This window comes from Micrasema longulum, unplaced genomic scaffold (genome assembly GCF_059751315.1).
Source record: "Micrasema longulum isolate JH-2025_06_02 unplaced genomic scaffold, ASM5975131v1 h1tg000214l, whole genome shotgun sequence".
Lineage (NCBI taxonomy): Eukaryota > Metazoa > Arthropoda > Insecta > Trichoptera > Brachycentridae > Micrasema > Micrasema longulum.
In genome coordinates, this window is record NW_028277419.1 from 373,769 (window position 1) to 445,857 (window position 72,089).

At 31.7% G+C, this 72,089-nt stretch overlaps 3 non-coding genes across 3 annotated transcripts; 1 reads left to right on the forward strand and 2 right to left on the reverse strand.

Moving 5' to 3' along the window:
- Positions 1 to 24,321: 24,321 nt before the first annotated feature.
- Positions 24,322 to 24,440, reverse strand: LOC148283662 (5S ribosomal RNA). Its single transcript, XR_015825545.1, has one exon. It is a non-coding gene; the product is annotated as a 5S ribosomal RNA (ribosomal RNA).
- Positions 24,441 to 37,556: 13,116 nt separating this feature from the next.
- On the reverse strand, positions 37,557 to 37,629 carry TRNAA-AGC (transfer RNA alanine (anticodon AGC)). Its single transcript has one exon. It is a non-coding gene; the product is annotated as a tRNA-Ala (tRNA).
- Positions 37,630 to 39,552: 1,923 nt separating this feature from the next.
- On the forward strand, positions 39,553 to 39,625 carry TRNAK-UUU (transfer RNA lysine (anticodon UUU)). Its single transcript has one exon. It is a non-coding gene; the product is annotated as a tRNA-Lys (tRNA).
- The last annotated feature ends 32,464 nt before the right edge of the window (positions 39,626 to 72,089 follow it).

Sequence of the window (72,089 nt, forward strand, 5' to 3'; positions counted from 1 at the left end):
TAAAGCGCATTGATATTTATTTAGTATAAAATGATAGATAAGTTTTACTTTCTTGAAAATTATACATCCTTATAGCTTTCAGTCTAGTCTGACGAAGTTGGAAGAGCGATAAAACTGTAAATTATCAAATAAAATATCAACAGTTAGAATAAAATTCCAAGATAAATTACGATTGAATTCAACCAAAAAATCTCTCTGGATATAGTATAATTTTTTGTACAGGTCCTTTTGAAAAAAAAAACACGTCTTAAAGATTTAAAAAAGCTTTTAGAAAAGTATAATCACAAGTTTAAAAAAAAATGTTGTTAATCAATAAATGAAAAAAAATAACAATGTAAAATATATATTTTCAATACAAACATGTCAATCTTTTTTTAAATGTATTTAATGGAATAAACGGAACGTTCTTGCAACTAAAACTCGTCAATTTAATGATATTGCAATCGTTCTGAGTTTTTTTCTATTATTGAGCATTTTGTTTTGTTTGTTTATTTAGAAAACGGGCTGTACATAATTTCATATAGTGTTTTTTAAAAAAAGAGAAAAACTCTAACACTTTTAACTAATGAGTATGTATAAAAGAGGAATTAAAAATATTTTTTCAAAATAGCTACATAATAAAAAAAATAATAAAATAATAATTTATTGCAAACATCAATTCAAAAGGTTTTTAATAATTGCAAAAAATTAAAATTATGGGTTTTAAATATTACAGTATCATAATTCATTTCAATTTCATTTCATCAAGAATACCCCACCCTGATGGCTTTTTCACGATTTTTGGAACATTTATTTTAATTCGTTATTAGGTAAAAAATTCTTTTTATTTCGTTTACACTATTCGTGGGGTCGTTAAACTTTGTTCAAATTATAAGAAATTACGAAATTAACGATCGATTACCACCCTGACTTGCGTGCTGAAAAATGACCTCGAGTTTCAGGGTCTGACTGAAATGTCTATTTCTGAAAGCTCAAAAAACTTGAAGAAATTTACACAACTGGAATGACCTTTTTAAACACCAGGTATATCTGTAAGGGAGAATTTAGATTACTTAAGGGTGTGTGGTTTAATAAAAAATGTATAAGTGTTTGCATAAAAGAAAAAAAAAATTTACCCATGTCACCTTGCGAGAATATTTGCGAAGGACATTGACGCCTCCGTGCGAATTGGCGACAAGATAATGACTATCGATGTTTATTCATGTATTTCACTCGGATTTCGAATTTTTATGTTGTGACTCCAGGTCAGAAGGTAGCGAGCTCAAATCACGCCAGGGTCACCAATGTTCGGATTAGAATCTTTCGTGAGAATTTTTCCGGTCTGAGATATTTTAAATATTAAGTGCGGATTATGATTTGACAGATAAATGATTATAAAATAATTACAAAATGATCAAAACATACATAAAAAATAACATTAAAAAAAAAAAAAAAAATTAATGCACTGATAAGTGCATGTTTATCTATCCATACCAAGACGGATTTTCACTAATTCAGAGCTCTACTAGTTTACTGGTTTGACTAAAATTTACTAATAATAAAGATTTCACTGAGAAAACGTAAGGCGTGAAGGAGGGAAAATACTATGAGTATTTTATTCAATAAAAAATAAAAGTACCATGTGATTGATCGAATATTTTTCAATTCTATTCCCAAAATCAGCTTAATCTAGCAGCAACCTTTTCAAAACCTGACATTATCATATCATCATCCATCTTGCCAGAAATCGAACCTTGCTCTTGAAAGACTGGTAAATAATTCCTTTGCGCGCGGTGATGTAACATTGTTTTACCACAAACAAATGACGGAATATTCTACAGTTTACAACGAACGATTGTCACACAACAATTTAATTTTAAACAAACGGTAATTTATAGTGCACCTGAAGAATAAATATAATTATATTGCCAAACCGCCTAAACACGAGAATTGATTTTTGTGTATATAATTAAATATAACTTGCTTTATAATTGGGGATGAAAATATACACTTCCGAAACAGTTAAAGTTAGATTTAATAAATATATCAATTAAACGCTGACTAGAAATAGTTTGATAACCCACATCGAATTGTTATTAACGCAACGTGTTGTCAAATTATAAATCGAGTCTGCAGTGCGTGTAGTGAAAAAGTGACGGCAGATAAATTAAGTGCACTTCGTGCGAAGAAATATACAATTTCTCGTGCGACGGAACGAATGAGGCGATTTACAAAAGGCTCGCTCAGGAACGGCGTAACACGACGAAAATGTGAAACTAATTATTCATAGATGGCGCTTTTATAAGTTTTTTATTGAAAAATGCCATTATTACGTTTATTTTAAATGGAAATTTTACAAAACTTGGTTTGCGAAAACTTTACACTATATTGATTGAAAAAAATACCATAACAATATAATTTAGGTCTTTTTTCACAAAATGGTGAAAAAAAAAAAAAAACTTATTTATATCTCGAGTTTTGGGGCACTCCGGAACAGAATGAGGTAACGGGACTAGACCCGGGGAACATCAATTCCGACCTGGAGCTAAATAATGAGGAGGCGGTTTACCGGATTACACCTAAGAAGATGAGCAGCCAGAAGAACGCTTCTTAGCGGACGGTGATCGTTAAACTGATAAATTACATCGAAAAATCAAATTCCATAGAAGCTTTAAAAAAAACTCGCGCAAACACGCTACGTATAAATTGAATACTGATCAAGTTCGCAAAGTATGTACGTATTTTGAAAAATAATTATTAATTTAAATATCATGTACATTTATTTTTATTTTCACAAACAGGAAACGATTATTTACGGCAACATATCAACTCCTTAGAACGGGTATTGCCCATATAGGACTCAATAAATCCGTACAAATATTTTGCCATACCACACCACTTCGTATGTTTGACCTATTCTCTCCATAACAAAACGAGAGTAAACAATTTTGTAAATTCATGTACATGTTTGTGTTTTTAAAATAAATAAAGATATAAAGTGCAAACATTTCAATAAAAAAAATACGGAGATATGGGTACTGTTTAATAATTATTTTTTCCATAATTTATATAAATTAACATATAATTTAGCCATTAATTTTGAATGTTAATTTTTATTAATTAACATATGAAAAGCAAAATAAATTAAAAATCATAAAAACGCCGGTTATCGTACATGCGTGTACTCCCCATCACTGTCAATAACCTATTGAATCTATCTCACACAAACACCGACCGCAGAAAAGAGTATCTGTCTTTCTAACAAGAAAAAACTTATAACAATAAGTTCTAACTTGCTGTGCTCTCTCTTATACAGATTTTGTGTTGTATTGGCGTCACATTCATTCTTCGCGCGGCAAGGATTATGCTTACAAATTTTACTTTCAAACACTGGTGTGAAAATACCATTTTAAGATTACAAAAAATACAACTTCATATTTTTTTACAAAGGAGAGATATATTAAGTCTTGTATCGTATGTAGACTAGTGTGACATCAGAGCTACACAAGCGCTAACGCGCCAACACTACACTCCGAGGCTGACTTATCTCCAGTTGATTTCTTTTTTCAGGATTTTCACATGAGAGTACCCATCGAGTTGATCACACTCATCTAGGGTTCTGGTTCTATTTCACACACATTTTTGTATTTAAAAAAAAAAAAATATATATTTATAAATCATATATCACAAAGTATTTTACAAGTATAATACGCTGAATTACATTCCCAGGAGTTACAAAAATTCAATTCGGGACATAAATAAAACAAAGAAACAAAGCAAGTTTAGCACCTTTATAACTAAATAGCACAACAATATATACGCCAAAAACCTTTTCTTACATAAACAGAATAAATATATAAAAAAACGCTTTTAAGAATGAAAAAATAAATGAATCTACTAAGGGAGATAAGGTCATTACCATCACATGCCACGCAGATGATGCAGCCATAATGATGATGAGAACATATCATTGTATTCTTCCTCCGCACGGACACAGAAATGATGCTGATAGCTTCTTTATTGATTAATTCAAAACGTTTTACGTCTACGGTAAATATCGATCGTGTACGGTGGCATAGTGGCTATATTTTATGTTTTCAGCTTTTGTTGCATTACTGACCCGGTTGCTAAGTTTCACGAACCCAACACAACACTACAACCATTACCTCTACTCTTTACCTCATGTTAGCCCCTGCCCACCCCTACCTACATAATGTTACCTGTACTAATGGGGTGGGCTATTCTTTGTCCAATAGTTCACTGACCCCTAATACCATTTGGCCTTTGTTGACCCTTCGCAATCAAAAAACATAACACAACTAAACGGATTAAATAAATTTCAATATTTCTTAAATGAATTTCATATTCTGATTGCAGTCATTTATACTTATACATTACCTACCTTACTGCCTCTCACTACTTTTTCAATTATCTCTTCGTTCCCTTTTTTCCATTCCTCCTTTTTGTTCTGTTATGTTGTGTGTTATGTTTTATATTATTGTCCCTATGTGAAACCCGTAGTTGATTGAGTTATCTGTTGTTACTTTGTATAACTAGGTTGGTTTCAATAAATAAAATAAAATAACCATTCAAACAAATATTTCACCGGCAAAAACAGTAAATTCAAAAGTTAAATTAAAACAACTGTCTACTTTTCCCATTGTCCAATTGTTTAAAAAAATAAGCGTTCTAGATGAAAAATTATTTTTTAAATATAACTGTTTACTTTAAATCCATAAAGACAACATGCATTGTAGTGTTTCTACGTCACGAAACGCAAACACCGGACATAAAACAATTGGGAACACATTCATTCCAAAATCAAAAACAACAGCGTAATATCGTTTAACTTACAGAGGAATATTTTTATTTAATGAACTAAACAAAGGTAATAAAAAGTGCAATGAGGATTGGTCCAAAATTATATTAATAAATATTTTTTATGTAACACAACCGTTGATAACACTGCGCATATTTCTGTAATTCTTATTTTAGAGTGAAAATATTTACTTATCAAATTTAAAAAACACATTATTTAAAAAACCCTTTATGTAAACAAAAACTATTTTTTATTTTACGTTATGGAAAACGTCAATATTAATTCATATGTTAAATCGATGTTAAAAATTGTATTTCGTTGTAACATTATGACTAGTTTTTCTGAATAAATAAATATACAATTACTTACAATTACAATACAATTCTTTCTCTGTTTTTGATGTGTATTATTATTATCTTATCTCTTTCTGATATTAATTTATCAAATATTTTTTTGTACCGTATATTATATTATTTTCACATATATACTTACTGTTAACTAATTTTCATTATTTGTTTTTAACAATAATTTGTTGATACCATTTTTTTTATACTTATAAGTATATGAAAATAATATTGATGTTTTTTGTTGATATTTCTTGATAAAACTCCATAGTTAATGATAATGATAAAATTTATAAATAAACTTATCAATGAAACTTCTTGGTTTAGTTTTACTTTTTTATTATTTTGACCAACGAGCGCTTTCGCCTAAGTAGGCATCTTCAAGACTGGTGATTTGTTTACAACGTTTACAGCTTTTATACTATTCTTAACATATTTTGGAGATAAGATAGAACAATATTTTAACAGGGGACAGAAAACATAAATATTTACAACTAGTTTGCTATACAATTCATTTTTGGGAGTTTTTGGACCGAAAGGGATTAAGTTTTATTATTTAAAATGTGGGAAGAGAACACATGGCGAAATACAATAGTGTGGGGAATCTACATTTTAACAGATAAAGTTGGAAAATACTTTGGTTTTTTGACAGGGAAGTTTAAAAATAATAAAAAAGTAAAACTAAACCAAGAAGTTTCATTGATAAGTTTATTTATAAATTTTATCATTATCGTATATGAAAATGTATATATTTTTTTGTTTGAATTCTTTAGAAGTTATTTACAATTTGCTTTTTAATTCAATTACTTTTATTATATCCATATAAATTTTTTTTTTTCTTTTTTACTATGTAAAGTTTCACTTTTTATTTTGCATGGCAGTATGCTTCTTATTGTTTCTAAATGAATACAAAAAAGCATTGTTTATCTTTTAAATTTTTACGCACTATGTTTGTACTTAACTGTATATTTTTTGTAAATGCCCCTTGGGCGTATTGTAAAATTAAATAAATAAAATTTAAAAAAAAATATGGTTATGGTTATGATTATGGTCCTGTGGCTAGTCTTGCGGACCATCAGAGGTCCGAAGCTCGAATCCACTCTACTCAAACTTTATTTCCATTTTTTTATAGTGAGTTATTTACAACTCGTTGAAAATGGCTACCAAAATGGAAATATTTGGGGAAATTATAAGAACGATAATATTTTAGGGTATTGAAGCAAACTTAGAAATCTCCACCAAAAACGGAAAATTATTTATAGATGCCAAAATAAACTATACATAAAAACTTTAGTACCTAAATAATAGCGTAATTCAAAACCGTCTCTATATCTTTCAAAAATAGATTTCAATTCAATGTATAGTTTTTTATACATTAAAAACAAGAATCAAATTATGTATTTGACCAGTTTTAATGATTTTTAAAGTACCAAAATGTGCAAATAGAGAAATGACGTTTTTGTGATCGACACCATTTTCAAAAGGTGTTTAGTAAACATTTTTGTATAAAAGCGGTATGGCTATTTTTAGCAGAACATAGAATTAACCTTTCTGCACCTGATAACATCAATATGTATATAATTTTTTCAAAATTGTGGACTGTCTGCTGTCTGCATAACTACGTTCAATTATACTTCTTGACACCGCAAACTTAGCACTCTCCATTGAATTAGTGAAGCACATGTAGAAATCTCACAATTCTATGTTCAAAGATTTTCGCAAATATCTCAGTTACTTCAATGGAGATTTGTAAGTTTGCTTTTAATACCCTCATTTCTTTATTTTACAAAAAAATCTTGCTCTGTCGATTAACAAGCCGCTGCATTCGTTCGACCGATTAATTTTAGGAATATTGAGTAATATGATGACTATGAAACGAAGAACAGTTTAAGAAAACATTTTGAAATTGCAATTTCATATTCAACTTTTTCACAATGAAAAGACTCAGTACGCTATTTTGAAGCTTTGCTTTATACTAAAGTGGGTATTGATTATTTTCACCATGATGAATAATTTAGTGTCAACAGTTACGTATGTTTATATTGTCCAGTACTTTGACCTTTCTCACCCCATTACCTCTTTCCTTAACACGAATGGAAAATTATCGATTTTACAAACCGTGTTGCGAATTAGGTATCGAAAGTGTTACAACGTATTCGGCATACCGTATAGCCCAAAAACCTGGCCTAGAACAAAAGCAGTCTAATAAAAAAATGAACATTAAAACCGAGACGAAAAACATTTTACCGACGGAGTCATAGGCTGGTTTAAGTGCTCACTTTACAAACTATGTAACATTCACCATTCTGCCTAAGTTTAAACATCATTTTTTTTAGGGGGTAATCTTAAAGGAAAGCAGTATTCCTGACCCTTGTTGTTGAAATTGTCAAACGTAGTACCTACCTACTAACAGTCATTTCTCTGTGACTTGATTCAATTTATGCAGGTAATAAAGCGGTGATACATGCATGATTATGAGAGTTATCTTTTAGTGATTTATATGAAGAGCGTTGGAATTAGGAAATTTAAAAATAACAATAGTTATAATCTAATCTAACGTAATTAAATGTATAAAATTACTGTAATGGATATGGGCTATTGTGATACCAGTAAATATAGTTTTAGCTACCATTCGTGTTTGCAATATGGTCATGTGGATGAATGGCGACAAAGGTCCTCCGTACCGAGCTGGGTTGTGGTCTCGTGGTAGTATTGTGGGCTCGCGGGCCAAACGTCCGAGGTTCAAATCCCACTATACCAAGACTCGATTGCCATTTTTCTAGCACAAGGTATTTACGACTTTCAAGAAATGGTCTGAATAAATAATGACAACTCAAGTATTTCTCTTTCTTTTAAATAAAAATATATAATTTGTCAAACTCACAGCGAAAGGGACAGTGAAAGTTATTGAGTTGAATTCAATTAAAATCGCGACGCATGAAATTGAAAATTTTGAAAGGGTGACTCGTGTATCGACAAAAAAACATTACTTTTTGGATGAGTAAAACCGATAGGAAGACCCACGGTCTTTAAAATGGTTTCGGAAATGTGGAGGAATTTAGTTGATGATTTTTGTGAAGTTAAAGAGCCGATACCTTTATTGATGCGGGTGAGATTCATCTGACTCAATTATTTTACCTACATGCCTTCTACTATCAACATTTATAAATATTTTTAAAAAATTTAGCTTAGTGGACCAGTTGGTTTCATCAACAAAGACTTGAGAGATATGAACTCTTTTTTTCTATGATATATTTTGTTGCCCTTTAGTTCTAAGGAATATTTTTTTGTTTTTTTAAATATTTTTTATTATCTTTTTTAATTACTATACTTTTTTTAAATACCATAGTTATAATATAATTATAAGAATACTTTCACAGAATATTTTATTTTTTCTTTCTTATGTTATACAAAAATATTATACCTGTCCATTATTTATTATGGGAACAAAAATTCATTAACATTTTCTTGTAAACCCACGAACAGGCCATGCCTTTGTGGGATTTTTTTGTTTACTGTTTTTACTATCTTACCAAAAAATCATCCCTTACATATCAATAAAAACATTGAAAATTTTACAATAATCTCTGTATAAAAGGTCAATACTATTATATTATTTACTTAACGCCATCAATATAATGCGCAAAAGTTATTTTTCTTTACAATATTTTGTTTACAGGTAAGTTCTGTTTGTACAGAATTTTAAAATGCACTTATTCCTTGCAATTCAGCGGCTAAGTGTCCTTTAAGTGAATCTCAAGTGTATTTCACTTAAATTCAGTTATGGATAAAAGCTTCGATCCCGTGTTTCAAATTGAAAACAACATATCACATTACTTGAACTTAGTTCGTGTGATGCAGTCTAGCCGAGTGTTCTAGAATGAATCATTCATCGAATCCTTACATGCGATGAATTGTTCAGAAAATGGATAGAACGGGAAGGAACGATTCAAATAAACATTTTAGTCGTCTTTCATTTTCTTATATATTTATTTTTTTACCACGTGTGAAATCATCAGATAATTTTGAAATAGCAATTTAATCTCACGCTGTGTACCTTACCTACAAATTCGTGTTAAAAAAATATTTTTTTAAGAAATATTTGAATCTAACCATTTATCGACTTAAATGACTTTTACCGACTATATCTACCACTTTCCAAACATGCAAGTCCCGTCTGTTCGTCCGGGCATTATTTTAATACTTAAATTAAAAAGTATAAATGGGTATTTCAAGAAATTCAGTATAAGTTTAATGTTTTAAACTGTTTTAAAATTTTGTTAATTTTTATGTTTTCTAAAGCGTTCTGTTACGGTTTTCCATAGTGAGGACAGATTATTATTTTTATTTAGTATTGTAAAGGTATAATGTTGAAGAAAATGCATTAAATAAATAAATTAACCTTTTTCTTGGTAATGTATCTTATAGGACACATAATTTCATTCTTTCTCATGAACTAAAATACGAGTAAGGGCCAGTTGTATAAAATAATCAAGTTACATATAGTTTAGAGTTAAATAATTATTGTATTTTTGTAAAAATGTGCAAAATGAGTTGTTTTGTTTTACTTCGTCGTGCAAACTCTTTTGTCCATTTTGATGAAAACGCGACAATTATTTAGCTTTAATATTCGGCTTAACTTTTTTATGCTTCTGGCCCTAAAACAGCATTAAGTTAAATCTGCTATACCAAGTTTTTTCATTCTTAACTATATTATCACAATTGGTGGAAAACTTTGATTTAAATCAAAAAAATGTTTTTCAACCATTTAATGAGCAAAAATGATTTTTTCGTTCTGCATGTCAAATAAATATTGTTACCCGAATACAAGTCCAGTGATATTCAGCGTAATAAAGAAAAATTGGTAGTGTATCCAAAATAAAACAAGTCTATTGGATTATAATTCTACTTTATTTTTTTATAAAATATACCCTTTGTATATTTTATAAAAAATAAAGTAGAATTATAATCCAATAAACTTGTTTTATTTTGGATACATTACCAAATCGAAAATGGAATTCTACCAATTGTCTGCATACACAATAAATAAAGAAAATTGCTATCCTACGGGGGGTAGTGAATGTTTCAGTGTCCCGAAAACAAGAATCAAGGCAATTTGGAACTACTTGTACCATAAAGGACTAAAAGACGTTTAATAAGTTGCCGAAAGAGATTAGGTGCTGGGCATATCGCATCGTTTCGTGCGGTGGCGATGGTTTTCGTTAAAAAACAAACATGCTATCTTCCATAGTGTTATGGGTGAGACACATAACTCACGCATGGAAGGTTCCGGGTTCGATTCATGGAGAGAACCCAATTTTTTTTTCTTCTCAAGCCTGGGTTTTCTGTGTCCAGGCCTCCTGGCCTGTTATGGTGCAAAAAAGTACAAAATACAAAAACAAAAACAGCTAACTAGAACTAAAACAGGTACTATCTAAATAAATAAATACGTAATGTACCTTCACGGTAGTAGTTCCAGAAAAATATACAACCGAAATGCTGATAGGTCGGTATAGTATTGACACACGGCATCAAAACCCAGAACTTTATGAACAAGTATCAAAGTGCCCTAAGAGCGAGGGACGAGAATGTGTTATTGTCTATGCCCGCAGTGCCAATGGACCTATAAGGGCGCGCAACACGTCACGCGCCCTTCTTTGCCTCCAGAAACATTCAGATATATAGTATTCTTTGTTTTATTTATGCATCCCCTACATTTTCGTGAGTTCAATTTTTTTTTTCTTTCTTTTTCCTTTAGGACAATTTTTTTTTATCCTGTTTTTACAAAAACCACCAACTAAGTTCTGAAATATTGATTTGCTAATATATTTTTTAATTAAACCGTAATTACCATTGTTTTGAATTTCACCCACAAAAAATAAATACAAAATTCCGAATACTGCCTAAGTGGAACGGAAGGCCTGTCAATAATCCGGCTTCTCCTGGATTAATTTTCTGTGGTTTCCTTTTCATTCAGCAAATGCGGAGAAGTTCCTAAACCAGGCCATAGCCAACTATCCCGCCAGTTCCTCACACAATAGTTAAAGTACCTAAAATGAATATACCCTTTGCAATAAATATAAGCCTTGTACATAATAAACTAGGCAAAAAAAAAAAACAAATCCCACAACAAAAAAAAAACAAACTAATGTAAAAATTCTGTTTTTTTCGCTGTCAATATAGCAATCGAATAAAGAACTTCAGCCCTGAGGGAAATTGGATACAAAAATGTTTTTTTGCGCGCGGTAAAAATTGAAGCATTCAATTGTCCTGCAACGTTTCCTGAAAACATACAAAAAAATTATAAAAGAGATTTTTAAAGAGGGACTACTTTGAACGACGTCACTGGTTCATATAAATCGACCATTGTTATGAGAGCTATGGGAGATTTCCAGTTTTTTGCCATGGATGGACCAATGGGAAGAACTGAATGAGAAGAAGCTCTGACGTCACACGCGGAGCTATTTCAAAGATACCAAACTTTAAAAAATCGTAGCGCTGATATTACGATATACATATTATTACAATAAAATAAAAAAGTTTTGGCTTAGTTTGATAGTCTACTAACAAAAAAATAAAATAAAAAAAACCACCGAAATTTCTCATTGGTGTATCTAGGTTCCACGTTCTGTTTGGCAGGAAGGGAAGGGGCATGCTGAACATGAATAAAACCCAGGTCTGTGTGAGTGGGTGATCAAACATAATAAAAATGAAACAAGAAGAAAAAAATATTACGTACAAAGGCGGAGGGTTGTTTCCCAGAATTTCGTGAACACCCCTCAACCCGTCTGGGCCAAAAATAAAGAAATTCATGAAAGTATTCGGCCTTGCTATCTTGTATTCGGCTGTCTGGCATACTCCCCTCTCTTTCCCACGCGCCGTTTCCCACCAATGCACATCCTCGTCACACAATAATCAGGAAAAGCGACAGCTAAAATTCAGACCGCGAGTAAAAATGCCTTAAAAATCCCTAATTATTTTACATACAACGGGGTATGAAATATCGAGGTTTTTTGCACGTGGCCAGTTGGCTGGTGCACTTTCTCGAGTGTGTCAGATGTTTGTTATATTAATTTTGATTTTCTAACTCGCTCCTTCGCTTTGAATGCAGTGTAAAATGAAAGTTTCGACCTCAACGGTGACATTGACCTGTCTGTTGTTATTTAGCCTATAGGTAGGAGGGGGTTGGGGAGCCGGGAAGGGGTGGGAATTTCCAGAAAGAGAGAGATAGACAGCGAAAGAGCGGATCGGGACATGCGATGTTTGAGACATTGTTATCCCGTGGTAGAGGCGGGCTCTGGATCAAGGGGTCCAAGGATCGTTCCCCGCTGTATTATTTGTGTCCCATTTTTATAGAATATTTATAACTAGTTGAAAATAGCCACAAAATAAAATTTTATTTAAGTAATTTATTTATTGTTAATAATTCCTAATATTTATTTTATTTTGAATCTTGAAATAGGCAGTCATAAACATATTCTTATTTGTGCTCTTATGATAACAATGTATGTACATATCAACAAATTCCAACAGAGATGGAGAACACCTTGAAGAAGGGAATATAGAAGTCTGGCATTTACAGGGCTTATGACCTGTCATTGGCTGGTTTGAGTGGCTACTTTGCAACATTGACCATTTTGCCTATATTTGAACTTCCATATTTCTTAAATTCTTCTATTGTTGATTTTATTGAAGACGAAGTGCTGAAACCTTTATTGTTGTGAAGAGACTCATCTGACTGAATTATTTCACATACTAGGCTAGGCAACGCATGAAAACAATTTTCAAATTTTTGAACTTCTTCTTGGACCAGTTGGTTTTATTACAATATTTGAGTTTGTCCAAATGTTTGTAGACAAAATACTGGATTTCACCCCTTCGGAAGTCATTAAGATCAACATATTACAACCATATTCCCTTCTTTGAGGTGTTCTCCATCCCTGTTGTAATTTATTGATCTTAATGACTTCCTAGAGGGTGAAATCCAGTCTTTTGTCTTCAAACATTTGGACAAACTCGAATATTGTATCCACCTATATTTCATATTTTCTTAACTTTCTGTTTCAATTTCGAAATTATTTTTTTTGATAAACGTTTTTTTCCATTTCATATTTTTTACTGCTTTATTTTTATCTATTTTGTTTATTATCGTATCATATACATAAAATAATACATTTATAAAAAGTTGCTTTGACTGTCTAACTAGGGTTATTTAGCCCGTTCTAAAACAGTAAAAAAAATAGTAATCAATACATAGAAAAATAAATAAAGGTAGTAGACATAGTGAAAATATAGTAAGAACATCCAAAACCAAGCAAAATTTGTAGTAAAAACAAAAACATTATAAAAAATATAAATATGCAGAACAAAAAACAGATTTTTAAAAAACGTAGTAAAAAACATAGTTAAAACGAAAAACAAACCAGAAATTCATAAGGACCTCCAAAAATTAAATCAATAAAAAAATAAAAATACATTAATACAATTTAAATAAGAACATATAAACTTATACCACTTTCGGACAAAGGGATTTTGAGTATTATTCGATTAAAATCTATAACCTACTTCCACTATCTATTAATGCAATTTGTAATGAGAAAATATTTAAAAAGGCTGTAAAAAAATGGATAGTGGAGCTAGGTAGAAGTAAAATGGATTGTCTCATTCGCCCATACCAATGCTGAATCAACTGCTCCACAACTGTATAGCTTATGTTAGGTTTTTGTTATTTTCATTGAGTGTTTTGTAATATAAATAATATAGATGTACATAAATACCTTGTTTTTAAAACTGTCTGAATATTTGTTAATTATGTTTGTTTTTTAGGTTAGTCTTCTTTGTTTATTCTCAAACGTAATTTCAAAAAACTAAATTGTTAAGTGTCCTCGGCACGGGAAACCCCAGTGAGGTCACATTATTTTTATTATTAATTATAGTTGTAAGCGAAAAATGTGAATAAATATGCGTTGGCCATCTAACAGCCACCATCAACCCCTCAGACTGTTTTTTTTTTGTATGATAAAAAAATATATTTCCTAAAACATGTAGTAGATAAAGAAATTCTACTTTTTCTTAATAAACAGTGATTATTAATATGATTATTATTATTGGTCAGTGTTCCTTTATCCAAGGGTGATTTTGAAATTGAAATAAAACACCATTAAAAAAATTGCAATAAATAACGGTTACTCCGCAAAATTAATTGATACCACGCTTTTAAATAGAAAACTTGCAATCAATTTTTCATCAATTTTTCAAATCATCAAATCAATCAATTTTTTTTTAAATCCTCCTGTAAATACCAACAAAGATAAAGACAATATTTTTTAATGGAGAAGAATTATATGTTTATAAATACCTCAGCTTAAATTTCCAAACTCTTGCCAAAACGTTTTTTTATTTGTTTTTTTTCCATACATAAATTTACATAGAATTTTAATTACAAAAAGAAAAAGAAAAAGAAAAAAAAAAAAAGAAAAAAGAATAAGAAAAAGAAAAATAAAAGAAAAAAAAAGTAAATTAACGGGTGCTGATATTACAAAACAGGATTTAATTGCAGTAAACATTTTATTTTTAATTTTAATCATTTTTTTAAAAAGGTGTCTATCTGTTTCTTCCATGCTAATCCAAGACCTCAAACCTACTTTAAACTGTACCAGTGGTTTCATATTTTGTAATTCTTTAGGTAGAATATTGAAGGATCTTGGACCAAGATGTAAGGAGTGCCTCTGTGCGAACTTAGTTCTGCATCCTGGAACTGACAGTACACTATCGGATCTATTGCTAATACGGTTTAAATTATTACTAAATAATTCCCTATTTAAGTGAACATATTTAAGGCACTGAAATAAATATAATTTTCTAAAACTAAGGACTCCACTCTTTACGTATAGTTCACTATTATGAAATAATCTTTGTTTTTTGTACATTATCTTAATTATATTTTTCTGTGTAATTTCTATTGAGCGACTATGCACATCTAAGACTCCTCCTTTTCATATTATACCATATGTTATTGAAGATTGAATTAAAGCGTAATATACCATTTTTATTTTTTCTTTGGTTAAAATATTTTTAGTCTTTGGAAAACATAAGATAAATATCTTAGTTTGTCTGTTAGTTAAGCTTTATGTTTTACACATTTTTGTCTACAATCTATTTCTATACCCAAATATTTATAGCTTTCCCCTAAAATTATTTTGTAGCACTTATTATAGATATCTACATTACATTTTAAATTTGTATAAATCTTAAAAATTATAAATAATCTAATATCTTTCCAATATAGCCCACTTTTTGATTGAAAAATTAACCAATCTTGTAACTTTCAACCTCTTAGCCCCTCTCCTTCCTAACCCCCGCACCCACATATTCTGCAACATATCACTAAATATTATTAACCTTATTTTAGTGCATGTTCGGATATGGAAGTGTTTGCATCCGCTTTAACTCTGCATTTGATTTATGTATACTACGGTGATGGTAAAAGAGAAAGTGTATTTGAGTATTTGCATGTTGGTGTAGTGAGTGTCTTGATGAACATACAGGTACGTCTCGAAACCGGTAGACATAAAAAGTTGGCAAGTGGTCTAATACTAATATTTACTCAAATTAATTACGTTCTATGTAGTTATTAATCATTTCAATTTTATTTCAATTTGATTATTAAGTATAATTATACGAAGTGTACGGCACAATCTTTTTAACGTGTGGGGTAATGTAGCGATGTTAATCAATATTATTAGTCTACGTCACAAATGCCACTCAACTCCCAGACGTAATGCAGCTATCTCCCTCACATTGTATATTTTCCTTTTCTTCCGTTCGATTCCTCGAAATTATGACATTAACATGTCATTCAGAGTTGTAATAAATTTGTTACATTGAAATGATGTGTAGAATTCGTAAAATAAATAAAACTGTCAACTAACGACGCACGACGGAACAAAATAATCGGTTCTTAGTATGAAATAGAACCATAACTCCGAACGATTATTTTGAATAAAGCGCCTGGGATGCTATTCTGAATCTTCTCGGCCCCCTAGAGAGTGATTAATTTTTGGATTTGTATTTTTTCATGCGTTTACACTTTGCTTCATATCTGTCCACACTGTTAATCAAACGTCAAATAAATATGAACACGTGAAATCAAAGAAGATGATTTTCATTCAGACAAAAATTGCGTTCTTAAGCATTACCCGTTGAATAATTGGCATTTCGGCGTATTTCGGCATACAAGAGTTGAAAAATCAGCATTTTGTTTTGACCGATTATAGACTAGAGTTCCAAACAACACGCACCATGTTCAAAATTGCTCCAGCAATTCCTAGGCGGATTGCGAGCTCTTTGTGCATGCTTTCATCCTCAGTAATGTGAACTCCCAAGTATTTAAAGCTGTCAACTTTCTTAATCCTCTGTCTATTATTATCTCTATAATAACCTCTCTGGTTGATCAGGGTCAAGACAGGATTTATTGCATATAATCTCACATAGTCTTTTTGTATTAATATTAAGACCCAGATGAGTTGAGTTTTCCTGTAGTTTGTCAACAATTTCCTAAAAATCACCAACAGGCTTTAAAAAAAAAAACTGCATCGTCTGCATACTCCAAGTCGCACAACTTTAGGGGGGAGTTCACTACTACCCCTCGATCAGGTGGTATTATGGAATGAAAACGGTATAATACCAACTCTTGTATAATCCCGGTACTTCTGTATGGGTGCGAATCTTGGTACCTTACCAAAGCTCAAAACACAAAACTTCTGAGTTTTGAGAGTAAGTGCTTGAAAAGAATATTAGGTATGAGATGGTTTGATTTTATTACTAACATTGAAGTCCGAGAACGGACGCAGCAGCCTCCTATAACGAGCGTCTTGAGGATTCGGCGGTGGACCTGGCTTGGACACGTGCTGCGCATGCTTTAGGAGAACCTAAACCCAAGTTGCCTCGTCTTTAAACCGGCAGGCTCACGCTGTTCTGGAAGGCTGTCGATGACGATCTCTTGACTTTGTGTATTATTTTTATATATATTATAATATATTAAATCTACAAGGTTTTTTTTTATATAAAAGAGTTGCTTATTTTTTGCCATGCTTATTATGTACAAGGCAAAATGAATGTTTCATCTAATTTCTAGGACTATAATGTGAGGATCTGTTGGGATAATCGGCTGTGGTCTTGTTAAGGAACTTCTCCGCATTTGATTTAAAAAGTTGTCCAGTAGTTTCACTTAAATACCGGTCGTTCCAGAGCTTAAAAGTTCTGCCTCGTATTTTTTTTTTGGCAAAACTTAAAGGAAATCTGTCAAAATCAAGAGCTGTTTTCTTGAGAGAAGCTTCTCGAGCCTCTTTATCTGCTTTTCATTGCCTTGAATTCCGCAGTGGCCTTATATTCATCCGATGTACACATTCTGCGATCTGGATTTTAGTTTTTGTATATCTGTCCATAATAAGAGGGTTGACTGAATTTCAATCAGCTATTATTACTGGACTCCTGATTTTCAATCTGTCAAAACCCTTATTTGCTTCCACCAGTTTGGTGGTTTTTTTAAGGCATAAACTTGAGATTCTCTGATTACAAATATTTCCTCCTAAAAAACAGAGCAGAAACCATTAAGTTTCAGCTTTCTCGCCGGCAGCTCTCTATTGCCATCAAAGGGTACAAATGCTGTACCCACCTTACCTTTAAAAAGACTGCCGTCAGTAAATATTCTCAACTCTCCCCTCACTAATTTCCGGTAAAGTTTCGTCATTGAAGCTTAGATCAATTCGGTAGCGCTCAGCAGGATGCGGTAAGAAGAAAAATTTTCTGGTTGTCTGTTAATATCTGTCATTTGGTAGGTCCTGTATAGTGAAGCTGTTTTTTACGTCATAATCTATAGGATTACAGAATATCTAGAACTATGACTGGGTTGCTCGTATTGTCGACTACCGGAAATAGTGGAATTGTCGCGAGCAAAAAGGAGATTGCGACGTGATGTCACAACGCTGCGCGTAAAGGACTAAGTTTGGGCTTGTGTGGGCATGGCGTGCGCTCAGCTCAGTTGTCAGTCTATTTATATCTCCGGAACAAGTTGGTTCATTTTAGTGATCGAGACGTCTACGGAGAGCTAAGAACATGAGTAAGACATTAATAATACGTTTCATATTTTAGTAAATTTTGATGAATAAAAATTAGGGATAGCGTAATTTTCTTTTCATTTCAACTTTCTTTTTTCTGACAAATAAAACAAAATAATATCCGAATAACGAGAGTAATGCATGTAATTTCACATTCACGAATGAAGACCCGACGGGAGTATCAAGAAAATTGACTGTATTTTTTATTCATTGATAATATCTTCCTGAAAACACGTATCGACATGTCGGTAGAGCCGGCTTCATAATACCGAGGCAGATAGAGATAGTAAATATATTAGTATACCGTTTTGATACATTTAGATGAAGATAGCGTTTGTAATCGCCCCTCTGGCCAGTTGTGATTTTTTTTATTAATAAACATAATTCCGAAAATATAAACTAATAAAATATTTGAAAAAGATAGATATCCTCAATTTGTTTATTATAAATCAATAGTAGGGATCCTACCTACTTTCTGAGTTTGTATATCGAGAAAAAATATTTTCAGAATCTTTCCCCCAAGCACGTAAAATTATCCCCTTTCAGAGGGTATTGTGAAATCAGACGGAGTTTTCTTTTTTACTCATATTCTAGATAATATGCTTAAAGGATAAAAGATCCAACTCAAAATATAATTTTCGAAATAAAAATCAAACGCAAATAAAACTTTTAAAACTATGTAGGTTTCATAGATTGTCGGACATTTCAATAAATATAAATAACCATTTTAAGAAGCCAATATAATATCTTAGCACTTTTTTTGCACCACAGCAGCCCAGGAGACCCATTACAATGGTGAATTACATCACAGAACAACCAGGCTTGAGAAAAATCACATTTAAATTTTTGTTTTCTCACCGGGAATTGAACCCGGAACCTTCCATGCGTGAGTCAAGCGTCTTGACCACTAAATCACGCAGGCCGCCTTCTCCACTTACAAGTCTTATGTCTGGGTTGAGTAGCCACATTATATACTAAATGTTAGTAAATATTTTTGAATTACCACTTGCCGACTTTTCTATTTATATTAGTTTTAAAATGTACTCGTCTCTTCGTCAGGACACTAATTACACTAACATCTTTACCTTAGCCGTTGCATAAAAATAAAAAACCTACGTGCTGAAAACATGTTAGAAGCTAACACTAGCGTGCACTGATTAATAATAAAATAATTTATTCGTCTTGTTGAGCATGAGGAAAAAGGGGGAGGGATGAAAAGAAGGAGTACGAATTCAGGGTGACCATTACAATGGAATATTGTATAATGGACTAAGTAATGGGTTAAGTGGTCATCTATGAATATTTGCTAACATATATTGAAATGTTTCACCACTATATTAAGAGGAAAGGCGGTAGGTTAGAATTTTGAAAAATACGTCTTTGAACATTGTCTTTCGTCACTTTCTCGCAGATGTCTCCTCGATACAGTGTAAAAAAGACAACTGCACGACGCGACGGACTGATTTTGGTCAACTGAAATTGACAAAATCGACGTTTCGTATTTATTTTACAGAAACAAACAGTCGACAATGAAATAATAACATAAAAAAGATATGGTTTAAAGACAGACCAGCGAAGTTTCTAAATAAAAATTATACACATTAAATTGTGGTAAAACAAAAGGGTGTGTTTACGTGTATTTGTATGAGAGTAAGCGTAGAGGTGTATTTGTGTGGAGTTAAGTGTTCAGGTGTGTGTAAAGCTAGGGTTTCCTAGGACAGCGGTGCCCGTATTTTAACGGCCGTAGTGAACGGTGATGCAGTAGACAGCCGTCGTAACGTCGACTAGAGAGTGGTTTCCTAGGAAAACGGTGTTAAATGGTGTTGATAACACCGTTTTCCTAGAAAACCACACTCTAGTCACCGTTACGACGGCTGTCCACTGCATCACCGTTCACTACGGCCGTTAAATTACGGGCACCGCTGTCCTAGAAAACCCTAGCTTAAGTGTGAGCATCATTAAATAGCAAGTGGGATCGTATCGCAGCCAGAAAGAATGAGCCTTAATTTTTTTTTTTTTTTTAATAAATTAAGGGGCCTGTTAAATACATCAATTGAAGAAAAAAAAGCATTCTAGTTAGAGCAAGAACGATAGAGGAAAGAGTGTTCTGCATAGTTAGTGCTACAGACTAGCAGATGGAATAAATACTTATTTCTTGTCACGCGAAAGGGGACATTAAGATTAATTTTGGAGAGTTGGTTAAGAGAGTGTACTTTATTATTTAATAAATTATATAAATAGCATAATTCAGATATAGTGCGTCTATTTTCAAGGGTAAAAAATCTATTTTGTTTGGCGGATTGGCTGTAAGTGCAAAGCGTTATATTATTTTTATAATCTAGGTATTTTAAAAATTTTCGTCGAACATTTTTAATCCTTTCAATGTTTGTTATATATCGTGGGCTCCACACAACGGAAGCAAACTCCAAGATACTGCGTACAAAAGTGTTGTATAAATGTTTTGATGTGTTTATATTTGTAAATTATTCACAACCTATGTATAAGTAAAAGCCCTTTAGGCGTAAATAAATAAATTAATATTCATTTCATTTTTTTCATTTTTTTTTCATTTCATTTTCATTTATTTTTGCACCACTACAGGCCAGTAGGCCCAATTACAGTGGTGAATTACATCACAGAACACCCAGGCTTGAGAAAAATTCATTTTAATTTTTGTGTTCTCACCGGGAATCGAACCCGGAACCTTCCGAGCGTGAGTCAAGCGTCTTGACCACTACACCACGGAGGCCGCCAAATATTGACACTAGTCAATAATATAACTTCATTTTATTAAACTTATCTTTTTTTTTTAAATGTCCCTTAGATCACTGTTGTTTGAACCCGCTTAAACATTATTAAGATATTAGGAAAGAATTTGAATCGTTTAACATGATAACCATAACACCCGAAGTTTTTTTTTTGCGAAAATATGGAAATGCTTATTGTAGATAAGGAGCAAATTGCTTTAAAAGTTGTTCAATATTTTTTCTCCTCTTCAAAAGTTTATAATTTGAAGGGTTAATTCTCATCAACAGCAGACGCACAGAATAGAAAAAACTTGGGTATAGAAACCTTTTAAAAATTCTATTTATAGTTGGAATTTAAATAATTATATTCCATTTAATAATTTTTCTCGTTTTTTTACACAGCCTTTTTGTTTTTAACTCGAATAAAACTTTGTTCTATGTACACGCGGATAAAGAATACAGTTCTGTGAATGAAATACAACCAAAACCCTGGACGAGTGTTTTCGACTCGATGGTTGTTATCAGGTAAAACTCCTGAATGAAGAAATCGAATAGAGATGAGGACGCCTTGTTGTGTAGTAGTTAGCGCGATTACATACCACGTTCTGATTAAATAATTTCACTAACTAGGCAACGCCTGTAATCAATTTTGCAATTTCGAAACTTCTTCTTGGACCAGTTCGTTTTATTACAATGAATCAGAAGTCAGATGAATCTCTTCACAACAATAATGGTTTCAGCTCTTTGACTTCACTTAAATCAACAGATGGAAGAATTTAAGAAATACTGATATTTAAAAATAGGCAAAATGGTGAATGTTACACAAGTGGTGAATGTTACTGAAAAGTGGCCACTTAAACTAGCCAATGACACGTCATAAGCCCTGTAAATGTCTAGACTTCCATATTTCCTTTTCTAAAATGTTCTCCATCCCCGTTGTAATTGGTTAATCTTAAGGACTTCCTAGGGGGTGAAATCCAGTCTTTTATCCGCAAACATTTGGACAGACTCAGAATATTGTAAGGTATAAGTATGAGATTCAGATCTTTCTCTTCATTCTCAGGTCAATAAAACGGTAAGTGCTGGTTTCTTCCATCTCCGACAGATCGAATCCGTGCGGAGAAATATTCCTATAGATGCAACTAAAGCTCTTGTAAATGGTTATGTCGTTTCGCGTCTAGATTACTGTAATGGAATATACCCAAACCTCCCAAAATATCAAACTAATAAACTTCAATTTGTTTTCAATGCAGCAGTAAGGCTTATTGTGGGAGTAAAAAAATATTCTCACATCTCACAACATCTTCGAGATTTGCACTGGTTAAAAAGCCCAGAGATAATAAAATACAAGCTTTGCTTGACAGTATTCAAATCCCTTAATGAAATGGCTCCAAAATACTTATCGGACCTTTGTATTAGGGAAAATACATGTCAAAAAAAATCTACTCTTAGGTCAGCATTTGATTCAGGAAGAGCAAAACTTGCCGAAATTCGGCGCTCCTCAATCACTAGATTTGGAGATCGTGCTTTTGCCGCCGCCGGCCCCTCTGCCTGGAACCAATTGCCTTCAAACTTACGAATCATCGACAGTCCCAGTCAGTTCAGATCCTAACTAAAATCCCACTTCTTTAGACTATCATACCCTCAATTTTAAATCTGGAAATACAATATATCACTTAAGTTTAGTTAGAATGTACGTTTAGGTATACAATTGTAAAGCGCCCTTGAGGTGATTTTTTTTACAAAAATGGCGCTAAATAAATCAGCCAAATATTATTATTATTACGTATTCATAATATAAATATGTGGATATGTTTTTTTCACAAATTTTACACTTCGAATGTCATATTCTTTACTACTGCATTTTGATCGCTCAATAACCTAACTTTTTGGGTGGATATTTTTTATCTCTGAATATTTCGTATCGTGGTGGTAGCATTATTTTGGGTGACAGATTATTTTTATTGTATTTCAATCGCTCCAAACGACAAAAAAATACATTGCTAGGTTCAAAGGGCCGATATTTTTGCACAGCTGTCCAAAATCCTATTTAACTGAGACCCGAAGTGGCGGCTAAATTTTCTAATCTATAACAGCCACGATACATTAAACTCGTTGAACAGGTAAAAGAAAAAAAATACATCGTTTTAGTTAAATTACTAAAAAGCAATAAGTGTAGGCATCCTCGCATAGTTCCTAAAGCAACTTAACTATCTACAGCGGATAAGATGGAATACAACACATTGAACTCCCGTTTTACATTTTTTTACACGGTTTCGAAATAACATGGTGATTTTTTAAAAACATTAATTTAACAGTAATATTCGGTAGAATTCGTTTTTCAAATTTCCTACACACCCCGCATGTACTTACTACACAAGGAAAGCTCTCCCTCCACATATTCTAAAATCATTTTAAAGACAAGGAGTCTTACTAACAGTTTCGCTCATACTACAAAAAAAATCTCAATAAACAAACGAGTTCTTTTTTTAAAAATATCCATTTAATAAACTGCTATTTTGACTGAAACTGCTTCCATTGCCTCTTTTACTTTGAATTTGGTAAAATTGTATGGAAGGCTTTTAAACGATTTTGTACCAAACAAACAAACCATCCCACCGTTTACCGCACGTTACGTTCGCAGAAGGGATAGAACGCCACTTTAATCTGTCCTCGCTTACAGAACTCGTTTCTTATACAATAATTCACCATCGCATACACGTCCATCTTCAAGTATTTGTTCAATTCGGTTATGCCATGTCTTTCTCGGTCTTCTTCGTCCTTTATATCCATCAACGTTCGCGTCGTAAATCCTTTTAGGCGTTCTTTCGCTGTCCGATGTCTACATGTCCAAACACTCGTCTCCAAAGTTTTATTTTGATGTCCTAAAAATACTTTTATACAAGGAAATCTGTTACGCCATCTTCTTTTAGACGTTATTGCCTCGGAATATCCACCGTGTAAAACAGGAGTACGGTGTAAGTTGTGCTTATCTACACTTGATCCATTAGCGTAGTACTGACTGCTGACGATTGATAGATATTGACGGTGTAAGTAATGACTCGATTGTAGGAAACTGACGTTTCATGCTTCCCGGGTCGTACTCCACACAAAACGTCAGCAGAGATATACTCAGAGATACCTTAAGACAAGTTTCGCTGACTAATCGTTTTAAATCTTATATACGAGACTTCGCCAAAGCAAATGACGCAAGTTTGCTCTCGTACACTGATAAAAGAGGTAGTTTTTTTTAATTAATATTTTTTTTATTAAAAAAAAATAAGGGTGATATTTTTTATAAAATAAATAAGGGGGGCCAACGGCACGCGGTGTTCCCAAGCGGTCACCCATCCAAGTACTGACCGCGCCCAATGTTGCTTAACTTCGGTGATCGGACGAGAACCGGTGTGTTCAACATGGTATGGTCGTTGGCGAGCAATGACGGAATATTTTGTTATATAAATAAATTTGCATTGTGGCTAATTACAATCTTCATGGAAGTAACAAGTTTTCCGCCCTTAGGCTACTATAATAATATTACACAAATAAATTATTTAAGACGTTTATGCAGGTAGATAGATATTCTGTGCTTGGTACAAAGTACCCAATTATTTTGAATAACCTAATGTAAAATAGCTTTTATCTTTTCCTGAATATTCAAACATGCCACATTATGTTAATGTTGGGTCTTTCAATTTAGTTTCGGGGAACGAGGTAGTGTGCGTCATCTTATTGTTACTGGGTGGGGTAGGACTGTCTGGATAAGAAGGAAAATGGAATAGGTTCGGAAAAAGGATAGGTGGTTTGAAACTTAGCTATAAAAAATATTGCCTTCGTTTTAATTAAATAATTATATTATTGACTTATTTATAAACATCTACATAACTTTCTTTGTCTACCAACGTGTTTGCATGGAGAGTTAATAAATTAAAGTTAGTGTATCGCGAATCAAATATGTATAAAGCACATTTTTCATCCTTTGATAATACAAGATAATAGTTTTTTCTGTAATATGCGTGCACGGGTTGGATGGGTTAGAATTAACTCGTACACTTTCTTGAATTTAATTTAAGTTTATTAAAATTATTTGTGGGTAAATACAGAACAAAATATTGATGTGAACCCAACGATAATAACTGTCCGTAACTAATTCTTAATGAGTAGTGATAATCTTGACCAATCTGTACCAGTATATATATTGGTCAGATAAGGGCTGTGTTTGTCGAGGCTATGTAAATACTGGCCAACAGAAACTTTCCAATGCTTCATCTTTGGACCATGATTACGTGCTCGATTGTATTCGTTCACAAGGGACTGATAATAAATGGTAGGTATATTACACCATCACCCTTAGAACGAAAATATAGGTAAGGTAAATTATTAGTTTACATTACGTAGATTTTAGTTAATAAAAAAAATGGACATTATCGTTATTGTTTTCACGTCAAATTACATACAGAAAAAAAAAAAAAATAATTACAAAAGAGATTATAACAATTCAAATTACATTATGTATAAAGATTTCTTAACTTACATTATGTATACAAGATAAAATTTATTACAATATTAACATTTGTTTTATTTACTCCTTATCTTTTAATTTGGCTAGCCTTGGACTTCTACGTAGGTTTGTATTTTCATTTATGTTAACATCACTTAATTCTAAGGAAATTTGATTTGAATTCGGTGAATCCTTTTTTACATTAAAGGTTAAACAGTTCGTAATAGTGTTACAACAATTCCTTGGTTGGACAGAGTTATTACCTTTACATTTTTTATAAAGTTTATAAATTAAAAATAATCCAAGAAATTTTATTAAAGTTAAAAATATATAAACAAAATAATTATTATTAGAAACTTTCTCAAACAAATTTCCATCTTGGATTTTTCTAGTATTTTTAATAATATAATCTAATTTATGGCTTGCTAAAGTTAAGGATTCAAGTTCTAAGTTGGTTGGATTCAAATATAAAAAGTTAATTGAGTCATTAATAGGTAAGTTCTTTAGGCAGCAATCATCTTTCATTAAATCTAACTGAGGATGTAAAGATTCAAATTTACTTTCAAAATTATTGTCTAGAGTCAACAAAATTGTTGCACTTGTATATACTTTACAATTTTTATCAATTTCTAAAATTCCTGTTGAAGTTAATTTAATTTCCTTGGGTATCTTTGATTTACATAACAAGGTTACTATTGTTGGTCTTGGTAATACATAAATCCATTTATTGGTAGTCTCTAATTTATGCCAAATTTCATTAATAGTTTTGGTTATTCTAATATGACAATTTTCAGGTATTCTATCCTTTCTAAATAATAATTCAGTTTCACAAATCGGTCTATTTTGTACAGAATAAATAGGATTGTCATTTTTACAAATTATCTCATTATTAAAATTTTTGCACGAATCAAGGTTTTGAAATGTTAAATAGTACAATCTATTTTCAGATATAGCAAGGTATTTAATTGATGGCAATATAAACAAAAATGTTTCGTCTTTCTTTTGAATAGGTAAAGCAGTTAATTTGTAGAGATTATAATTTACAAGGTCTATTAATGGATTAGAAATAACAAATATTATCTTACCATCGGAAAAATAACATTGTAATTCCACAAGAGATAATAATTTAAAAGCATTATCCAATGTAAGAGAGATTGGATATGAAGTTGAAGGGGGAAGATAAGCTACAGTTTTTGTCAATTCATTAATATACTGTTCTGGCGTCATTATTGACGGGTGTAAGGAATTGCTTTTTGCAAATAATATAGCGTTTATGAGGTTTGTATATTCATTTTGGACTTCACTAAATATTATCGTAAGTACAGCTAGATGTTCTTCAATTTCTTGCTTTAGATTCAAATTAAAATAGTTATTATTTAGTGTCTTCGTATATTTTTCTAAGTTCACGAAGTTATCATTGAATTTCTTTTCATTTTTAGCTACATTCGTAATTGTATTATTGAAATTCACAATAGTGGTTTTAACTACTTGCGTTTGTTCCTTTAGTAATTCTATTAACATTTTTTCGTCCTTTGTAACATCATTTATGGCTTTATTGTAATGATCGGCGTCATCTTGGTCTAGAGTTCCGAAAATAACTTTAAATGTTGATCCTACTATATCTAACCATGCTCGTTTTATTCGTCTATGCCCAACAAGTTCTTTCAAGGTTTTATCCTTTTGCTCTAGGGTTGGTAACATCTGATCTAAAACTTTAAGCGATGTTTCACACATTGATAAATTTTTAAGAATATGTTCATTGCAAATTAATTTCGTTTTACTTAAGGTGTTTCTTAATAATGCCAAATTATTTTCGAAGTTTCCGAGTTCTATGTATGATATTAAATTCCATGTGCTTCCATAATAATAAAGATTTTTGTATGATTCGTAAAATATTCCTGTAGAATTGAGGAGAGGTGTATTGACGTGCTGACTCGAAGTGAAGTCAACTGCTTCTCTAGCAGGGAACATCAAACAGAGTCTGAAACAGAGTGTTTCATGTTTCAAATAATATTCTTATAAATTACAAAATTATCTTAATTTTCGTATACAAAAAAAACGTTTTATTATAATAATTTAAGATAAACATCTTTTTAATCTATTTGAATGAACGATTACATTCTTATTTCTAATTTTAATTGTATAATTTACAGGAGAGTTGATTTCTTCTATTTTAAACGGTCCAGTATACCGACTGGTTAATTTCCTTGATTTCCCAGATTTAACTACTTCGTTAAATAAGTAAACCAATTCACCAATTTTATATTTTTCTATTTTAATATTTCTATCATAATATTTTTTATTTAATTCTTTAGTTTTTATACAATTTTCTCTGGCAATTTTCTGGCTAGATTGTAATTTAAGTCGAAGATCATCAATGTAATTACTATAAGTGTATTTAAATTCAGGTTCTTTAACTAAAGAAGAAGGTATTGTTGCTTTATAACCAAATATCAATTCATACGGAGAGATTTTTGTTGTACTATGAACGCTTGTGTTATAAGAAAACATGGCAAAGTCAATCCATTCATTCCAATCATACTGTTCTTGATGGATATAATGTTTAAGGTAGTCGGCGAGAGTTTGATGACTTCGTTCCAACGCACCGTTTGTTTGTGGATGAAAACTTGTGCTTTGTATTTTCTTTATTTTAAATAATTTAGCAATTTCCTTTATTAAATTAGAAGTGAATTCAGTACCTTGGTCTGTTAAGATGGATTCTGGAATCCCGAATTTACAAATAAAATTTTGTGTTAAAGTTTTTGCAACAGTTAAGGCTTCATGATTTGGTAAGGCATAAGCTTGAGAGAATTTTGATAAGTCGTCTTGAAGTGTAAGTATATATTTATTATTATTTTGAGTTAACGTGAGAGGACCTACAATATCTAAAAATATTTTTTCAAATGGTTTATTTGCTGTAGTGGTAATTTCCATTGCTTCTTTGTTTTTCTTACGTACTAGTTTATTCTTTTGACAAGATTCACATTGCGCGACATATTTTCTAATATCTTTTTTCATATTAGACCATTTGTATTTTTCCTTGATACGATTGTATGTTCGGAAAAATCCTGAATGACCCGATGTCGGATTCGAATGATTTTCTATCAATATATTGTTTATTTCGTTAACGTCTGGTGTGATGATCTGATTATGGAAAATTTTTACTTTAATTTTCGAATTTCTAAATACGTATCTTACTATAGCGCGTATCTTATACCATTTAAGCTTATCGTAACTATCCATAAGATTAGTAATATTAATTTCTTCTATATCTCCTAAATACAATAGGTTTCTTAACTTAACTAATGTTAAAAATATATTTTCATATTCAGCTCTTTCCCAATAGTTTTGTTTGTTTATTAGGTAATATACATTTCGATCATTTTCTCTAAATTCTATAACGTCAGAGATTTTTATGGTTTTATTATTAATATTTCTAACATGTGTTTCAAAATTATTTGCGATTTCTCTTTGGATGTCACTACGAAATTCTTTATCTACTCCTAAACAAATAGCGAAACTATTTTTAGTGTTTAATTTATCGTAAATTTCTTCTACGTTATCATTTGTTAGAATTGTGGATTGATATTTCTCTAAGAAATCTGAGTAAGACTCGAGAGATGATTTTATATTATTTACGTATTTTATTTTTGTATCTTGTGATGTTGATGGTTCTTCGTCACAAATTTTTATTCTACTTAATGCATCGGCATTAGTGTTTGCTTTTCCTGGTTTGTAAATAAGGTTATAATCATACTCTTCAAGAGCTAAACGCCATCTGACTAAACGTGAACCAGGATCTTTTACATTAAACAACCAAACTAAAGGTCGATGGTCGGTCAAGATAGTAAATTTCCTACCATACAAATAATGTCTGAAGTGTTTTATACTCCACACTATTCCTAATAATTCTCGTTCTATAGTTGAGTAGTTTGATTCAGCACGATTCAAAGTACGACTAGCGTATGCAATCGGTAAGTCATCTGGAGGCGTCCCTTGTGAAAGAACGGCACCGACAGCAAAGTTACTAGCATCAGTTGTGAGTAAAAATTCTTGAGAAAAATTTGGATATTGTAAAATTGGGTCTGATACTAAAATATTTTTAAGTTTTTCAAAAACGTCTTGTTGTGAACTAGTCCATTGAAATACGGAATCCTTTTTTAATAGTCTTGTTAAAGGTTGAGTTAATTTACTACACGATGGAATGAATCTTCTGTAGTACGAGACAATACCTAAAAATGATTTTATTTCTTTTTGTGTTTTAGGAACAGGATATTTTATTAATGATTCTACTTTTTTATGATCTGGCTTAACGCCTTCACTTGTAATAGAGTGACCTAAGTAAATAACTTCCGGGCGAAGAAACTCGCATTTGTCCGGTTGTAATTTTAAGTTAAATTTTGAGAGTCTTTCAAATACTTCTCTTAATCTTATGTTATGAGTTTCTAACGAATCCGCATGTATACAAATATCATCCAAGTAAACAAAGGCTCTATAGTTTTTAATTCCTGATAAGACATTATCCATTAATCTTTGAAAACTTGAGGGAGCATTACGCAATCCGAAAGGCATCCTGGTGAACTGGTAGTGACCGCTAGGCACACTAAATCCAGTTTTATCAGAATCCTTAGGATCCATTTTGATTTGATGGAATCCCGATGTTAAGTCTAACGTAGTGAAGTATTTGGAATTTCCTAGTTGTTCTAATATTTCAGTAATTTGCGGCAAGGGGTATGAATCACCAATTGTGATTTCATTAAGTTTCCGATAGTCAATTACCATCCGCCATTTCTTTTTACCGGAAGAGTCGACTTTTTTAGGAACGACCCAAACTGGCGAATTCCACGGAGAAGACGAATGAACTATAATTCCATCTTTTAAAAGTTTTTCAACTTGGTTATCGACTTCTTCTTTTAATACATGTGGATATCTATAAGATCTAACGTTAATCGGGTGGTGTGACGTTGTTGGTATATTATGCATAACAACATCAGTTGCAGTTAGAGTATCGCCCTCCATATAAAATATATTATTAAATTCTTCACAAATATTGAGTAAACTATTTCTTTCTATATCATTTAAATGCGACGTTCTTAATGAGTTTCGAAGAACATCTAATCTTTTTGCATTACAATTATCGGATTTCGATACCATGTGTACATTTGCATTCCTGTTGACCTTTGGTAACGGTTCCAATGCTATTTCGATTTTGTTAATTCTAATTTCCTTATCACTAGAATTCAATATTGAAGTATACGCTTTGTTATCATTATTTACCTTAACGATACTCGGACATAAATAAACTTTTTCTAAGATTTCCGTATCGGGGCAAATACCTTCATTTATTTGGGGATTCAATATATAAATTTCTATTATTTTTTCCGTTCGTGGCGGAATTATTTGTACACAAGTTATATTATTTTTAGAATTTAATTTTTCGCTTTCTCCATTGAAGTTAACATTAATTTCTGGAGATTTATAATTCAAACTTTGAGTTTGATTTTCGTATACGTTTTGTTTATTTTCCGCGTTATTAATTTGCGTTTTAATTAATATTTTTCCACTTTTATTTTTGTTTTCTTTGAAACTATTTGGAATTTTATCTTGGTATGGTACGTTCAATGAAAGACACGATCTATCCATACCCAAAACTTCCTGAATCGGCGATTCATGAGAAGTGTGATAAAATATAGGAATTTGCTCATTTTTCATAATTATATTTCGACTAGAATAGTCTAATTTACAATTGAACTTTTTGAGAAAATCTATTCCGATTATACCATCAAACGGAATTTGAAAGTCATTTTTGACTATATGAAATAAGTGGTTAATAATCTCGTTTTTTATGTAAATTTCCAAATAAACATAACCGAGAGTTTTATTAGGTTTTTCATTTGAGGAATCAATACCTCTTATTGTTAAAATTTCTTCTTTGTTATATTTTACAATTTTATTCAAAGTCTTTGATTTTATTAAAGAGATGTTAGCACCAGTATCTATTAAGAAATTGTTAATTTCTTTTACACATTGGTCTTTAATTTTTAAATTTATGTATGATGAGAAAAAAGCGTTATTTAAAGTTCCAATTCGGCCCGATTTTCCCGTGCGAGATCCTTTGGAATGGCCAGTTCCAAAGTCTCTTACACGTTTAAATCATTGTTAACTGGTTTCTTAGTATTTTGTTCATTTTTAAATTTCAATTTTCGACAGTTATCTATGATGTGATTATTCTTCTTACAATATTTGCAAAATAAATTATTAGTATTAGTTGCAGGAGGTGGTTTTACTACGTAACGAACATGAGGACTTTTGGATTTGAACCTACATTCATGAGTGTTATGGTTATTTTTCTTACAAATTTTACAATATTTTTCGTACGACGATATATTCTGATATTTTTTTATTTCTCGTTTTGATTTAATTTCTTGTTCTTCCGTTAGAGCAATTGCAATAGCTGATTCTAGTGTTTCAGGTTTTTGCGATTTTACTATTAGGTTTAATTCATCGTTCAAGCCTGTTATAAATACATCTTTAGCTAAATTTTTCAATAAGTTAATATTTGCTTCTCTTTGATCGCAAGAAAGGTTATCGTCTAAGCTATTAATCAGTCGAATATAACAGTTCTCTACTCTACTAGAATATTGCATAACGTTTTCAGTTAATTTTTGTTTGCATGAATTTAGTTCTAAATGCCATTTACTTGTTGTCCGTTTATCAGAATAAACATTAAGAAGGTGAGTTTTTAACATATTGAAATTATCAAATTTTCGATTTCTTATTAATGCTCTAGCATTACCAGTGATTTTACTTTCAATTAATGTAAACAAGATATCTTTTAAGTTATTATCTACTAAGCTTAAGGCTTTTTCACTGTTATCAATGAATTCAAAAAGTTTATATTTTTCACCATCGAATCTGATTAACATTTTTTCTGCTATATTTAAATCAATAGTGTAAGATTTGTTGGTATCTTCTCTTTTTAAAGACATTTTTTTTTTAAATATAAAATAAAATGATCACTAACTCAAAAAATTATAAAAAATACGACAGTTATTAAATTATGCTAGGTAGTTCTCAATTATTTCAACTCACAAGAAGAAGGCGAGCATCATCTTCTTTCTTCCAGTAGACGGCGAAGTACTCGAACACGCAGGCAACAGGGTCCGCGATCTGACGATTCTTCTGTCTTCTGAACAGGAAGATGGCGAAGGAGACTCGAACACACAGGGCAGCGATCTATCGAGAATTCTTCTTTCTGCAGAACGGAAGATGACGGAGGAGACTCAAACACACAGGGCAGCGATCTATTGGGTCTTCTTTTGTGACAGTTCCAATCGTACAGTCAATGCTTTTCTTCTTAGTACATGTAATATTTTACTTGGAGTTATGATTGAAGCGTCTGACTTGGGTTTCAAGTTTTCAATTCTTCAATAGTTCTGGATCCAAACTTCTGACACCATTGTAATATGCGTGCACGGGTTGGATGGGTTAGAATTAACTCGTACACTTTCTTGAATTTAATTTAAGTTTATTAAAATTATTTGTGGGTAAATACAGAACAAAATATTGATGTGAACCCAACGATAATAACTGTCCGTAACTAATTCTTAATGAGTAGTGATAATCTTGACCAATCTGTACCAGTATATATATTGGTCAGATAAGGGCTGTGTTTGTCGAGGCTATGTAAATACTGGCCAACAGAAACTTTCCAATGCTTCATCTTTGGACCATGATTACGTGCTCGATTGTATTCGTTCACAAGGGACTGATAATAAATGGTAGGTATATTACATTTCCTTCGAAAATCTTATACACTTTTTTTTCGAGAAAATGTCGTATTTTTTATTATTACTGCATTATATACACATTTTAGGATAAACAATGTTACGGTCTATTATAAAATGCACGTTTTTTCATATAAGGGTTTTTTATAAATTTTATGCAAAAAAATATACTGGTACATTTAAAAAAATATATTTGATTTATCTATACATTTTTGCACATGTTTTTTATACATTTTCTTATGTACCAATATTTTTTTTTTTTTATATTTGTTTCAAATATTCAAGAAAAATCAAAGCGAGATCAGACAACAGGCAATTTTAATTTGATCACATAAATCTATGGCGAGGGGGTACTCCTTTCAATACTCTTAATACGTCGCAGTGCGCTTTAGTACCCTTCGGTACTAAAGTTACGAAAACAGCAAAAATTGTAATTACTTCTCATTCTGGTTCTGGACAACTTCCATGTCTCTAAGTTATATATGCAACGCAAAAGTTACTAATTAGGCGGATGAATAATGCAGTTACGTGCATAAAATAAAATCGAATTTTGAACGAGCGTATGGTTTTGGTAAGGAAACGAAGATGCTGAATACGAAAAATTGTCATATCACGCTTTAAATAATTTTATTGGTGGCATAATGCTTCAGTTTTTTTACGGCTATTTTATTTTTACAAACTTTTGATACTGTTTTATGAAAGAATGAGGCTCTGTCTCCGAGTGCATTTTTAACGTATAAAAATAATATCTACCTCCTTGAGTCACTGCCTTCAGGCGTATTTAAAGTCAATAAATCATTTGATACAAGACGTGACAGCACAAAAAACATTATTGAAAAATCTATCTGCCGTCGCGTCACGTTGTCTAGCAAAAGTACGTCTGCAAAGTAATCTTTCACAAATAAATTATATTGACTAGTCTCCTACATAAATTTAAACTTCGTAACCCATGGTATAATAATAATAATAATTATTATTTTTGTCAATTTTTTTAGCGCCGTTTTCGTAAGTAATCACTTCAAAGACGCTGTGCATTATGTTTAATTTTAAAATAAAATAAGGTCTATCTACAGGCTACCTCTTAAGTACTATTTACTTACAGACAAATTGTACGAATTATGTAATACAAACATTGTGTTTATACTTCGGGAAATTACATAAAAAAGTAACATTCTTCAAGTCAAGAAACGATTTCACTAGTAAACAAGCTTTAAATTTTGTTCCGAAAAGCGATTCTGCTGCACAATTTCAAACTTCTGGAGGTGCGTTCCACGCCAGAGGTCCGGCTATTGCCAAACCCCTATCGCCCTAATTTGGTACTCTGATGGCGTATATTAGGTTGTATCACTTTCCCTACAGCAGAACACGACGCTGAGCGGAAAGTGAGGTGCCTACCTGCCAACTCGTCCGTAACGCAGAGTTCCTTAAGGTATTTAGGAACCGTGCTATGCATGCAACCAACACATCATGTACTTGACCCTTTCGAAAACGTAGCCAGTGAAGCAACGGTGTAATGTGATTGTTCTTTGATACACCAAAGATTAACCTGGCAGCTGCATTCAGAATGGACTGCCATCGCTCCATTGTATAAACACAGGTAAGCCGACATATAATATTCCATCGCAGTAATCGACTCTTGATATCACAAATGCGTTCATTGAAAGACTTCGTTAAAAGGCAATAGGTGAGAGGTGAGAGATGTATTGATTAAAAATAGGTTTACACGAGCTTAGTTACTAGTGCTTAGTACGACTTGTCACTTACACGTATACCTTGCACGTTAACATGCTGAATTCGTGCGTAGTTTTAGTGAAAGTGTGGGTGCAAGAGAAAAGAAACTAATCGTATTTACTTAGGGACAAACCGACTACCGCACCACAATTTACTAAGCACGTGTCGCTTGCTGACCATGTGAACAACTACGGCAAGTGGTTAGTGACAAATCGAAAGGCAAGTGTACCTTTATTTAAATTTATTTCCTTGGTATCAAAGTTTGTTTTGTGATAATGGCGGCGAAAAGGTAGGACTCCCAATAACTATAAAATTCATCTAGGAATTTAGTAAAAATCGTATATACTAAATATATAAAAAAACCGTAAGTTTGTACATAATCGTTAATACAATTATTTATTATTATGTTTGAAAATACTGCGCAGGCAATGATGGAGGCGGTGATGGAGACAGTGATGGAGGCGGTGATGTTCCACTTCGAATGGATGTCGGGTCACTAATACTTTCTGCCAATGCCAACGTATGAACAATTTCTTCTCACTTGTCATCAAGCAGGTTAGTACTAATCGATTAGTATCAATGGCAAGTACTAAGTCAGTGTAAATATGGCTAGACACGTTCACTCCAAAGACATAGCAAAACTTATATTTGTAACATTTTAAAATTAATTATGTCTTCATTAATTTTTTGGCTCGAAATCCGATCAGAATTCGTTTTATTAGACGAAATAATGATAGGAATTACATAAATAAGTTTGGGTGCAGGGAATTGCAAATACTTAAAAATAAATTGTTTTACTTAAATTTTGATTAAAATGACAATCAGTATTAATAGAAAATAATAAAATGACTAATGAGTAAAAAAGGTCGACAAAGCTCGATAGGAGACTTTAACAACTTTGGATCTTTTCGATTTTGTAGTTCTTCGTTCTCATCTTAACGGCGTGGCGTCAAATCCAGTAGCAATAATAAACTGCAGCATAAGCAAATGAAAGGTAAAACTGGAAGAAATCATGCAAATAACGGACTATTTAATACGTGTCACCATTATTTATTGTTGACAACTAAGCCTGCATTGAATGGAATAATCACAAAAAAGATAAATTCCCGTGAAAAAAAAAGATCATTTCCCTATCCACGTACTTACGAATCTCGATCATTTTTGTTACATAAAGATGGGTGATCAATCCCACACTTTAGATGCAGTCCAGAAACAAAAAAATATTGAAGTTGTGGAATTAAATTTAAAAACTAATATTCCACCTCCATCCTGCCAGGAATCGAACCCAGCACCTCAAGGATGGTATGCGAACGCACTTACTGCTACACTAAGCGGCGGACTTATCTTCGAGTCACTCGTTTAGGGATCTGGTTCTATTTCACACACATAACTGTCCGGACACAGAACTATATTAATTAACCTTTAAAAAAAGTTAACATTTTTGCAAAATTCCTCTAAAACCTGAGAAAGGCGTGAAATTATGAAATTCAAGAAATATTTGAAAGTTAAATAATAGTCTCTGAGTGTATTTATTAAAAACATTTTAATGGAATTGGATTATGTATGAGAAAACGAAATATATATTGCATGTGTGTATTTACAACTAACAAATTAACTAGCTGAATGACATACTAATAAACATGTATATATAATTTTACTACTCGTTGAAAGTACAAAATCTGCTAAATTTGCAAAGCGACTAACACTAAAATTAATTCGTCGCGTCGAATTGATTTTGAGTGCTATAAAATAAAACGACTGAGACATCTGATGTTAGCTATTTGATGCCTGACAGAATAAAAACTGTATAAAATTGCCTTTCTCGTCACAAGAGGGATGTGTAGTGAGTAGTACGTTGAGCACCGGCGACCTTGAGCGAGGTCGCAGACTGAATATCCCACCACTACACCAAACTTGTGCAACCTACCCCGTATTGCCCACACCCCGATATGCCCCGATCTACCCCACTCGGCCGACAAAGCGCCCGCATTGAGACTAAATACTAAATACCTCCCTGGCCAGACATAATACGAGTACACCTATGTAAGCGTAGGTATGAAATGTTCTGCGCGTCATTTCACCTGTCGCTGGTAGGTTTATATTTAGGTATACAATCTTCTTTAAATATTAAAATATTCACATTTATTATATCATAGAATATTTTTTTTTATTTCTGATAATAACCATAAAAATTACTGATATGATAAATAAAGTTAAGTAATTAATTTAAGTGCATTTTTTTGGAAAAACAAACATTTTTCACGAGAGTTTAAAAACAAAAAAAACATAATAAAATGCAAAAATAAATTCATACAAATAGGTAAAGAAAACAAAATATAAGTAATTTTAATATTTTGAACAATATATTCGAGGATTTATATTATGTAAGTTCTATTATTTATAAAAAAATCATTGCTAGATAAATAAAAAAAAACGTTTTAAAAAGAAGTAGATGTGTGTGAAAGTTCTGTTATAAAAAATTGTTAAAAGTAAAATATGAAAAAATAAATAAAAAAAGCAAAAGAAACATTGGAGGCGCCGGGTATCGATCCCGGTACCTCTCACATGCTAAGCGAGCGCTCTACCATCTGAGCTACGCCCCCGGTGCTAGCTTGTGTCAAAATTTTTGTATAAAGATTATTGATAACTCATGTCTTAATTTATGTTGGATCAAAATAATAAAAAAGTATCACTCGTGTTTTATTTATATAATAAATCAAAATAATAAGAGTTTTTTTTTTTATTTACAATAAAATGTTTTTGATGTGTATTTTATATTAGTCAACCAATGAATCATGAAAACGAAATATTAAATCTTATCCGGAATGGAACTTAAATAATACGTAGATTGTAATACGCGTTTGAAACTAGACAGGTAAACTGCTTTATTTATAAATATAATTTTAGCTAGGTACCTACATAATAGGCGCGTATAATATTATTGAATTTGGCGGTATGAGTAAACAAGTAGTAGACGCTTTGCCCTTCAGACGTCCGGGACGTTGCACCGAATGCCGACAGGAGGCGCTAGTGAGGCCTCGTACTACTACATTTACGATTTATTATATTATAAATTTACTATTGCTAATATACACGTACTCTATAACTTAATTCTTACTTAGATTCCATTATGCTAAACAGTCTAGCTTACAAATAATTATTTTTCTCTTTCCAAAATTCATCAAAATAAACACTAACAGGTTTTACTGTTATTATTTTTTAACTAACACGCAAAAAAAAAACGGGGAAGTACTTACAATTACATTTTAAATATTTTAGGTGTAGTTTTGTAAAGAGTTAAAAATATACATATATAGGAAATACTGGTGACAATTTTTTTTTTAATAGTAATATTAATATGGATAATCTTAGAACTAATAATAATTATAGTCAACAAATCAGAAAATCCGTCCAGTTTTTATTTTTGATGAAAATGGCATTACAATATCAAATATTTCAATGGACAAAAATCCAATACGTCAAATTGTGCTAAGTTTCCACCCGAGTACAGCCGAACGTAATCCGACACATCTCGACCGCAGGTTTCGACTGAGCCGAAGTTTCGGCCAGTTTTTAACAAAACTGAAACCGGAGGAAAACTTGTTTTGTAGGCAGAAACTGGCCGAAATCGTAACCGAAATTTCGAAAGGTCGCTATTTTGTAACAGTTTTTTAATTAATTTTTTGGACACTACCTATACAGCAGTGAAGCGTGGCAAAAAGAATCCTGGTGGTACTCGAACCTGCAATCCCTGGCTTGGAGGCCGATGCCTTATCCATTAGGCCACAGGGCATGTATTGTGACAATAATATTATTATCGTGCATAGTAAAAATAAAAAAAAAACCGGAGGGATGTATTAAAATTCATTTAGAAGTATTGCAACAAATTAATGTAAATATAGTAAGTTTATAAAAAATATTAGTTAGGTAATCACAGGAAGTTCAGTGCTACGGGAAATAAGGTACAAATAATGTTTTCTTATACTGCGAAGATTCTCGAAAAATTTAATCAAAATGTTTTGCATAAAAATGAACTACTTAAAACGTCAAAGGTTCTTGTGAACAATAAACAACTAATCAATTATAGCGTTGTTATATGTTGCGATAGATTTCCGGTATACGGGATTATTTTATTTTTACGTCTATGGGGTTCTATATTTATGTCAATACAACTCCCCGACGACTCTTGAGTAATTTTATAATATTAAATTTTAAAAAATCTTAGCGATGACAATTGACAATACGATACAATAAAATATATTTATTAAAACACTGGCTTAACCTGATAGTCTATTAATAAATTAAAATAATAAAAACAGCACTGTAATATGAAGATTTTTTTACTAGAATCCTTTGTGCCTGACTAATATCAATATAACTTTTTTTTCCAAATGGATATTATTTAACGTATTTCATACGAAAGATACAATTAAAAAAACACAAAACGTGGGTGTTTTAAATACATATTTTCACTGATAAAATTTGCTTTAGATACTTAAAATGTTATTATGACCACATGGCCATCAGCCCGGATAGCTCAGTCGGTAGAGCATTGGACTTTTAATCCAAGGGTCCAGGGTTCAAGTCCCTGTTCGGGCGATCTTTTTGCTTTTTTTTTTAACAGTAGTGTATAATAAAAATTATAAAACAAATTACAAAATACTAATAATTTACTCAAATTTCAAGTAACAGCTAAGTAAATTTTAAAAATAGTACTATGAAATAACACTTGTGTAATATTGATAAATTAATAGTAGCAGAAAAGGAAAAAAAAATGAGAAGAGATATGGAAGTCTAGGCATTTACAGGGCTGATGACCTTAATTTACATTTGTTTGTTAAAAAAAAAAACTAACTCCATCTTCAAGTATTTGTCAAATTTGGTCATGCCATGTCTTTCTCAGTCTTCCTTCCTATATTTATGCATCCATCAACATTCGTATTGAAAACATTTTTAGCAGTTCTTTCGCTGCCCATTCGCTCTTTTTGGCCAAATCAACACAGCGCTCATTTCTTGATTTTGTCGCTAATGCTCATCTCAGCCTTACATAATGTACGGATCTTAACATTTGTGCATATATCGTGCATAGTTTTACCACACATTCGTTCGAGAGATCGCATTTCGACAGCATTCGGCTTGCTTTCGTCCCTGTTTTTCAAAGTCCATACTTCGCTCCCATACATCAGGGTCGGAACCAAGACTCCAAACCCGCAAGATCCGTTTGTCAAAATGTCCGGGAAAGACAAAAAAACGTTGGGATTTTGTAAAAAAATCGGTATTGAATTTTATCGAATTTTAAATACACCAATAAATGTGATTTATTATTATTTTATTAACATAAACGGCAAATCTGCCTTTTACAAACATTTATAATATTAACATATTTGGCTTAATATCAAAACATCAATTTTAAAAACAAGATTTGTAAAAAAAAAAAATTTAAATCAAATCAAAAATTATACAACATTTATATTTAAAAAAATAACCTAAAAATTATACATCATATTCAGTAGAAAGTTTAAATAATAAAACATTCTACAGTAAAACAACAAGAAAATCATAAGTACTGTTTCACACAGCTAGGCAAAGTGAACCAAAAACTGTATATGAAATGCATGAATAAATAAATAGAATTACCATTCACCATCTTTGAAAAAGTTCAAAAGATTTGTTCTACAGGAACAATACCCTACACTAAATATATCAGATACGTGGGAATAACTATTGCCGAGTTCATGAAGTCTATTTAATACTGCATTACAAGTATACACTGTCCGTGAATTGTTGCTACAAAACGGTGGCACCTGTCTAGTCATTCTTCCAGGCACCCTGAAGTTGATGAGAGATAACAGTTCAGGGCAATCCCATATTGAATTTACAATTTGGAATAAATTTAAAAAATCTATAATTTTCCTTCTATCGTTAAGTTTTAACAAATTTAATGTTTTTAGTAAAAAATCGTAATTTAAAAATTCATGACTGATTCTAAGTTTAAAATTTATACACCGTAAGAATTTTTTTTGGACTCTTTCAAGAGAATTTTGGTGACAGTTGTAGTAAGGAGTCCATATTGTAGAGTTATACTCTAACTGGCTTCTCACTAATGAAGTATACATCAACTCAAAGTGCCTATGTTTTTGAATTCCTTAGTCACACGTAAAATAAAGCCTTACATTTTTAGAGATTTACTAGTAATATTATTTATGTGCCTGATTTGTCCCATTCAACTGTAAATCCCAAAAAAATAATTTTTATTTTTTGGCTTATTCTCGGTATTGAACTTACAAAGATAATATATTTATGTGATTAATAACAGTTGATTATGTTAGCCTATTTATTGTCTTCAAAATATTTTTTCAACAAAGAATTATGGTTGCGTTCCTATGATCCACGATTCTTATGAGCTACTCCTTATCACCATCAGATGGTGAGGATAATGAGGAGTACCTATCGAGCTAAAAACGCTTGTCCAATATCTATTTTACACTCAGAACTCTATATTTCGTCCTCTCGGATACATAAAAAATAAACATGTAAATTTTTTCGAATTGATTTTATATAAGCTGAAATAATTACACATTTGAATGGTTTGAGTACTGACCTATTAACTAGAGCTGGCACGTTTGCAAAACTTACACAAACAAATTAAAAATCTAAAGGATGTTGATTTTAAAAAGGTTATATTACATATTAACCAAATGTGCTATCTTTAAAAAAAAAACCGTGTTGGATTAAACGATTGTGTATATGAAAAAAAACAATAATGTATGAAAATGTAATACTTATATATTTACACAAGTATATTTTTTATTTACAATAATACTTTGTGTTCATCATTTTAGACGAACTAAAATAAAAAGGATAATTTTCTGCCGCTATTTTCCACAGATTTTTTTTGTGACGTTACGTTTTGTCACGTTATTAATAAATACATGAAAATTTCTTAAAGGGTTGCTATTGTTTTTCTCTAATCCAAGAGGGATTTTTTGAAAACGTAACACACTTGACTTTAATTTAATATAAAAATCTTTTAAATCAATATTCACTACATCAAAAATGCGTTTGTGTAAGTTTTACGAACGCGCCAGCACTAGATAACCGACTTATATATGATTAGATTAAATGAAAAAATATACCTATAAACCAGTGTTTTTAATCCATAGCTTATATTGAATATATATTATTATATTTTTACTATTAAAAATCGCAGCAAAATTCAGACGAACGCAGGGGCAACCTGTGTATATTTTATTACCATATGATTGGCAAATAACAAAGCAACAGTAGTCTATGTCACACATATTATTTTCATAATGCGTGTGCCGTGTGATGTCATACCAAGGGCTTATTCACATATACTACACAATGCATTTGTGTTAGTATTGCGAACGCGCCAGCTTTAAAAAGTCCACCAGTAGGTATCACGAACGATAATTTTGTCTGATTTTTTTTATTAGGTCAGTTTTTGCAGCACTAAATCATGTCTCGAAATGCCCTAGCATATTTATGGGTATCTTTAAAAAACCTATGTTTTTTTTGCTTTGGATGCTTTGCCAACTGGGCGGAGGCCCCCGGCGCCTATTTCATACAATCGTAAAAATCCACGCTGCACGACAAAATAACGTAGGATGGACACTGAGGTATAATTACATAGAGATAACGCTTCAAATAAAGCGAATTTGAAATCGTGTTCTAAAAATTATCGAACAACATTGCCGCGCAAAAGGCGCAGTAAAGAGTATATATATTTTTACTCAAAAGGACTATCTGTTTGTGCCACTTACTCTGAATTCAAAGCTGTACGGCGCGCCTTTTCGCACTGCTTCACATTTGCAAAAAAAACAATATTTCCCACCAAATACAACACAAGCTCCGGAATTTATTTATTTATTTGTTTATTAAAAGAAAACAACAGCCATTACAACAAAAAATAAATATTAACAAATAAACCAAAATTATAGGCCAATTATAGTTTTTTGTATATTACTAAATACAGCGTCAAAAAAGGAGAAAAAAAGCGTACATTAAAATAGCCACTCCGTATCATTCCACACGTAAAAAATAAATAAAATATTTCAATCATAATAAAATAGTAAAAAAATAAATCATAAGTTTTTTGTTTAATTGAACTTAAAAATCCTTTCGCCGGTGCATCCATACGGAGTAATACGGAGCCTATCAGTCCTCCCTTCTTTCTTCTTTCAAACAAGAGAAAATAATTACAATATAAAAGTGCACAAAAAGACAAAATATTAGGTAGGTACAGTTAGATTAAATTATAATTACTATTTTTAATTAGGGTTCTAGCGTTTTCTTTAAATTTGTTGTGAGGAAATATATATCTATTTCAGCAAAAAATGTGTTGTAATTATTTAAAATTCTGGGAAAGATGCATTCTTATTATTATTCGTGCTTGAAATACCAACATAAAATAATTGTTGCAGCCGAGTTGTACGTTGAGGAATACGAATTTATTTTTTTTCAAGCAGTTGGGGGCAATCTAAGTTATTATTACATATTTTGTAAAGGAAAGCAGTATCATTGATGATTCTTTTAGATTGTAAAGTATCGATTTTATTATGTACTGCAGCTTCTTCATAGTTATTGAAATGTAAATATTGACGATAGTTTAGGTGATTCAATTTTTTTTTTTTTAATTTTCAATTCTCGAAATATATTTGGAATATTGAGGAGACCAGACAGTGGAACAATATTCAAGGATACTGCGTACATGTGCAAAATAAAGTGTTTTTAATGTCTGTGGATTGTTAAATGGCTTACAGACTCTTATTATAAAGCCGAATGTTTTGTAAGCATTATTTACTATCATAGTATATCAAATATATATATGTCTGCTATTAGTAAATCAATGAGGATGGATTGATTTTTATTGTATTATAATAATGCACGGATGCACTACCCTTTGGATCTGGAGGTCCAGCAACGATCCTCAAATTTCCACTTAAAAAGAAAGCGTTCCTCTGTTATTAGTGGCGTCCGTCTACTCCCAACTGAAGGAATGTCTTAGTCGGATATTTTTTTTAAACTTTAAATGTTCTTTTTGATGCTTGGCAATCACGATGGGAATCTTCTCCTCCAGGGATGGTTACCTTTCTTAATGTTTCCTTCAATCCGCCAGCGCTTAAAATCTTCTCGGATTATCAGGTCATGGTAAATTTAATGATACATTATCTGTTTTCAATATTGTTAATTTCCCTCTGTGCTGCTGCGGATATCCTAACCAATCTTCTGAACACATTCTGTGGTCTTGTCCATTTCCCCCTTTCTATAATTACCGAATGGAGCTTGGCTCCGTGGCCCTATGCCCCTATATATATATATTTGGATAATGTATATAGCGCCGTTTTTGTGAAAATCAGCTCGCTGTACAATAAATAAATATCCCACCACGTCTTGCAGCTACAGAGCGCATGAATGGTTGGGATTCTTGTTCCTCGTCTCCAATTATGATATACAGGAGCTAGATTACAGCACGTCTTACAGCTACAGAGCGCATAGACAATAAGAAATCTAGCCCCTATTTACATTATTTATTTTTTATTTGACAAAAAAGTTTAGAGATTTAGTGATATTTAAAAAATTAAATAAAAAACAAATTTATAAAAATAAAAGATAGATTACAACAAGTTTTGCAGCTACTGAGCGCATGGACGGTTGGAATTATAGACCTCATTTACTAAATTTGGATATTTGATAGTTGATAACATTTACCTATTGAAGCTAAATTACTAATCGTCTTGCAGCTACAAAGTGCATGGACGAGTGAAATTCTGGTAACTTAAAATTATCAATAAATTTACAAAAACAAACATTGAGCATAATAGCATGTTATAAGTCCTGTGGGATGTACAGATCTGGTGGCTTCCAAAAATAATTTCAAGGCTTTTAAAAAGCTTTGTAAACATTTCGGCGAATTGATCATGTCCAATCAATTTAATCCCAGTCAGTGAAAAATTCACTTCCCTCTTATCTCAATCCAATGAAGTACATATTATGTACTTCTGGATTACTTTTAGCACAAAGATTCTAGGGCTACCAGATTACAGATGGCTTCTATAGGCAGCTTTTCTCATTCGGCAACAAGCAACTTTTGCGTGTATGTGGGCACTGCTAAGGAGACTTATGTCCTCAGATGCGGTGTGCGGTATATGGCGGGCAAGCTGTATTATAATAATAATTATTGTTTTTTTATTTCAAAACAAGCAAACCGACCATCACACCCCTTCCCCGCTGTAGTAGGCAGAGAGGAAAGAACGATTCATACATAGTTTAATAATTATTAGATTTACGGTATTATTTATTTATTTTTACATAAACGGCATATATTGAACATAAATATGAAAAAAAAATACATATATAAATATATAACAAAAAATTATAAAATTGCATCACTATAACAATAGTAACAAGTAGGTAAACACATAAGCAACCAAAAATATTAACGAAATAAATACATAAATATGAAAAAACAAAAAAAGGATTTTTTTTTAAATATAAAGAAAAGTTTAAGAATAATAATGCGAGGGAAAAAAAGTAATCAGACTCGTTTTAAAACTATCAAGACCAGAACCAAATATATCAGCCTTGTCCTCATACTGATTGCCATATCTATGGAGCCTAGGGATAGGCGAGTGCATGTGATAGTTGGTCCTAGAACTTTCAGAACAAAAAGGAGATCTGTGGCGGGTATGTCGACCAGGTACACGGAAACACACCAACTCCAGCAAAACAGGACAGTCAATTAATGAATAAATTAATTATTAGGACATTTATATATTTAAACTATTTTAAGACTAAATAAAAAAAAAAAGGAAAACTTTATTGCTTACTCGAAAAATTAACACTTGCTTTCATACAGTATTTCAATTTTTTGCTGGCAAATTTATTAAAAGAAATCCATTAAGATAAATTTTTTTGAATTTTAGAAGGCAGGATTTTTCTATTGAATTTCCCATTACTCATTCTGAAATCTTGTATAACAGTTATAAAAAATGAATGACTCCATTGTCAATATCTTATTTTGCCATCATAATAATATGTAATCTTATAAAAAACGGACCCGCAAATTATTAATCGACCGGTATAATTTAGTATTGAACAACTTGTTTTGTTATGCCTCTAAAATAAAAGTCTTGAATGCATTTAGGATGCATAAAATATTATGCAAAATGTTCGACCTGAGACATAATAAATAATCTTTTTAATAGTGTTGTCCAAATCTAATCGAAAATAAGAAGTATTTGCTATTTATTAATTTCTTAGAATACTGGCGAGTTTTTGCCCATTTGAGAAATTAAATTGATTGTTTTGTATTTCTGCATCTAATGGTGAATAGGGTACTGTATTGGTACACCAATCGCAGCGTATCTTAAGCGAAGGTAAGATGATCAGTCTAGGGACTATGAAATATAATATTGTAAAACACATTTTAAAATAAATATTTAATGTCGACCATGTCGGAAATCGAACCCAAGACCTCTTGCATGGTAGGACCGTGGATTGTACATGTTTTTTAAATTTTTTATGCTGTTTTTGAATTTTTATTATTCTGCACATAACATATTTATTTATTTGTTTTAAAAAAACAAACAGTCGACAATGATAAAATAACATTTTCAAAAAAATACGTTTTAAATACAGACCGGCGAAGTTTTTAAATAAAAATCATACATATAATTAAATTGTGTTACGACAAAAGGATGTGTTTATGTGTATTTGTATGAGAGTTAGTGTAGATGCGTGTTTATGTGTATTAGTGTGGGAGTAAGTGTTTAGGTGTGTGCATCATTAAATAGTAAGTGGGATCGCATCGCAGCCAGAAAAAATAAGTCTTAATTTATTTTTAAATAAACTAAGAGGCATGGAAAATGAAAAAAAAACATTATAGTTAAAGCAAGAACGATAGAGGAAAGAGTGTGCATAGTTAGTGGTACAGACTGGCAGATGGAATAAATACTTATTTCTTGTCACGCGAAAGGGGACATTAAAATAAATTTTGGTGAGTAGGTTAAAAGAGTCTACTTTATTATTTAATAATTTATGCAAACAGCATAATTCAAATACAGTGCGTCTATCTTCATGGGTAAAAAAGCGTTTTATTGTTTTTATAATCTAGGTGTTTAAAAAAATTTCGTTAAACATTTTCAATCCTTTCGATGTTTGTTACGTATTGTGAGCTCCACAAAGCTAGCGCTTCCACCGAGCAAAACCATCGGCAAGCAGTCTAGGCCTTTACAGGGCTGACCTGACATTGGCTGGTTTATGTGGATGTTTAAACATTGACAGAATGGTAAATGTTACACAGTGTGTAAAGTGGCCTCTTAAACCAGCCAGTGACAGGTCATAAGCCCTGCAAAAATGTTTTCCCTCTTTGTTGCAACAAATTGAATCTGAATAACTCCCTAGGGAGGAAATCCAGCCTGTCTGCAAACATTTGGACATGCTTAAAACATTGTTGAATCAACTAACTGGTAAAAGAAGTATAATCATTGGAATAAACATTGTTTTCAGGCGTTGCCTGGTAGGTGCATTGATTCAGCCGTGTGAATCTTACGAACATGATGAAAGTTCAGCTTATTTACTCCACAAAAGTCAACAGATCTAAAAGTTGGGAAATGTGGAGATTCATGGATAGAATGGTGAATGTTACACAGTGTATAAAGTGGCCACTCAATCCAGCCAATGACAGGTCATAAGCTCTGTAATTGCCTAGACTTCCGTATTCCTTTTTCGAAAATATTTTCCCTCTCTGATGCAACAAATTTAGATCTGAATAACTCCCCAGGGAGGAAATTCAGTCTGTCCGCAAACGTTTGAACATACTCAAAACATTATTGAACTATTTTTTATACTCGTTTATTTATATGCATATATTTTTTGTTATTTTTCTATGTAAAAATATCTTCCAAAAAAGCAAAAAGTTTGAATGGACGTTTCCTAAAAAACAATTGGAATAAACAAAAAAATTAAAAGCTTTAAGATAATTGCACAGCACTAGAGAAAATTGTGTAATTTATAGATCGACCAAAAGGGTTAGAGTGGTTTTTATATTGTAATATTTAAGCTTACGGGAGGTTTTTATACCTGGAAAATATCAAATTCGCAACGCATCAATGAAATCACGTTCGTGATCTGCTAGGTAGATTATGCCTCATACCATAGGTTCCCAAACTTATTTCACCCCCTGCCCACCCCGATTGAATTTTTTTCTAAAACCCCCCAAAATGTTTAAACTTACCGCTTGTTGGGCATCTTCAAACGCATACCTACTTAATTATATTTAGAAATATTTTTATTAAAACGAAAATAAAGCGTTTCAAACATTCATCATCGTAATCATTCCCTTTCCGCACCTAATGGTGCATAGCGCACTGGATTGGTATACCAATTGCAGCGTATCTTGATTATTTTTATTTTAACTCTTGTGTGGCTGTGATGTTACTCTAGTCGACAAAGGACACAAGTCTTGATATATCTCTCTTATTTTTTTAAATGATGAGTTCTTTTTTTTATAATCTTCAAATGGACATTTTCACACTGGATTTGGAAAGTAAAATTTGTATAACTATGCGGGATGTTGATACAAAAAATATTTATCCTTGCTTCGCGAAGAATGAATGACCGCTATTTCAACAACACATCCGCATAAAAGAGAGCACGAAGATATAACTACTAATAACAAGGAAGACAGAGACGCTGTTCTGTGGCGGGTGTTGTGTAAAACAGATTCAGTCTTCAGTCGGTTGATATCAGTGATGGAATAATTTGTTGTGAAGGGGAACGCACGCGCGTAATATGAGCGGGGGATTTATTTGCTATAACAGGGCTTAATTACATTTTTATTTGCATAAATTATGGAAAAGGAACTATGTAAGAGTATGTCTCTATGTTTTTTTTTTCAAATGTCTGAACTTTAGAATGTTCTGTCTTTTACTAGTGGTAACCCGATGTTACATCACCGCGCGCAAAGGGATTATTTACCACAGTCTTTCAAGGAGCCATGAAGATAAGATGATCAGTCTTACGCTTCAGGTACATGTCCAGGGATTATGAAATATTCTGGTTTATTTAATATTAAGGATAAATCTTATGCACTTTAAAGAGTTTCTTAAAAATAATGCTTAGTGGTGAGGGTCAGTGCTATGCAAGCTCCTGACGTCACCGCGACCTGTGAAGATCTATTGTGACGGGACTTTAACGAGTTTGTCAATATTTAACGAAAACTAATGAGAACTTCATTGCTATAAACGCTTCACAAGTAAGAAAGCCGTAACAATAAAAGTCAGAAATAAAACGAAATTAATTTTTATTTGAATTTCATGAATTTTTTTCACCTTTTTAAAAAATCATCCTCCACCCCCCTAGACCTTTTTGACGAATCCCTATTTTCTCTGGGCCTTCTATCTCCCTTCTGAAAGCCTTTAGCGCTCACGAGGGCGCGTTATCGCCCACTTTGAGAAAGACTGACCCCTTAAGTCAAAATAACAAGAAAGTTGTTTATGGTAGTAGTTAGAAATGAAGTAGCATCACTGTCATCAAATTAATGTCGACCTTATCTGGAAGCTACGTGTCGTCAACACATGACGATCGTCAAAAATCAAGTATATCTGGTAGCAACTCGCGATATTTTACGGTCTATATTTTCACTGTGACATTTGTCAAAATTCTAGGGTATCTGGTTGTTATTTGTGTAATTTGTCGTTCCTCAACGATCTTCAAATATATGTCTGTAGGCACTTTTATTTTTGAAAAAAAATTGAGTAACTGAATGGTTGATTTATTTATTGAAACATTTTTGGTACCTTCGCAAAATCATATTTTAAAAATAGCACTATTTTAACGATACGAATATAAAGAAAATCGTTCGTCTAGTGGTTTAGTGCGTGTTTGGCTACCACGTATTGAGGGTATTGTGAGATTTGCATGTTTATATAATTAGTATCCTGACGAAGAGACGGGCACATCTCGAAACCGGTAGACATGGAAAAGTCGGTGGGTAGTTACATATTGCTATCATTCATTGAAACGACCACAAAGTTACATTCAAAATTATTTTTATTTATTTTTATTTTTAATGGAATATCTCGCTAAGGCTCTATTTCAAAGGCTCGTCAGCAGGTGAAAAAGAGAGGATATGAAAGGAAGTTATTAAAAATACGATATCATACTCTGAACAATTGAGAAAAAAAGCTTTTATTGGATTTTTTCATGCTACAGGCGGGAATCAAACCCGCGACGCCAGTTTTGCAGTTGGCCGTCAAACCAACTGCGCCACGGCGCGGGGCCTGTCTATTTTAACGGTATTTGAGGGTATTAAAAGCAAACTTAAAAATCTCCACCAAGAACAGAAAAATAATTATTTATGCCAAAATAAACTGTACATTAAAACTACCAACCTAAATAATAGCGTAATTCAAAATCATCTCTAAATCTTGAAAAAAAATTAAAAATTACACTACTTGACACCGCAAACTGAGCATTCTCCCTTGGGTTAGTGAAGCAAAATTAGAAATCTCATAATTTCTTTTTTCAAAGTTTTTCGCAAATATCTAAGTAACTCCTTCAATGGCGGTTTCTAAGTTTGCTTATAATACCCTCATTTGTAGTCAAATCGAGGTGCCTAGAAAGCCTTACCAACGTACTTTTATTTTATTTTACTACCCGTACGAGGTGCCAATGGATAAAATAATTGTTTCATAGATTTCGAGTTCGATGCTCAATATAATTTCAATAATTAATTATTGTTTTAAGCCTGGATATTCTGTTTTATGAATCATCGCTTTGATTGAACCACTTGGCTATTGTGTAACAGAAAACAACAAACAGAAAAATCTAATTAAAATAACTAAATATTATTATTTCGATTCGATTATGTGACTGTCGTGCATCTTGATACTCGCTAATTCTGTATTGTTTCAATTTTTTTTCCGCAGAAGAAAAACAAATAAAAATATCCATCAACGGATTGACATTAGGGTATTCACTTTTGACTTTGAAACGTCATTGACTTAAATAGTAAATATTAAATGAAAAAGCGAACGATGTAAGAGAGGCTTATCTTATTCGGCTTCGATTGGGAATGGAGACCCTCTTGACAAACAGTGAACACTAGCATTAAACATGACATGGCAAATTAGCAATATACATTTATTTTTTACAAACATTACGAAGCGATACATAGAAAATTTAATTCATCTGAAATGCTTAAGTATTATAACGATGTTTACAACGTAATAAGTACATATTTTGCATTTAATGAATTGCTTCGTTTTGAAAAACGATTTTAGAATTTTAACTTAAATGGATTTCGTTCAAATGTTTGAAATAAGGTGCGAATATGCATAATGCATATTTGTATCTTAAAATGACGCATTTCATCTTAAGAATGTTTTCAAAATTTAAATCATTCGCATTATATCTACAAAGTTTGAAATGTGTTCCGAATATCCCAAATTTAATTCTTATGTTTATTGTAAATTAATGTAACTTGTTTTTGGCCGATGTTATCATGTTTTGGTAGAAGGCCTTAATAAATTTTAAAAAAGACGCATTTCATCTTAACAACGTTTTTAAAATTGAAATCATTGCATTATATCTACAAAGTTTAAAACGTGTTCTAAAAAAGCCGAATTAAAATGATGCGTTTCCACTTAAGAACGTTTTCAATTTTTTTTTTGCATTCTTAATACAACGTTTAAAACATATTCCAAAACATTAATATTTCAATGTCGCGTTTCGTCTTATAGAAACATTATCAAATTTTCTCAATTAATTTGGATCCTATTTACGAGTTAAGTTTGGGACAACTTCGGAAATGCTAGAATCAGTAAATAACGCGCTTCGTCTCATAAAAAAGCTTTTTAAATTATTTAATTAAGTTTTTTACATGTTCCGAATCACACTTAGATACCAACTGAAGTTTTAAAAAGTTAAAACGAGTTTCGACCGCGGTTTCGGCTACGACCGAAAATTGTCCGAAACTTCGGCTAAGCCGAAACCTGCGGTCGAGATGTGTCGAATCGTTCGGACTAATTGATTTTGTGATTTGTTGACTATTGTTAATGGTTCTTAGATCTTTCATATCTATATTTTTGTAATTATTTTATGGTTAATAAGTTAAAGTTCATGAAGCGTACATTGAAGAACGGTTGCATATAAGTTATATAACATACCAACGAATCAAAAAGCGCTCAAAATAAAAAAAAAACATGCACTTTATTTTATTGAGTATTTTAACTAAAACTTGTTCTAATGAAATCGTAAGGTTCAACGATGAAATTGCCTAATTTTGGACATTTTGAAGTGACTTTTGACGTATTTGAAAAAGTTCCAGTTTCGGCTGAAAACCTTGTTTCAGTTGGTCAGTAAACACTTTTATTTGTAAATGACGCGTTCCGTCTCAAAATGACAATTTCAAATTAAAGTCATGCTTTAAAGGCAAAACGCCTCTTACGAAAATACGTGCTTTGAAACTTATTACAAACATTGTAGAATCCTAACATTTGTAGTTTTACTCAGTAATAATGCAATTTGATTATTGTTAATTGTTTGCTTCAAATACATAAAGATAAAATAAATAGTAGTATTTCTAGGTCTCAAAACGTAAGTACGCGACCTAGAACAGGTGGTAATATCTTAATTCCTAAATTAAAAACAACTACTGCACAGCATCATTATACTTACAGAGGAATATTTTTCTTTAATGAAATGAACAAAGATAATAAAAAGTACAGTCAGGAATACAATATATTTAAGAAATAAGTACAAAATTACATCTTTAATTCTTCATTATGTAACACTGATTGAAAACATCGTTCATATATTTTTTGTAATTTATATATGTTATTTTAAAAATATTATTGATCAAAATAAATTAATCTATTGTAAGACGTCACTCCCCATTATGTACACAAGAATTGTTTATTTCTTTTAGGTAATGGGAAACGTTAATGTAAATATATGTATTTGATTAATGTAAAAAATTGTATTTAGTTGTAATGTTGTATTTTAATTTGTTATTAATAAATAAAAAAAAATGTTTTTCCTACTGATTAACATAATGTTCTTTTTTTTATAAATAGCTTGGAAATATTAAAAAAATATAGTTCGTTCAAGATTATAATGCGACATCAATGAATAAAATTATTGATCTTGGTAGCCTAACATGCGGAAATCTATGCATTTACAGGACTTATGACCTATCATTAGGTGGTTTGAGGGATCGCTTTATGACCACTGGTCATAAGCCCTGTAAATAATTGTACATTCATATTCCCTTCTCAAAAACGTTTTCCATCTCTTTTTCAATAGATTTCAATAAAAGTTGTCATAAATCAATTTATTCAATAAATAAATCGTAATATTAAATGGTTATAATTACTAGAGATTCGGCCTATTCGACTTCTTTTAAAAATATTTATTGCCAAATCACAAAAAAAATGTACAGTTTAACATAAAATGTATCTTTTTTAATAACAATTTATTATTTAATAATTCAGTGGTAAGTTGCGATGAATGAAAATATTTTTTTCAGCATTTGTTGGTAGCAAAATATTACGCTTTTCCTCATAAATAATACCTGGCAAGATCTTGTTATATGGCAAACACACAGCTAGTTTATTATCTTTACAACAAATCTAATAAAATTGCCAAATAACAGATTTTTTTTTCAAAGGTGCCATGATGTACATAAACAAATAGTTACTTATAACACAATGTCATGTAATAATGAATAAATAACGCGTGTCGCGACATGATCTACTCGCAAATGAAAAAAATCGGGTTGTGGTCCTGTAGCTAGTGTCTCGGACTCACGGACCAAAGGTCCGTGGTTCGAATCCCACTCTACCCCAACTCGATTCTATTAATAATTACATAATGCACACCTAAAACCTTTCTTCTTTTATATCTCAGCTTTTTAATTTATGCTGAAATTTATATTAATTAACTATGGAATAAAACGTGCAACCAAATCTTAAAGTTATTCTTGGAATGTTCTGGAAAAAAGGCACCCGTGATTAATAGGGCAATTAATATTTTAACGGCGTTAATTTGTTTTCCAATTTACAGAAAACGGTATTTTCTAAAGGGCGATTTCCGCCTACATAATTAACTTTGGGAGATTTATGAATTAATTTGTTATATTTTTGCACTGGATTCCAGACCCATTGTTGTGAGAAGAAATATCTCGGAATATTAAAATATACTTCAAAGTATAAAATAAAATTTTACGTTTTTATTTTATTTATTTAAACAAGTGTCCTAACAGAAGAGAATCACCGACGAGTGATAACCGCTCCAAACTAAATTAACACTATGGTAAGAATAACGAAATCAACCACAGAAGTGACAGCCAATGGTGGTATTCAAAATCAACTATCTAGAAGGTAGAGAAGATTCAAAATACCACCCCACGATTGCGTTTATTACCAAATCACGCTGATAAATGCCAAGGAGCAAATCGAGTACCGGTTAACGTAAATCTTCATTACTTACATCATTATTAATTTGAATTCGAACATCTTGCAAAATGAACAACTTGATGATTTATAAGGACTTATTTATATGACGATGTATTATATTTTTATTATGTAAAATACTTGTTATAATAATTGTACCTACTATTAACTCAGTGTTAATCCCTTTCCAAGCTTAACAGCTTCTTTTTGGAGAAAAAGAGCATTAAAATAACGAAATACTAAAATTATTAAAAATACTATGCTAATAACGGTAATAAATGTAATCGTACGTAATTTATTAAATTGTGAAATTATTTACATTTTTTCGTCGTCGAGTCGAAAGTCTAAGGTAGTCGAACAAGAATGTTAAAGTGAATGGAAGTTATATGCTAGGTTATCTTTTAAGGACAAATTTTATCAGCCCCTCGGGCCACTGTCAGAAGGCCCTTGCTCTGCCTCACACTCCCATTCACACTGAGATGAAATTTTAATAATTTATATGGGAACCTCAAATACGTTTTCGTTAAAATATGTGAAATGGTTAAACTTATTGAAATTTTTCATGCAACTTATTTTGTGTTCCGGCGTTTTTGGCTTATAGAAAAAATATCCCATGCACCACTGAGAGCGGTGGAGAAATAATGAAAAAAAATGTGTATGTAGTTTTCATCTGTCAATATAATAAATATTGCAAATAGATGCATTTTAAGCCGTTACGCTATTGTGATTCCGATAATATTTTACAATAAAATTAGGAAACCACTTATCACTGGTGATAAGACGGGACAAAGTGAAAAATAGAGGCACATTGACATGGTGACATTGAAATGTCATCTGACTGACTAATGTGTTGAACGGACATACTCATTACACTAAGCCCGGTATCTATCTATATACGTATCGTTGTACTCATACCACAAAAGTTGTAACTATTTGGAAGTGGTAATGTGCTTAATATCGACACTAGCCTAGAATATTATGTTTTTTATTAATTTATTTGACAATTGTAGTCTGCATTACTTTCCGGGCTATTTAATCCATCGCGTAATGGAGGCTGCAAACATAAGTTCGGAATTAATTTATAGAAAGCAGATAGCTTCTAAACAGTCGATATGGACAGAAAAATATTCGTCAATCGAATTGCCCTATTGCGAATATATTCTGGGTGAGTAAAACAGAGAGCATGAGAACATGAGATCTCGCTCTAGTATAATTATTGGGAACATACAAACTGATCTCTTTCACAAGTAAGTAAAAAGTAATAAGTATCACAAAAATCGCTTTTGAACCTTTTATATTTTAAGGATGTGGTTTAATTCAGAAGGATCCCAAATTATGGAACAGTGTTCTAGAATGCTGCGGACAAGTGTATCATATAATTATTTTTTATTATTATTACTATTATTATTTTTATTTATTTTTTTTTTTTTTTCACCACAACTTTTGAATTACATCACAGAACACCCAGGCTTGAGAAAAATCACATTTTAATTTTTGTGTTTTTACCGGGAATCGAACCCGGAACCTTCCGTGTGTGAGTCAAGCATCTTAATCGCTACACCACGGAGGCCGCCTGTGCGAATTGCAGTAGTGTTATTAAAATATCTAGAATTTCGAAGTACAAATCCAAGCATTTTACTAGATTTATCTACAACATTAGTAATATGGGACTTAAACCATATATATTATCTTATGCAAGTTATACAGTATAGTATGTGTCTGGGCAGATGATGAGTCCAGTTCTGTTTGTACAAATATATAAAAATACAAAAATGACAATGTTTTGGTTTTATTTTTTACTCAAATTTAAGAAATAATAGTGGCATAAAGATCATTCTGCCATTGTTATTTTTGAAAACATTTGAAACTAGATGGCACTAGTGGGGAAACTAAAACAGCTCTAATGCAAAAAAAAATATTTTTTTTAGTTATGCTACTGTTATTACCGGGTGCGAAGTAATTTGCCTTTTGAGACCGTATGTATGTTCAAACGATCCTTTACTTTAATGTTTTATTTTTTTAACTAACAAATCAAATTTTAATGTCTGTTTTGTTTTTTGATTTCTGGTAATCTTCAGTATGGCGTTTGTTTTTGTCCGCCAGGTTGCAATACGTAAAATGGCATTCCCATTTTACAGTTTGACTCTTCTTAGATATTCTGATTCCTTACGTAACTTGAGTACCTCGAGTGTAACTCGTTTATTGACAAAAAAAACAGCTTTTTTGTATGAGTGAAACCGATAAGAAGACCCACGGTCGTTAAAACCGTTTCGGGTATGTGAAGGAATGTACGTTCACTGATTCCTTCCGTTACAAATGACAACTGGCTTCTGATGAAAACTTGACCAATGTTTGAAGTTTTTATCATAATTGTTATTTTTTATTTAATAAAATGGACTTTAATAAGCGGTACCTATTTTCCATGCTAATGAAAAATACATTTTGACCCCTAATGTTTGTTCAAATTAACATAGCTATAGCTTCTTAACTATAATAATAAAATATTAAAAAAACGTAAATTTTCAAATAATAATCTAATAATAAATATTTTTTACATCTGCCAGATTTAATTCAGGTTTCAGAGGACTAAATATTGTCTCAATGTTATTTTAATGTATAAATATCGTTATTTTTTGTTTATAAAACATAATTTACATACATCATTTTCCCGTGGAAATTCACAACTATGTTCTGAATCAGATTTGTATTGATGTATATATATTTTTTAATTGCATTTTATTGGTATAGGTGCAGTCGATTCTATCTGTTTAACCCAATCTTAAGATAAGCAGCCAACATGTTTATATTTACATTAAACAAATAAACGCGTAGACATATTAATACAGATAGACGTGGCCTGAACCCCAAAAAATGCCAACGCGTATTTAGTCATTCTTCGTCAAAAATGCCTGCTTGTGTTATGAAAGAGTGTAAAAACCTTACACGTTATTCTTAATTGCCATGTCTTTATTTATCCATTCGGTGGATTTCAGAGCACCAGAGATGACAAGTGCCGTGTTGGCGTGGGCTTGTATTTTCTCAAACAGATCAGCTCCTCCAACCAGGTACATGCAGGTAAATATCCCATGAGACGAAAAGACCTATAGGTTCTCGCATTATTTGTACAATAGATAATAAATAATTACTGTCCCAGTTATTTATTATTTTGTATGTGACTATGTGAGTATTGCTATTAGTTTCCTAATGTTTCAAAAATAAATAAAAGAAATTAAAATTTTGTCTTCATTTCAGAAACGTAGAACTGAGATGGACCTAATATGCACTTTCAAAATACCTAATGCTAAAAGTTATGTTCCATCTCTGTTGCTATCAAATTCTTTTTATGTCCACCTGATGTCAAAATCTGCTTTTAAGTAAATATTCTACTACCACTACTACTACTACTACCATCACGACATTTCCCCGTAGGGGTAGGCAGAGATAATGGACCGCCACACACGTCTATCCTGGAATACAATCCTAGCCTCTTCCCCATTCATACATCTTGTCATACATGCCCTTCGGTTCTGTCTGCTTTTGACATGAACAGACTTAAGATTTTGGTTTATCTGATCATGCCACGTCTTCCTTGGTCGTCCTCGTCTCACGTTGCCGTCCATTTTCGCCATATATACTTGTTTTACCATTCTTTCGTCGTCCATTCGTTCTACGTGACCAAACCATCTCAGAGACCATTTCTTAATCTTATCAATTATACTTGACTCAGATTTACACTCTCGCCTGATTTCATCATTCGTAACCCTGTCATACATTAATTTCCCACACATTCGTCTAAGAGATCGCATTTCAACCGCGTTCACTCGGCTTTCATCCTTCCTCTGCCAGTTCCATGTTTCACTTCCATACATAAGTGTTGGGACTAAAACTCCGTTGTGCACTGCCAGTTTAGCTTCGATTGATATTATTATTAAATATTTTAATAGCAACTTTTGTTTTTAGGCCCCAATGGCAAGGTGTAGATTAGTCAATTCATTACACGAATTTTTAAGGATAGATCTACCGGCTTTTCGTAAATCTCTTTGCCACTAAAACACCTTGAGATGAAGATAGATTAGCATGATTTAGCTGGAAATCTTATATGTGGATCGTGTTTATATTGCAATAACTAAATTATAAAACTTAACAAAAAAAAAAGTTAAATTCATCAACAACTATGGAGTTTTATCATCAATATTAAATTATTTTTTTCCTGTAAGAACATTTATAAATACAGGTTTTAAAAAAGGGTTTATATCTCCAGGGACTTGATTTGTGCACGGTATGAGATATATGGAAGAGGTAACGATTCGGAACTAAGTATAACGTTTCTAGTCATTAATCTTAGTTCAAAGTTGTCTTCAATTATTGCAATCCCCAAGGTTCAATGTGGGTTGAACTGCAGACATTCTTCATGTTCACGTTACTAACGTTCATGTTTTCAATCTAAAGCAATTTTGCTTGACGTCTATGTGGGTACAGATTGCAAGACTCGCCCAAGAAAGGAAATGCTTTTTACCTTCAATGTTAGGGAAAAAGTTTTAAAAACGGAAAGTTTTTTCCTGAATTTATTTATTCGTTGCTATAGTTTCATTTTGTTTTGTTTTGTAAATCATGGTATTTAGACAATGTCGATGAACAAACTGTTTTATAAAAAAATACGCGGAATATTTTAATTTCGAATTGAAGACCTCGTTCTAAAAACATAAAATGTTCAAACTTTTCCAGAACGATGTTATTGGATTTAATTATTCTCTGTCTTTGCGTCTGTACAAACTATATTTTCAAATATTCCTGAAAAAATCGTAGGTACCTCAAATTCACTGTTAAAAATACGTAGTTTTTGTGAAAACACCCCTATTGGCCACATTAATTTGTAAGAATGAACAAAAAAATATTTTATTGTTATCAAAAACATTTTTCACTTTGTGGTATGACATTTTACACTTATTTGTTTATAAATTTGTATAAACCACTTTAATTTTAATTTTTTTTTTTTATATATTTTTTTTTTTTTTTACATTAAAAAATTAAAGTGGTTTATACAAATTTATAAACAAATAAGTGTAAAAAAATATTTATTTATTTTAACACTTTATATACATGTACAGTTTACATACATATGCATAAGGGCGGACATATTGCCTTAAGGCAATTTCTTCCTACCTACCCAAACCGTTCAATTTGAGAAAATCAGTGGTATATGAACATATTGTTGGTTTAGTATAATTTCTTTATAGAACAAAATATAAATAAAAAAAAATTTTTGAGAAGTAAAGATTGACTAAATATCTTCACTTTACTATGAAGAGAGGAGAGGGTAAAAATACCCTTTATTTGGTATTTCTGTCACTACTCGTCTGTAGCGCCACTATCACTCATTGTTTAATAGTTCAAAGGTGTTCTTGATATTGTTTTATACAGGTTTTAGAAATGTTTAATAAATATTTTTGCAAATCTAAATATGGATTTATGGAACTACTATACAAATTTAAAAAATATATTTTTGTTCATTTCTCACATTTAATTAAAACTATTTATACTAATTTTTCTTTTGTTTGCACTAAAAACTAAATTGGTTAAAATATGGTCTAAAGACAGAAAATTTCACACTAGCATTTTATTTAATATTTAACTTTTATGAAATTCTATTCAGTGCACTTAAAGTAAATCTATAATTTTATTTCATTAAATGGTATAAAAACTAAAGTAAAACCGCGATGTTCAATTTAAACGCTCTTCTAAAAAAATGTTAGTTTGTGTCATTTGCAGTTTTTAAAACAAGGTCTCCAATTGTGAACACGTAATTGTAAAAGTCTAATATTCTTCCATGATTAGTACACATAAATTTATAATAAATCTGTAATGTTTCGGCAATTTTGGACGCGTAGATAGGTTAGGTTAGGTTTTTGAAAGACAAACCAGTAAGACGCGTTTTGATGTGATTGGCGAATTTTCAAGATTATTCCAGAGCGATAATGACGGAGCGCCCGCTTACGCCTCGCGGCATGAGTGATCACCTTATCTTACTGTAATAGATGAACGAGATACGCGAATTTCTTCCAACATTGCAATGCCCTATGAAACATTAGGCGCAGATAAAGGTTTGATTATGACAATCATTTCATTTTATGCTTTGACAAAGTTAATTATTGTTAGGTAATGTTTAGTTGAAATTAAAATAATAATTTATTTATTTAAATACAGCACTTCTGCCGTTTATAATGTACATATTTGATATTGTCTTGATGTCTTTTATGTTTGTCAATACTTTCTTTTTTTAAAAATGTTTTTGACTATTCTTTTGTTGTAATATTGAAACCCAATAAATTGTATAAATGAACAATGTCCGTTAATAAATAAATAAATAAATGATAAATATAATTAGGTATTTACAAAAACATAAACACATGGTCCATGAAAACAATAGTAAACAAAGACGAATAAGTCACTTATACACATCATGATACATATTTAGTACCACCTTTATTTTGTTTTTTTTCCATGGCCGGCATCGAAATCAAAATACCCCTATGAATAGCGCGCTATGAATTTCTGGAATTTTATTTCTTTAAAATATTTGCAGTTGATTAAAAAATTCTACAACGGGTTTTTTTAATAAACAAACCAAAAGTCAGAAAAGCATTTGAAAACCAGTGCTCTTTGAAAAGTCAATTAATTGAAAATGAATTAGTATATTACCTGGCAAAATAAACCATTTTTAAAACGTATTAACCGTAGGTGTGATTCTGATATATAAACCAATCATTATTATTATGGTGTATATTTAATGCGCCATATTATTGCTTAAGCGTCCGGCGCCTTTTTCAATAAAGGGAAATGAGAGGCGAAAAACATGGCGTAACATCACAAAAACAATTCATCAATTTGTATTCAAATTAGTTAACTTTAATTACTTCATGTAAGTTATTGTTATTGGCGCTAAATATTTAGTTAGAGCCCACATTAATTTTAAATCTATAATGCTTACTTATTTTTTAACGTACATATAACAGATATGGAATGCATTTTACTGAAGGGGATATGGAAGTCCAGACATTTATAGGGCTTATGAACTTTCATCATGTGTCCGAGGGTGGTATTCTGGATATTTTCTACACCCCCCAGAGAGTGATTAATTTGAAGATTTTTATTTTTTTACTTGTTTCATATATGGCCACACTGATGATTAATTGTCAAATGGTGTATAAAACTGCTTTAAAAACTAATACGGTTTGGTCAGTTCAACCTAATTAAGGGTTTTAGATAATGCTTAAGGTCGCAATAATGGTCTAAATGAAATTCATATTTAGTTGCACGTGTTCATATTTGAATGTTCATATTTAGTTGCACGTGTTCATATTTGTTTGGCGTTTAATCATTAGTGTGGCCATTATATGAAGCAAATATAAAAATATTAATCTTCAAATTAATCACTCTCTAGGGGGTAGAGAGGATTCAGAACACCACCCCAGGGGGGCGTAGAATACAGTTCTGGGTGTAAAATAGAACCAAACCACTGAACAAGTGTTTTTGACCCGACGGGTACTCTTTCGGGTAAAAAATATGAAAATGAAAATCGAGTGGGGATAAGTCGGCCTCGTAGTGTAGTAGTTGGCGCATTTGCCTACCATGCTTGAGGTCCCGGATTCGATTCTTGGAAGAGCTGATGTGAAATATTTACTTGTTTTCTGACTGTATTTTGAATTCTTTTACAAGGGTGATTAGTGATTAAGTCTTTACCGAGAAACTTTTTGAGATCGTTAGTACTGTCAAATGACAACGCAATCTTCAAAGTGATGCTGCAAATAATGGGACGTAGATCTTCCGATTTAAATGGTATTATCTTGAGGTTTTCTTTATCGGAGGTCTTTAGTAAAATCATGCAACATCATGTTTAATCTTCTTTGAGTTCTTCGTTTTATTGCTAAATAAACTTCACCAAAAAGTCAACAGATGTCGCCTTTGAGGAAATTTCGAATAATGTGCATTCCTTTATATACCAGAAACTGTTTTAAAGACCGCGAGTCTCATCAGTTGCAGTCATACAAAAATCAGTGTTTTTTTTTTGTCAACGTGTCATGTCAACGAGTTACTCTTTTGAAAATTTAAATTTCATATATTGCGATTGTTCACTCTACTCCGTTCACTGCCCTTTCACCGTAAGTTTGGCAAAAATCTCACCATCAGTTATAATAAATAAAAATGTTCATTTATTTCACTGTTTTTGTAATGTACTTTGTACTTTGGTACTTGGTTCTTTGTTTAGGGCCCCAATTACCTATGAATTTCCTGTATTTAGGACGGATTTGTTCTTTTTTGTCGTATTTGTTTTTTTATTATTTGATACTTAAACGATTCAAATAAATACCAATTACAATAAACCGAAGTGTACATAACATTTTTTTTTAAACTTTAAAAAATGTCGACATATCTAAACTGACAAAATGTAACGTCTAAGAAAAAAAATAATTCACGGGATATTAAAAGGTCTACATTTTATTCACCTGCTTATCGTCGTCTGATTTGCAATGCACTACAACTGAAAGACGTGTTTATGTCAGGGTCTAAAGTGTTAACAATTGGACCCCAATGGCGTAAAATACCTCTGATAAAAAGTAGTTCCACTATACTTTGAGATAAGGCACTTGACTCACACACGGAAGGTTCTGGGTTTGATTCTCGATGAGAACACATAATTAAGCAGCTACTACTGTAAAGGAGGAGACAAAAAAATTAGAGCGGTGAATGGATATTGGAAGGGTTCTCTTGTTACAAGAATGAAGAAATAGCCCATGCTGTGATAGAGGTTGGAAGAGCTCTCTCAGATAAACAGACGATATTGAAGTGTAAGTTAAAAAAAATATAAAAGTTAATTACATTTACATATTAATAATATAATGTGTACGATTAGTTATTTTACATTTTGTTTTATATATTTATTTTAAATAAATATTTTCGTTCTTATGATTTACCTAAAATATTTAATTATGATGGCCATTTTCAACGAGTTGTAAATAATTCATTAATAGAAAATGGAATTAGGTTGGGGTAGAGTGGGATTCCAACCACGGACCTTTAGTCCGTGAGTTCGAGACACTAGCCACAGGACCACAACCCGATTCAAGATTTTATGATAATTATTTATGTTACCAATATTAAAAGGAAGCCTCTACTCTAGTTGGCCTTTATGAAATGTATTCATAATACGCATCTTATATTTTTATAAATTTCTGTTGGATTTCCAATAAAATAAAATAAAATCGGGTTGTGGTCCCGTGGCTAGTATCGTGAACTCATGGATCAGAGATCCGAAGATCGCACCCCATTCTACCACAAATTGATTTCCATTTTCTAATAGTGAGTTATTTACAACTCGTTGAAAATGGCCACTAAAATTAAAATATTTGGGTAAATCGTAAAAACGATAAGATTTATTTTTCATTTAAAAAAAAAATAATAAAATAGAAGATTTGCGGTGGAGAGCGGTTTGATGAATAGGTATTTCGATAATGTTTTCTGTCACTTTCTCGCAGATGCCTCTCTGAATACTGTGCATAAAAGATAACAGGTCACACATCGAGAAATAATTATCACACAAGAGAGTGGACAGTATTGTTGGGGTGGAAAGGTTGCGCAACTCCACTAACCTGCTAATGTTGAAACGTGTCGTGATGCTGGAACCTGGAGGAGAAGCTGGCGGTCTCGCGACACAGCACAGCTTGTATGGAGTCGGCGGTCGCGGTAGACGCTGGCACGGCTCCGTTGTCGATCTTGCATGTTAAAAGCACTTCACTCGTAAAATGTCACGTGTGAACTAATTTTTTTGTGGTTTTGACACGCACTACACTCTTTATTATTGTTGCGTGGAATGCGCTAGGAATAGGGAAGCGGGACGGATATGGGTAGGTAGATATATTTTTTTTATCTAGAGTTGGTCGTTTTCGTGCAACAAACATTGAATTCAATATTTTTAATAAAATAAATAAAACAACTTTGTTTATAACAACAACATTTTGAGTTTGTCCAAATTTTTGTAGACAAGGACTGGATTCAACTCCCTGGGGAGCTGTTTATATTAACATATTACAACAGAGATGAAGAACATTTAAGAGGTTCAAAGTGGCCACTTAAACCAGCCATTGACAGGTCATAAGCCCTGTAGATGCCTGGACTTCTATATTACCTTCTCTTAAATGTTCTTCATATCTGTTGTAGTTTGTTTATAACCACTGTTTCAAAGCTTAACAACTTCTTTCTTAAGGTGTACTTAACTTATGAATATTTTTCTAATTTTATTTTATCAGTATTCTGCCGATGAAATTATTAAATCAAGTCTTTTTGTCTTAAAAGGATGGTAATATGAGATGGATACATTCGAAACTAGACAGGAGTGGACTAAAATAAATATTCTTTATTTGTTTTTCTTTCTTTTTTCTCATTATGAATCGCTTTTGTTAATTTCTAAGAGTTCCAAATTTTATTGGCAGCATACTGATAATATAAAACAGGAAATAATTCATTAGTTCAGTATACCTTAAGAAAAAAGCTGGTTTAGCTTGAACTCCGATCGGTGGAAAAAAAAATTAACGGTCAAGAACAAAGTTGTTTTAATTATTTCATTATACTCAATAACCACAAAGTTAGTGTTTCAAATATTAAATTTACAATATCTCGAGTTGGTCCAAACGTTTGGAAACAAAATACTGCATTTCACCCTCTACGAAGTAATTAAGAGTAACAAATCGCAACAGGGACGGAAAACATTTTAGAGAAGGGAATATGGAAGGCAATTGTTTTTTTTATCTTTATAATGCATGCAATAAAAAAATAAATTCTATATGGGATTGCCCTGAACTCATCTCTCATCAACTTTAGAGTGCCTGGAAGAATGACTAGACAGGTGCCACCGTTTTGTAGCAACAATTCACGGACAGTGTATACTTGTAATGCCGTATTAAATAGACTTCATAAACTCGGCAATAGTCATTCCCACGTATCTGACATATTTAGTGTAGGGGATTGTTCCTATAGAACAAACCTTTTGAACTTTTTCAAAGATGGTGAATTGTAATTATATTTATTTATTCATGCATTTCATAATATACACAGTTTTTTGTTCACTTTGCCCAGCTGCATGAAACAGTACTTATGATTTTCTTGTTGTATAACTGTAGAATGTTTTATTATTTAAACTTTCTACTGAATATGCTGTATAATTTTATGATTTGTCGTTGGCTAGTTTAAGTGGCCACTTAACACACTGTAATATTCATCATTCTGCCTTTTTGCCATTCTGCATTTCCTCAACTCTTCCATCTGTTGACTTTTGTGAAGTAAAAGGACTGAAACCTATATGATGTGCTTGAGATTTATACGGCTGAACCAATTCACCTACTAGGCAACGCCTGAAAACAATTTTTGAATTGATATACTTCTTCTTTTACCAGTTAGTTAATTCAAAAATGTTTTGTGCATGTTCAAATGTTACACAGTGTGTTAAATGGCCACTTAAGCTAGCCAACGACAGGTCATAAGCCCTGTAAATGCCTAGACTTCCAAATCCCTTCTCAAAAAGGTTTTCCCTCTGTTTGAAAAAAAATTACACAAATTATGTTTTTATTACGAAAGTGGTTAGAAGACAGACCGTTTCTATACTGATTTATTATTTATGTAAAACTTTCATTTCAGAAACTCATTATTTTTATCTCTCGTTAAATACATTTTTATTGATTTATTTTTAACATTTTCTTTTCTTTCTTTCTTTCTTATTTTATTTACATATTTTAGTCTTTTATTTTCATAGGAACTTTTAATTTTTATTTTGAAGATCTAAATATTAAAAAAAAAAAAAATTGTTAATTTTTTTTTGTGCTGTTTTAATTGCATTTATGAGCACCCACTATTTTTGTGTATTTTTACTAAAGTTTCAAATATATTCAAGTAAATGTTTATCTTTCATTTAATCGTTTTTTTTTTCTCTATTTTTCTAATTTAAAAACATATTTTAGACCTTCTTATCTGATTTTGTTGAGTTTTTTTTTCGTTCTTCATAATACTATATATTTTTTAAAGCTTCAGGAATAAAATAAATATGTGATGTGTGTACAATACTACGTCTGTACTATTTTATTTGAATCTTAATAAAACCAATGTCTGCACCCGATTATAAACTATTATTCAATGGTTTATCGGGACAAATATGTTTTAATACTTTAAAAAAAAAAAAATGTAATTTTTTTTTATGCTGTTTTAATTGCATTTATGAGCACCCACTATTTTTGTGTATTTTTACTTAAGTTTCAAATATATTCAAGTAAATGTTTTTCTTTCATTTAATCGTTTTTTTTTCTCTATTTTTCTACTTTAAAAACATATTTTAGACCTTCTTATCTGATTTTGTTGAGTTTTTTTTTCGTTCTTCATAATACTATATATTTTTTAAAGCTTCAGGGATAAAATAAATATGTGATGTGTGTACAATACTACGTCTGTACTATTTTATTTGAATCTCAATAAAACCAATGTCTGCACCCGATTATAAACTATTATTCAATGGTTTATCGGGACAAATATGTTTTAATACTTTATGTTTTTCTTTTTATAATGTATTTATATTGTAATAACATGTGTACTTTATTGAATAAAGACTATAAATATTTAAAATGTCCGAACAATATTTCTATACCGTACGTTCGAAGACAGATGACGAAGCTAGGAGCTTTTAAGGGTTTTTGGATGATCCTAGCTCCTATAAAAGAACAACAACAATAAGCCATCACGCAATTTGTCTGTAAGGGTAGGCAGAGAAGATAGAACGCCATACCACCATGTATTTGGATACCGACTTCGCTCCCTCTACATTCATATATCTTATCGTGCACGCGCCCCGATTGTTCCTACTCTTGACATGCCCATCTTCAAGTAGATGTTGCAGATAGCTGCAAGACGTTTTGTAATCTAGCTTTTATATAATTATAAAAATTACATAAATGGAAATGGGAAACTAGAATCCCAACCGCCTATGCGCTCTGTAATCGCAAAGCATGTTGGGATGCTTATTGTACAGCGCCCTCGAGGTGATTTACACATAAATGGCGCTACATAAATTAATCTAAATAAATATTATCAATAACTTCACCAAATGTCTGATAAAATGATTGACAGATGGAGTGGTCATGAGCATTCTGAATTATGATTGATTGCGACCTTTTCCTTAAACGTTTCGAGTGATATATTATTGAAATATATTATTCTTAATTGGCGTAAACTAAACATTTATTTTAATCACCTTTAAAACGATTGGCTAAAATATGGGCAGCCATAAATAATATGGCTTTGAGCTCTCCAGTTGACGTAAGATTTTAGGTAGTATGGTAAGTTATATTTGCTTTTTATTTTTCAATATGTTTTTCAATAATGTGAATTTCATTTCCACCATTAACCTTTCCCCTATTGTCCTAAAAACACCCGCGCGTTGCAGTGCTGAGTAGTCATTACATAGAAAATATAGAAAAATCGATTATTCAAAAGCAATTGTTTCAATTTTTTATAATTGAAGACAAAAGTGATAATATTTTGAACCTTATTGCTAAAAACATGAAAAAAACATTAGATCATGCTCGCGGCGCGGGTGAAAGAACCGCCCATGACAAAAGTCGGATGCTACTAACTGGCTTCTGGGAGAAGTACTAGAAACTTGGCTCTTTGCGCGTGTGATGCATGAATTTTTCTCTCTCGCTCCCGAATATACCTGTGTTATCGAAAGTGAGACGTAAATTGTGTGTGAGACAATTGTATGTAAGGATGACTTTTTTACTACGTACGCAACATGCGACACATTGGTAAACTTTCTATTGTATTGGTGATTTATCTCCGATTTTAGATAAAATTATTCTTCTGTTCCCAATAAGCCTTAATTATTTCATTAAAAAAATATTTTGCCGATACGTAAATGTGTAATGGGAGAATACCGAAAATCTCAATTTATAATATTTATGGAGATATTAGAAGCAATGTGTACTGGCAACACATCACCGGGAAGGGAGAGTTAAAAAAGAAAAAAATAAAAAGAAAGTAAAAAATATTTTTCCGAAATCGTATATAAATTAATGCGGCAAAAACATATGTAAAATACTAAACCTGTAACATGATAATCATCATCCTTTTATTCACACCCGATGGTGCATAGGGCACTACACGGGAACATTAAATGCTTCGTACTTTGATTATCTGTTGCATAATGGTAAGGTTATCAATATTTTATTTATTTATTTATTTGATATGATCGTTACAATTTTTTTTTCCAAGACATGCATATGCAAGTAAAAATGTGAAAAAATATCCAGTAATTAGAGTATCTAAAAGGAAGTTATTCTCTCAGAATTTTTTTCAGTAACATGAAAGATGTTGATATCCGAAGATATGCGGTCAAGTAAAGACATTATTGCTGTTTCCACTGGTATTATCATTGGGAGGCTGGTCGAGAAAGCAGATAAAACATCTTAAGCCGCTGATGTCTAAAGTAAGTCCTAAGTTGATCAAAATACCATGTACCAAGCGAAAAAAAAAAGGTAAGCAAATATGCATTACAGCTTTTATTGTTTTATTTTATTTATATAGGGATATCAACAGTAATACATGTGAAAAAGTATATATACATAGACTAAAATCAATGACAGATATCCACAGAAATACATTGAATACTCGTACAATACATACTAGTGTGTTTGTGTTCGTGTAAGTGTGTGAGAGGGTGGGTGAGGGGGTGTTATAATGGAATGGACATGTGTGTAAATATTATTGCACAAGTGTCAAAAATATAAAAATGTATAAAAATATTAATAATTAGAGATAAAATAAGATTTTATTTTAGAAACTAAGTATAAGAAAAAAAGTTTGTGTTAAAACGCGCATTTTAAATCAATGAAGGGAAATTTTAAATTATATTCACGTGCTAAATGTATAATTAAAGAGTTCTGGGCATAGTTCGTACGAACTGCTGGCACATGAAATAGAGAGTTCGATGTGTGACGGGTACGGTAGCCAGGGACATTTGATGATAACTCCGACATAAGAGCCAGACTATCAAGACGTCCACTAATTATGTCATGTAGGACCCCCGTTTCTAATAGTAGACGGCGATCTTCTTAACTAAGCTAGTGGTGCTTTTTGCAGGAAGACATGTAATTGAGTTTGGAATTTTCTCTAAACACTGTAGCCAAGCATTCTCAGTATCCAGTCAGACAGTACTATAACGGAGAGTATCCGTAATCCCTTAAGTTAAGATACATCAGAATTTTTTTCAGATCTATCTTCAGCATATCAGTACTTCAACTCGTGAGGCGTCCAGATCAGATATCCACACTCAAGTCTGCTTCGCACCAATGAGTTATAAAGAAGCCTGAGAGCAAGGGTATTTAATCTGTTCGAAAAACAAATTCAAACATTTTGCATGCATTGTCACACACAGCGTCTTAGGTATCATATACCAATCCTGGGGTGATAATCCAAATGCTCTGGCAGCCGTAGAAAAAGCATTTATCTCTCATATTGTAATATGTATGTAAATACACGAGAAAAGGGTGTTTACTACGGCTGCGAGAGCGGTTCAGAATAGCACCGCGCAACTTGTGAAATATTGCGGATCTAAATGATCTGTTAATGACGCGATATGAATGCAATGACATCACCATAACTTAGAACTTACATCTTCAAATTAGTCTGACGAAGCCCGTTAGAGGATGACAGCGGTAATTAGTTTGATTAACACATAGAACTTTAATGACGATTCGCAAATTATGAGATTTCATCTTTTTATTCGTTCATTGAGGCCTTCTACTAAGATATGATAATATCTGCAAAAAACAAGGTACATATGTATAAATTATTATGAGCAGAGAAAAAGGGAAACAAGAAAAGACAATTAATAAGCTGATATAAAAATAATACAAATATACAATCATTGAGATGTAATATAAAGAGATGACACTCAATAAAAATCCAAGCTAAAAAGTCGTCCCCAAAGAAAAGGGAATGACCAGCGGAAGGAAGCAAGTATCGCCACGTCATATCACGTCAACAAGACAAGCAAAACAAGCAGTTCAGTAAAAAGCGCAGACTGTTTACATCGGTCTACTGTAAGTTCTATTCAGTATGTCGATCCCTTCCGCATACGCGTCACCTTCGTTTATCGTTTCACTATACGCTCTACTAACTGAGCAGGACAGAGACAGAAGATAGCTTACGACTAGTAACATATTAATAAAAAGTTTTTTAGTCCTAAAGAAGGGAATATTGAAGTCTAGGCATTTACTGGGCTTATGACCTGTCATTGGCTGGTTTAAGTGGCCACTTTACATACTGTATAACATTCACCATTTTGCCTATGTTTGAACATCCATATGAAAATCCAGTCTTTTGTCTACAAATATTTGGACAAACTCAAATATTGTAAGTATTGATTAAGATGAAAACATTGCTTACCGGTGAAAGGTTTTACCACCGCTTTTTCTTTCTATTCCATATCGATTTGGGCAGTATCTTAGCCTACATTTAGGCATTTTAGTAATTGCGAGGAGAAAAGTAGCCGGGGAATGCTCGCCACAGACTAAAGTCCGTTCTATCAAACATATGCCAACTGGCCGCAGGTCGAGGGAACATATTTTGAAAGTCCATATTTACTCTAGTTATATACATCAATGTAAATAAATACATTGCTGTTTATGTGAGTACCTAAGCGCACTATAATATTTAATCGTTATGGAGTCATATTGCATGTTCTTCTTTTCTTTTCCTTTTTCACATCGATAGCATGTGGACACCATAAGATGCCTCCAGGAGACGCTATCGCCAGCCAAATTTTGTCCATTTATTATCAACTTAAGACCCTGTGGTAATTAAAAACAAACGTGAAATAATTTTAAAGTATAAAATAAAACAATATTTTCAGTTTATCCAAATGTTTGTAGACAAAAGACTGGATTATATGATAAAATGTAAAACAAAATTTGAAATACCAAAAATGTTCAATTTAGTACGTTCAGAATTCCAAACTTTTTTTTATATTAATATTTATTTATTCAAGAGTTTAAGTTTATACAAATAAGTGTAAAATGTCGTACCAACCTTCCATAAAGTGAAAAATGTTTTTAATATTAAAATATAAAATAAATTCAACATTATGCATTATATATATTTATTAATATACACGGAACGCAGTGCCTTTTACCTTACAAAGTTACATATTTAAAATTATAAACACTTCAATGTAATGTGAAAAACATAAAAATCAAATTGAAAAGTATTATGTTTCATAAATACTATAACACAGTAGTTTCGTATAAAGAATATATTTTGATATCAAAAAATAATTTAACAATGTTTGCTGATAAAATTATAAATGGAAAATTATTTTTATATTTTTTTACTCAACAGGTAAAAAATAAAAATATATTAACTGTAATAATAAAAATACGTGTATAGTTTAATACGTACATCTGACGATGTCGGTCACGACGATACCCGGTCAATGGTAAAAATTAAAAAAATAAAAGTGGAATAAAACCATATACGTATTTTTATTATTA